Raw genomic sequence first — 72,089 nt, 5'->3', positions numbered from 1 at the left:
CTAGTATTAATTCAGTAATAACTGCAGAGACATTATTCTTATTGCCTCCTTCCAGGCAGAACTATCTGGTGTCTCACGAAGTTCAGTGCCATTGCAAAAGAAAGTAAAATAAAAAATTGGATACAAGCCAATTCTGACTTCAATAGTGACCCCACCTTTGGTTTCTACTTACAGATGTTTGTTGGGATAGAAATTAGACTCTGGGTTCAGATCATTTCCTTCCCCCTGATCATTCCTTCAGAGAGCTATCACCGCATACACAGCGTGTCAGTACTTAATGGCTTAAAACAACACCCATTTATTTAGCTAAGAATTCATTGGGGCTCCCCCACCGTTCTGTTGATTTAGGCTGGGCACCACCCTGTGACTCCATGCTGTGGTCAGCTGGAAGGGCTGACCGGTCTAGGATGGCTTCACTTTCTGTGGACCACTAGCTTTTGGGGAAACTCATAAAGATGGCATGATAGACGCTGTTGGTACCCTGTCCAAATTCCCTTGGATCCCTTCTACTGGTTCCTTGTGCCTGTCTCCCAGCTGGTGAGAGGCTTTGCTGCTAAGAAGTGGCCCCTGTGACCCCTTTCAGAGGGTTGTCCTTGGGTTTAGCACCTTCCTCACCAGGACTGACAGCTGGGAGTGGCTGAGAATTATATCCTCCCGTGGCCTCCAGCCCAAGATGAAAACCCAGTTCCGTTACTTCTATGGGGATAAACTCTGAGGCCCAAATGATGCTCTAGAACATTCCGCAGGATCCGGCAGAGGCTGGGAATTTGGCATCCTCTTCCCTCAATCCCCTCCAGGAAACACTTCCTTAGGAGAACACTGGTTAGTTTCAGCGTCTGTTTCCAGTGATCCCAACCTAAGAAAGCTGGTCTAACCCAACTGTCTTTAAACAGAGCGGCCCTGTTTGTCTGTAGGGTATGTGTGTGTTTCTTCACAAGGGGTCACCTGGAGATAGTTTCCTAGCCAAAGAACATTTAAAATAAAAACCACCTCCAACAGCTCAGCCTTTTCTGTAAGTGAAAAGACAAACACACAAAGAAGCGAAGCCACTCATTGGAAGGCACACAGACTGGGAAGACAGAACAAATTCAAGGGGCCTTGGACCTGAGTCACATTCACTTGTGTCACTAAACTAGGGGATTCCCGCTGGATTCCCCTGAGAGCCAGGCCCCTGAGAGAGGGAAGACAGTTGTGCAGAGGGAAAAGCCATGGGTGTGGCTTAGCGACACAAGGGTGCTGCCTTGTTCAAGAATCCTTTAATAATGCCATTACAGGGGCGCCTGGGTGGCTCAGTGGGTTAAGCCGCTGCCTTCGGCTCAGGTCATGATCTCAGGGTCCTGGGATCGGATCCCACATCGGGCTCTCTGCTCAGCAGGGGGCCTGCTTCCCTTCCTCTCTATCTGCCTGCTTCTCTGCCTACCTGTGATCTCTGTCTGTCAAATAAATAAATAAAATCTTTAAAAAAAAAATAATGCCATTACATCATTAATTTCAAAAAAAAAAAAAAGAGAGAGAGAGAGAGAGCCATGGTGTCTGCATCCTGGGGTACTGGGGTTTCAGAACTGGCCCTGCCCTTTTGATCTCTCCTCCCCATTCCTTCTCCCCTCCATCTCTACTTTCCCCAAGTCCCCATCCTTACTTTCTCCTCCTTCTCTCTCTTTCTCTTCACTTGCCTTCAGTCCTTTCCCTTCCTCCCCTCTTCCCCACTCCCTTCCCACCTTCTTCCTCTCGCTACCCAGCCCAGCTTCCACTCCCTCCTCCTCCTCTCTCTCTTCTTTCTCTTTACTTGCCTTCTGCCCTTCCTCCGGCTTCCCCTTCCTCTCCCCCCCCATCTTCTTCCTCTTCCACTGCCCCCACTCCAGCTTCACGCTCCCTCCTCCCCCTCCCCCCTCCTCCCCCCTTCCTCCCCCTTTTCTCCCTCTTCCTCCAGCTCACCATCTTTACCAACATCTTCATGAGTACCGCTAGCTTCTCCAAGATCCCTTTCCTCTGAAGAACTTCCTTGCCACGAAATTATTTTCACAAGTGAAGACTTGGGAGCCAACAACTAAGCACAATACACAAATCTGGACAGCAGGGAGGTCCAAGGCCCCCGCAGTCAGGGGCACAGCCTCCCGAACATTCAGGGCCGGGAACTGGGAAGCGCTCCCTCCCACCGCAGCCTTTTTTTTTTTTTTTTTTTTTTAAAGATTTTATTTATTTATTTGACAGACAGAGATCACAAGTAGGCAGAGAAGCAGGCAGATAGAGAGGAAGGGAAGCAGGCCCCCTGCTGAGCAGAGAGCCCGATGTGGGACTCGATCCCAGGACCCTGAGATCATGACCTGAGCCGAAGGCAGCGGCTTAACCCACTGAGCCACCCAGGCGCCCCCACCGCAGCCTTTTTGATGGAGGCATTTTATTGGCCTTTCAGTTCAAGGATCCACAGGGCGTGATTTATCGAATGTGAGATCGATGTGAAAATACTGTCAGGCTTCTGGAACTAGGAAGATATTCAGATCATTCCACTCACGTACATCATATTTATGAAAGGAAAAGGAAGTGGGTGGATTACAAATGAGAAAAACCTGGAAGAGAAAACTCTATCCTTTCCCAACTCCGTCTTTTTACCAACTTCTTTCCAAGAGGCGGAGCCTATAGGTAAATACCTTACATTGGTCGAGTGTGACAATTTCTGGCTCCTTTGCAAAAGAGGCAGCCTTCAGGATTACCACAGGGGCTACCCCAGATCTGCCTAGCCCCTGCTTTTGTCCCTCCCCCGGCCCCCTACTCGGGGGCAACCACCAAGTCCAATTGTGGGAACTGTGAGCTCAGGGAAGTCAGAGATGACACGGTGCCTCTCCCTCTTTCTGGAGACACAGAAACCAAGGCCCACAAAGGTAAGGGCTACAAGAAAGATTCCAAAAACCAAACCAGGGCCTGCAGTGTTCTGGGAGTCAAGAGTCCCAGGCCTGGTTCCTAGCCCCACTACAAGTTTCCTTTGTGACCTCAGGCCAGTCACTGTGCCCTTGGGGCCTCAATGTGGGTGATTTTAAAAAAAAAAAAAGAAAAAAAGACCATTATTCATGCTTCCCCATATCCACGTTCTTTCCATGTGACTCCCCTGTATCTCCCAGCAAGAGGAGTCTATTTCCTGGTCCCTTACTCTGGGCCAGCCATGTGACTAACGTTAGCCAACAGAATGCAGCAGAAGTTCTGAGACTAAGCCTCAGGGGTCTTGTACACTATGGCTCCCTTTCTTGGAACCCTGTGGAGCCATCATGTGCAAAAGCCCAGGCTAGACATTGAGAGGATGAGAGACTACATTGAGCCTTAATGAGCCATCCCACTGAGGCCATCCTAGACCAGACAGTTCTCAGCTAAGCAGGAGTTGCCCACAACGGCACAAATTTAGCCCTGGGAGACAATAAAAACTGTCCAGCTATGCCCATCCCGAATTTGTATCCAAGGGTATCATGGAATAAATAAATGGTTGTTATTTCAAGCAGCAGAAGTCAACTGACATACTTGATTTCTTCATCTGCACAAATGCACAAAAAGGCTGGAACCTAAAGATCTCTTTTTGCAGGTGCTTTTTGAAATACCAAATCCATAAAAGATTAGGGCCTCGAGTTAAGCTGTCTGTTACGGTAGCCGCTAGCACTATGTGGCTTTTGAAACTTCAGCAATTCGTTGAAATTAAGGAAAATTAACCAGTCAGTTCTTTAGTTGTACTAGGCACATTTCAAGTTGACAGTCACGTGTGAGTCGTGGCCCATCTTGGATGACGCAGGTACAGGACGTGGCCATAATCCCAGAAGGTCTCGAGGGAGGTTACTGCCCTGCGGCCCCTATGGTAGCAAGCATCAGAGCTGAACATGCAGGAAAGTGGGACCTCCTCACCCACCACGCCTACACTCACTCCCCCAGCACACACTGCTCCACAGCAAATACCCCTCACGTGCCCTCTGAAAATTTCAGACCTATGTTTTGAGCCTTCTGTTTTACCTAAAATATCAGAACCCTCAAGGAGTCCTTGGATTGACAGCAAGCAATTCCGGTGTTGTAGGGAGAGAGAAGGCAAGTGAGGCTCATAACAAGGTAGAAAAGTCTTCAGATGGATGCCAAGCTTTCCCTCCTTCAGGGGATTGCCCTAGTTTTTATTTTAAGCATTTTTTTCCATGTTGATAGGGTTGATAGCTGACTTTATCTGCATTCAATCCTTAAAGAAGACTGACGATTGATTTTTTTTTTAATTTTTTTTCCTTCTGTGTGTATGTGGGAGGTTTCCTCCCAATTCCCTTTCTACTTTTTTTTTCCCTCTCCAATGCCCAGGGCTTCCTCTGACTTCAAAGAACTAGAAAAGACTCAAAGGAAAATGGGTATCTGACCTAATTAAGCATATAGATTAAGATTTTCTCTCGTGGTTGATAAAAAATTCCCTTTTCTTCATAAGCCTCATTCTGATTTGCTGGGTGAAGGAGAGATGGAAAAGCACCTTCCTTCTGCCCTTCAATAAGGTTTGTCCCTGCAAGAAGCTGGAGGCAGGGCAGGCAGGTGGGACCAGTGGGACAGCAGCGGCAAGAGGGGGCCATTAGCAGAGATGTTTGGGGACCACACTGCCTGGGTCTGAATCCCAGTTCAGCCACCTCCTACCTCTGGTGGATCCTTGGTCTAATTAGTTAATCTTCCTAAGCCTCAGGTTACACATTTGTAAAATGAAGAGGGCGGCAGGTAAGAGTTTGATGACTGAATACAAGAGAAGCCCAGAGAACAGAGTCAGGCATGGACCAAGAGCTCAGGGTAACTTAAGTGGACAGGCCAGTGCCATGTTCAGGTTCTCAGAGACACAGGCTACTGCTTCTGTGCCTCACCCCTCACAAGGTCCTGTAGGCTTTGCTGCAAACAGCTTGCACCTGACACCTTTTTCAGAGGCCTGGCCCTGGGCTACAGGAGCCACCTCACCTGCCCCAGCAGGGAGCCTGCCTGCCAGGGGTTACCCAAGCAGAAGGTTATGTGGGAGCCTCAGTCAGAGAGCCCAGGTCCCTTGCCTTTGGGCAGATGGATGAAGAGGTGTAACTCCCACTCCAGGCCTGCCCTCAGGATCAGGTGGAGCCTGGGGCTTTGCCTTGCTTGCCTTCTTTCCCTTTTCTCTCCAGCTTCCCGGACTCCTAGCTTCCTTCTGAGAGCACTTCCCCAGTAAATCGCTTGCACAGGAATCCTTTCAGACTCTGCTTCCCAGGAATCAGACCTCAGATAGCAACTGTGATGATGATGGTGGTGATCTGATGAGGGAGCAGAAAGCAAGCTGAGGACAACGCAAGAGCTTGACGCGCCACAATCCACCCCATTGCCCCCAAACCGCATCCCCGCCGTGAGTTATGTGTGAACTTCCTCAGGAACTCCTGGCTGCTGCCTTAAAACTAAGGGAAGGGGAAAAATAACAGAGCACAGTCCTGCAGGACTTGAGTCTCTACGCCAGCAACGTCTTTGCGCTTTACAAGGAGAACGCATTCTTATCAATAGCCTCACTTTCAGAGACCCATTAACTCAATTTCCTGGAGCCCTAACATCACCCTTCCCTCCATAGTGATGTGGAAAACGAAGGTAGAAGGGAAGGTAAATAAAGTTAAATTTCCTTATAACCTGTAGCCCCTTGACAAATCAGGCGGGCACAGTGGAATACTCCTCCAGGAAACTCGCAACTCTCAGTGTTAATGCTTTGCTAGAGGGAAAAACGACCTGTTGGACAATAGCAAGGCTTCCAGTATCCTGAAAGTCTTCCTTAGCATATGAAAGCCCTTTGTCCTGACCTCTCAAGTGTATAATCAGTTCCCCCTCACAATCCCAGTGCAACAGCTTTCTGCGCACCCCCCTTCCTGTCCCTGTGCTTTAATACAATCACCTTTTTGCACTAAAGACCTCTCAAGAATTCTTTCTTGTCCATCCCCTGTGGACCTCACCAACATTCCAAAACTACATCACTATTTATTTTTACTGTCATTGTTACTAGTTTTATTATCACATTCAAGCCCTAAAACACGATTTCTCTAAGTACATACAAATCAGCACTTTTCAAAAGCACTTTGCTTTTCCCCTCTTTTGGTTCATTGTTATGACCAGATGCTTCTGGGAATAAGAGATTAAATGAGAATTGCAGTCTATTCCCTCTTCTCCTCCCTCCCCTGGCTACTTCCAGCAAAACCAGGACCTCCCATGCACTCATGCAGATACCTCAGGCCATAAAAACTCAAGTCAGCCTCTCAACTCTCTTCCAGACTGCCATCTTCTGGGCCCCAGGAGGCATACATTCTAGCATGGTTGATCCTGGGAAGGATAGATCCTGGGAAAAGACCCCACCCACCCACTCCCAGCCCACACACCCTGGGTGACAATGGTCTTCAATCCTAAACCTACTTCAGAATCGCTGGAGGGCTTCTTAAAATACAAATGGCTGGGCCTCACTCCCTGGGGGTTCTGCTCCAGTAAGTCTGGGGTAAGACTCATGAATTGGCACACCTGACAGATGCCTCTGGGAGGCCACCATTGCTGTGGTGAAGCCCCAGTTGGTGTAGCGTGGGCCTGCAAAATGCCTGGCTCCATGGGGATGGGCACAGCTGGAGGAGGCCAGAGATGGGCTTTCTCTGAAGCGCAGGGTCTACAGCAGGGTCTGGTTGTCTGGCTCTTGAGGGATAATGTTCTTGGCCATGCAAGAACATCCACAGTCATCCAGGGACTTATGAAAGGCAGAGTCTACATTGTGGCAAAAGTGTGGTGTCTCAGTTTGCTATTGCTGCTGTAACAAATTATCACAGACGTAGCAGCTTAAAGCAACACAAATTTATACAACAGCTCTGGAAGTTCCAAGTCTGAAATGGGTGTTACCGGGCTAAAGGCAAAGGCTGTGTCCTTCCTGCAGGCTCAAAGGGAGAATCCATTCCTTGCCTTTTCCTGAATCTAGAAGCCGCCCATACGCCTTGGTTCATGGCCATATCAATCCAACCTCTGCTTCTGTCACCCTATGTCCTCTGAGTCAGGCCGTCCTGCCTTTCTCCCACTTCACGATTTCTCTTCGAACTCTGCCCAGCCACCATGTGAACAATCCTGGGCAAGCGAGCTGGGGAATGGGGAATGGGGAGCTGGGGAATGGGGTGCCCCATGGAGAGGAGATAAGCTGATCCCACCCCATGTCACCCAGGACAAGTTAGCCTCCAGATGACAGTCCAGATGTCTGCACATGCTTGCGGGAACCTAGCCAGACTTGTGAGAAATAACGCATGTCTCTCGTGTTAAAGCAGTACATTTTGGGGTGCTTTGTTAGACCCAGTGGATAAACACACTGAGAAGAGGGAGGGTGCTTGGTGGCCTGGTTACTTTCAACCAGGTCCAATCTGCACATGTCTCTTACATGGCCACCACACAATACATTAAAACTCAGAAGAAATTTTACTTTAAATTTCAAACTTCTGGGGCACCTGGGGGGCTCAGTCAGTGAAGCGCCTGCCTTCAGCTCAGGTCATGATTCCAGGGTCCTGAGAGGGAGTTCTGCATCAGGCTCCTTGTTCAGCGGGAAGCCTGCTTCTCCCTCTGCCTGCCGCTCCCTCTGCTTGTGCTCTCTTGCTCTCTCTGTCAAAGAAATAAATAAAATCTGCAGAAATAAATACATAAATTTCAGACTTTGGGCTTATTTTGAAATATTAGAAGAGCAGACCAGAAGGGAGCATGAGGAGGCCTTCTGGGATGCTGAGGACATTCTCTTTCTTGATGTGGGTGCTGATGGCACTGTAGCTGTTTAGTTTATAGGAACGAATCAAGCTGCACATGTAGATATTAGTCTTTTCTGTAGATATGTTATATTTTAATTGAAAGTCAAAATGAAGGGGCTCCTGGGTGGCTCAGGTAATTAACTGGCCAACTCTTGGTTTCTGCTCAGGTCATGGATTTCAGGGTTGTGAGATCAAGTCAGGCTCTAGGCTCAATGCAGGATCTGCTTGAGATTCTCTCTCTTTCCCTCTTTCCCTCTGCCCCTTCCCCTGCTCATGTTCTTTCTCTCTGTCTCAAATAAATAAATAAAATCTTTTTTTTTTTAAATCAAAATAAAGTGAAATAAGGTAAAATAGGGCTGTTCGGTCCAGACCTATGACAGCAGAAGATGAATTTAACTCCCTGCTTTGGAGGCCTGAGAGAGGTGAGAACTCCCCATTTCGCCACAGTTGCCCCTTTATCCTGTTGTCCTACACTTGACTTGTCAGTTGCTTTTTTCCTATAGGCATCTGCCAATGTGGCCAATTATGATTAATATTATTTAATAACTATTATTATCTCTTATAAATCATGTTATGGGAATACCTTTTACTTAAATTATTGTTATGTATTCACTCATCTCTAAGTTTCTGGCTTTTTTTTTTTTTTTAAGCCATTTTGACAGTAACAGTTGCCCCCCTTGTAGAGTGCGTAGTTGAAAGGCACACCATGCCTAATGAGGGATCTTACTTCCTGGCCTCCCTTGGGACCTAGTATAGCCATATGACCAGGTTTGTCCACTTGAATGTGAGTAGAAGCTGGTAAGTGTCCCTGCCTTTACACACCTGGGGTTAAGAAGTAGCTGGAGGTGGTCTAGAGAGACTCCAAGGCCCAAGCCTGGGTTCATGAGTCCTTATGTGCTAGAAAGCCAATTGCTGATTGGAACATGCAAATTGGAGTCTTAGGTGAGTAAGCAATAACATTCTATTCTGATAAGCCACTGAAATATATTTATTTCTGCTGCTAGAGTTACTCTGATTAATACACTATTTCATCCCATGGTTATTCATGCATTCACTCATTCAATAAATATTCATAAAATCTTCTCATTCCTAAGGCACTGTGCCAGCATTCTGCCTTCAGGGATTTTATATGCTGGCTTAAAAATAAGAACAGGCTATTACCATTTGTTTGCCTTACTATGTGGCAGGCCATGTATAAGTTATATTATACACATCATAATATGTGATCCTCACACTTACTAAAATATAGATATGATAGTCCCTGACCTAGAACTGAGTTACCTGAGGCCTACGTAGTCTGGGAACATAGAACTTTCTGACTTAAACAACTGTGTTGTCCCCAAGATGTTATACTGCTTCCTAGATGTTATACATCCTTCCAAGATGTCCCTACCACTTTTCCTAGAAGGGACATAAGGCATGCACACAAGAACTTTCAGGCAAGTGCTTGGAGGATTAAATGGCATGAAAGAGCAATGCTGGAAGGCTGACCATATTCAGCGATTACTAATTATTTTGATATTCACACTTCCTCCTCGCAATGCTGCCCACAGATTCATCTACTGTTGTCTGTGTTGAAGCTGGGACCCATCCTTGACTTCTCTGATGATGCTACTTAGGGGGACAGAGAGGTCCAGTAAGGTCCATGTAACCACCAAAGTGCAAGGTGACAAAAAAAAAAAACAAAAACAAACAAACAAAAAACTGAACAAACAAAAAATACTCCACGTGTAAGGACTCAGTGAGTCAGTAACTGATACATTGTTACTCTGCACTGAGTGACTACTCTTGCTATTGTTTTTTTTTTTTAAACTCCCTTTATTCCTCTATAAAACTGTCCTGGGGGAAGTCTAGCTGGATGAGACTGCACTGATGTGTGTAAAACCATAGGTAGGGTAAAGCAATCTTACGAGTCATCCTTATTCATTCATTCAACAAATAATAATTCAATATATCCTCTGTTCCTGGTGATGTGCCCAAATTTTCTGCATCTCTTAATTAATTTCAGGCACACTGTACTCAGGAATATTCTCAGCATCCTAACTTGGCGTAAAATTGAAGGCTTTGCATTGCCTTGGATGTAAATACCAGGGGGAAAAGAACCGCATGTGTTAACAGCACACAAGATCTTCAGATCTGACACCTTTCCCGCCACTGGATTGGAGTCTTACGGAAATGGACAACCCACAGACTTCAAGGCTTCCTGTCTTAGTTAAAAGAGATACAAATTGCTTCCCCAGTGCATCTTCTCAGGGGAGCTCCTTAGGATAAAATGCCGAGATTGCATGAATCTATCTCCAAGCAGAAACTCAAAGCAGATGCCATTATTTCTTCATGTCATCTTAATAGACTTGCTTTAAGAAAACAGTGGCATGTTTGTGCCAGGGTCCTTGGTATTTTAAATTGGCTTCTGTGATGATGTTTTATGATGGCAGAATAAGCCAGTTGAAAACCAAATGTTCCTTCGACATTTAACGAGAGTTCCTTTTCTCATACTAACTTAGCCTTCCCTTCTGATGGACACCTTTACTTTTGACCTGGCTCAGGACAATCTCTGTTTTCTCCACTCAGCAGTCAACAAAGATTTCTGAGCACCTGTTATGTGCCAGGCTCTGAGCAGGGCTCTGGGGATATGGTGGTGTATAGAGAGCAGTCACTGCCCCTGACTTTTAAGGGGCTTGCCAGCAAGGCTACATTCTGCTAAGGACACTTCTCCATCCTTTAATTTGTCCATGCCCTTCCTAGACAATGACTCCTTGAAGACTACCCAGGTTTTATTTGTTTGTTTGTTTAAAGATTTTATTTATTCATCTGACGGACAGAGATCACAAGTAGGCAGAGAGGAAGGCACAGAGAGAGAGGAGGAAGCAGGCTCCCTGTGAAGCAGAGAGCCTGACGCGGGGCTTGATTCCAAGACCCCGGGATCATGACCTAAGCTGAAGGCAGAGGCTTTAACCCGCTGAGCCACCCAGGCGCCCCGACCGCCCAGGTTTTATCTACCTCACTGACCCTCATGAGAATTACAGTGGCACGCTTGTGGGGCAAGAGCAGGTGCTCAGCTCATGGCATTGAACGAATAATTGAATGTTTGACAGGACAGTTTGCCTGGATATTATAAAAAGAACAGTATACTTTGTATTTCACACACATCCTTGGTTTTGTTGCCTAGGTCTCGGAGATGAAGAATAAAAGGATTAAAACACTCTCCCAGAAACTCTTCCTTCTCTTCTATAAGGGAAAAGTTATTTATTCATTCATTCATTCAACAAATATTTATTGACTGCATGCTATGTGCGGACGCTGTTCTAGGTCTAAGACAGAGAAGTCCCTGACTAACAGAGCTAACCTACATCTCTGTAGGAATGGGAGGCTGTCAGGTAAATAAATCTGCAAATAAAAAATGTAATTTCTGACCCTGATAAGTACTGCTGTGAAAAAGATATGAAACAGGTGTTCCAATTACTACTGCATCATAACAAATCACCCCAAAGTGAATGGGAATCGCCAAACCATTTGATTATGCTCATAGATTTGGTAGTTCAGTCATTTAACAGGATGAAGTACAGATAGATTATTTCTGTCATGATACGTAGCACCGTATCTGGGAAGATTCTAAGACTGGGGTGCTTGGCTGCTGCAGGTTGACATCCTCTGAAGGCATCTCGTGTGATTGTCTGGTGGTTGACGCTGGTTGTGCCCTGGGACACGGACTGTGAGTGCCAACTGGGGCACTGGCCCATAGCCTTTCTATGTGGCTCAGGTTTCTTCCCAGCATGGCAGCCGCAGGGTAGCTGGCCTTCATTCCTGCTGGCTCAGAGCTCCAAAAGCAAGTGTCCCAGCAGACATTGCAAAAATTCGATCACCATTAATCACTTGACCCCCCAGAAGTTACGTGAGTTATGCAGTGTCATTTCTGCTACCTTCTGTTGGTTTTAACAGAGTCTTTGAGGTTGGCCCAGATTCAAGGGGTGGGGACTTAAGTCCTATCTCAGATGAGAGGAATGTCAAAGAATTTGTTGACATATCACAGAACTGTCACATATGATAGACAGTGATCAAGGAATCAGAGAAGAACACTTACAGAAGTTCTGTTTGGGCCTAAGACAGAAGTGAAAAGAAAGCCATCCATACAGCATTATGGGGGAAATGCCTTGCAGACACACCAGCCAGAGGAAATACAAGAGTTCTGTCCAGCTCCCTGAGTAGGGAGCCCACGCAGTGCATTCTACCACATCAGGAGCCCCGTGTTGCCTAAGTAGGAGGCTCAGTGTTCAGAAACTCACCTTCCCACAGATATAAGACAAAGTCTCCATCACCAACGTTATTTTAGAACATTCACCTCCATCCGCCATATTTTAACTCTTGCTTGCCAGTTGGTTCAGAAGTAGGTGACAAGGGGAGCTTCTCTTTACTGTCCCCCCACAAAAAACCTGCAGTAACTGGAGAACTGGTCCAGGAAACTGGAGCCATGTCAAAGGAGTAAAATGGAGATGCCTATGATGGGTCTTCAACACAGGCATGGGATTGTGAACACAGCAAATTACAGATGCTTATGCTGGCTCTGGAGCTTGGTTTTACTATTCTGTGATCGGTCCCTAAGTGCTATGATCCAGGCAGGTGGCTTTAAGCCAAAGGTTCCAGCCTCACAAGACTTTCACCTTAATCATAGTCCAAGTGCATACCAAGGACCAGCCCACTCTCAGGGGCCTAAGAAGCAAATACTATCCTGGACTCTGCAGGGAAAAGTCTCAGGAAAGGTAGGGCTGCATGGGTGGCCTTAGGAGGATGCTGATAGTTATACATAGCTTGTTTCAGGAGAACATCTGTGCATCCAAGGGCCACTTAGGGAAAAGACTTTGATGCCCATAGTCCAGTAGCACCCCACTGTATCAGTTATCTGGTGCTATATTATAGCCAATCTGAAAACTTGTGGATTAAAATAACTGCTTATTGTTTTTCACGAGTTATGAGTAGATCTGCTGATCTGGGGCTTGTCTTGGCTTATCTCGGACTGGCTTGCTCATGTGTCCACTGTCTGCTAACCAGTCATCTGGGGGCTGGCTGCTCTCAGATGGCCTCAGCTCGAATGACTTGCTTCTGTTCCACTTGTTTCTCAGGTGCCTCCAGCTGGTTAGTCTGGACTTGTCCCAGCAGTAGCAGGGATTAAGAACAGGAGGAGAAATATGTATGTGCTTTTCAAGTCCCTGCTTGTGTCTCATGTGCTACCATCCCCTTGGCCAAAGCAGAGCGCATGGTTGAGTGCAGAGCCAGTGTGGACGCTTACTGGAATCAAGATATTCCTGCCACTGACCTGCCTGCCAAGGCAGGAGGACTTGTTAACCACAGGACTTTCATTTTGTTGAATGGGGAGGCAGCTGGAACTTACAGTGAAGAACTTATGACAACCAAGAAGAGATTAAGAACCTTCACCAGTGGGTTCCCACTCTCCCTTCTTCCTTAAACAGACTCTTTTTTTTTCCTTTTTTTAAAAATTTTATTTTATTTTTTCAGTGTTCCAGGATTCATTGTTTATGCACCACACCCAGTGCTCCATGAAATACGTGCTCTCCTTAATATCCATCACCTGGCTCACCCAAACCCCACCGCTCTCCCCTCCAAAACCCTCAGTTTGTTTCTCAGAGTCCACAGTCTCTCGTGGTTCATTTCTCCTGATTTTCTCCAACTCCCTTCTCCATTCCTCCCAATGTCCTCCATGTTATTCCTTATACTCCATAAGTAAGTGAAACCATATGATAATTGACTCCTCTGCTTGACTTATTTCACTCAGCATAATCTCCTCCAGTCCTGTCCATGTTGATATAAAAGTTGGATATTCATTGTTTCTGATGGAGGCATAATATCCCATTGTATATATGGACCATATATTCTTTATCCATTCATCTGTTGAAAGGCGTCTTGGCTCTTTCCAAGGTTTGACGACTGTGGCCATTGCTGCTATGAACACTGGGGTACAGATGGCCCTTCTTTTCACTACATCTGTATCTTTGGAGTAAATACCCAGTAGTGCAATTGCCGGATCATAGGGAAGCTCTATTTTTAATTTCTTAAGGAATCTCCACACTGTTTTCCAAAGTGCATCAACTTGCAATCCCACCAACAGTGTAAGAGTGTTCCCCTTTCTCCACATCCTCTCCAACACATGTTATTTGCTTTCTTGTTGATTTTGGCCATTCTATCTGGTGTAAGGTGGTATCTCAATGTGGTTTTGATTTGAATCTCCCTGATGGCTAATGATGATGAACATTTTTTCATGTGTCTGTTAGTCATTTGTATATCTTCTTTGGAGAAGTGTCTGTTCAGGTCTTCTGCCCATTTTTTGACATGATTATCTGTTAAACAGACTCTTGATGGTGACCCCATATTTGCATAATATCACATTGAAGGAAAGACATTAAGAGTGGGCCCCAGTGTCCACGTGTCTTGGTCCAGAGCTCGCTGTCCTCTGCCCAGGCCAGAGTCATGAAATCCCCAGTGGCGTGCCTGAGAGCAAAGGCCTTGTAGATGAAAACCCCTGGATCCTATGCCAGTTCTGACCTGACCTACTTAGTGTCTTCAAGTTCAAGTCCCTCTATTACAAAAGGGAAGAAAAGCATAATGGCATGCACTCAGTAAGTACTCAGTAAGTGATTGTATTTCCCATTATTATTATCTGGGAAGACAACACAAATATTTCTTTTTTTCTTTTTTTTTTTTTTTTAATCTGACAGAGATCACAAGTAGGCAGAGAGGCAGGCAGAGAGAGAGGAGGAAGCAGGCTCCCTGCAGAGCAGAGAGCCCAATGCAGGGCTCGATCCCAGGACCCTGGGATCATGACCTGAGCCGAAGGCAGAGGCTTAACCCACTGAGCCACCCAGGCGCCCCTAACACAAATATTTCTTAAGAGTGGATGGTATGGGGGAACCTGGGTGGCTCAGTCAGTTAAGCATCTGCCTTCAGCTCAGGTCATGATCTCAGGGTCCTGGGATCAAGTCCTGCATTGGGTCCTCTGCTCAGCAACAAGTCTGCTTCTCCCTCTTCCTCTCACTTTTGTTCTCTCACAAATAAATAAAATCTTAAAAATTAAAAAAAAAAAAAGAGTAGATAGAATGAAAAAAAGAGCATGGCAAGGAGACCTTATTAGCACTGACAAGTATTAATGGAGCAAATTCATTGACAGTGGGAAGAACTTGATGACTATGTAAGCCAACAGTCTTTACTGGGATGAAGAGACACTTTCAGGGAGGAGAGGAAGCACATGCATTTGGCAGATGGCAGCCTAGGGAAGGAATGGCTGACTGGTTGATCTGAGACAGATGCTGACCCTTCCCTTTTTATTGTCATGTCCCCAGGAGAGGCTTGATAGAAAGAGACCTCAGGAACTGGGTCCTTAGGCTTGGAGGCAACTAAGGGGTAATGATATTCCAGGACCACTTTTTCCTTAATAAGGAAAGCTTATTTACCCTAGAAGACTAAACAGCCTGAGAAAGTAGATACACAGCTTCTGAAATTGGATAGAACTGGTATCAATCCAATTAACAAATGACGCAAGGGAATTAAGTGCAGGGATGCCACATATAAAGGTGTATATTGTGCCTGGCCAGAGAAAGCCATTTATACCATAGACTATGTGATCAGTGATCTCTGATGTGCAGTTTACTAGCTACACAGCTGTACATGGTCAGCCTGCTTAGGCAGACACTTGTAAATTATTAAGCTAATGTGGACATTATCAGACATTCTTTGTTCTTAGTCCTTTGTCTTTGAAACATTGGCAACTTTCTCAACGGTGCTTAACACAAAATGAATGCAACATTTGGGATAGTTTTTCGATCAAACTAATTTTCCCTCCTGAGAAGTAGGGCCGATCTGAGTTTCTGTATGATTTCCCATGCTCTTTGAGAATATTTCCATCCACGTTTGATTTCCCATCACAGTGGAATGAAAATGACACCCTGCACCTTCCAAGTTGGATCACAGGATTTCATGCTTCTGTTGATACTAATCCCGTACTCTCAACCTCTTGCATCTTGAGTTCAAGTCAATCAAATATGCTCCTTCTTATTCTTCACTTGAACTTGCTGAAGTCTGGTTATGACCTGTAGATGAAGGTGAAGAGTGCTTCTGATTTAATCAACAAGGGATCTCTCCTAGGAAGTCCTTATGTTACTTGTCTAATGCTTCATGGCCATTCAGGAGCACAACTGGGTCCAGAAGCTATATCCCTGGGCTTCTTCTCAGGGTTCTTTCCCCTGGAACTCAAAATTATTAATACATCATCTAGCCAGTGGTGACCACACTAAGCTTTATATATCCACTTACTGTTTAAATGAATGGTAAATAGACATTTAACACTTGAGTGAGATATGTCCCAAGGCCCTTCATGAATCTACCAATCTTCAAATGCTATTAAAGCTATTAATTCTGATTGGCTAAGGAGGATGTGAGTTCAATGCCCCTTAAAAACTTTTGTTGAAATCATGAAGGATTGTGTTTAGTTTAAGAAAAGCATATTCAATATACCAACAGTATTTTTAACATAAGCCATAGAACACAAAGGTCAAGAAAACTGTGGCAGAAATAGAAAATAAACTGAGAGAGCATTTCAAAAGACATAATTTAAAAAAAAAAAAAACAGCCTGAGTAACTGTCTACTAAAACATGTAATTTTTTCCATGAGAGACAGTAAATTATAACTGAAAATTTTAAGTGACCCATTCAGACTCCTGAGTATTCCATAAATATAGGATTAAAGTTATAGATGTGAACTTCTGTTGAGTAAGATATTTTGCTCTTTAATTTATAGTTAACTTTGATTTTCTGACTAAGAACTGTCTCCTACATATCTATGCATTCTTTTCATCAAAGCACTAGCAGCTGACTTTTGGGGAGGAGGTACAATTTTAAAAGAGAAACAAAGTATTGTTCTGTTGAATTGCAGTTGAATTTCTCCAGCAAGAAAATTCCAATCACACAGGCTGGAATGACATCAGCATTTACTAGCTTATGCATCTCTAAAGTCTGGGGCGGGGGTGGATTGATCCAGATGTCCACAGGATCATGAGAGCTGGGACACATTTCTTCTGCAATTCTTTTGGTTCTGTCTTCCATTGTATGCTGTCCTCATCCTCACACTGGCTTCTCTCGTGATAACAAGAAGGCTGCAAGTAGCTCTAGGGGCTTCCAACCATTCCTTGTTCATATCCAGAAGTGAGACAAAGAGAGTCTTGGTCTTGACATTTCACACTGACCCTGGGAGATGGATAGTAAAAATGGCCCCAGTTCTCCACCTCCCAGATACCATGCCTTTGTCAACTGTGAGCTTACAGTTCCCCTCAACATGGAGTCTGTGTCTCCACCCCCTGAACATGGGCTGGTCTCATGGCTCTTTTGCCGATAGAATAAGGTAGAAGTAACAAGGTGCCCATTTGGGGCTTGGGCCTCAAACGAGTAGCACATTTTCCCTCTCACTTGGAATCCTGCTCTAAGAACAAACTTTGGCTATCCCTGTGGGCGATGAAAAACCACATGGAGTAGGAGCAAGCTATCTCGGTTGAGCCTGACCTACATTAATCTCCAGCCAGCCTAACTCCACACACATTGGAGAGCCCACCCTGGAGTAGCAAAGCCACGTGCAGACCTGAAGCAGACCACAGACACAGAGATAAGCCCAAATGAGATCAGAGAAACCATACAGCTGGCTTGTAAGAGCTAAAAGCAACTCTGAATTTTGGGGGTGGATGTTACATAGCAAGAGCTAAAAGGTGCCCAGATTTTCTAATGTTGCCTTGATTACATTGTTTTAAGTCACATGGTCATTCCTAAACCAATGACAATGGTTGGATCTAATCCAATCCTTGACAACATTGAGTTGTCATGGGGAAGCAGAAGGAGAAACTTGAAAGAACACATGAACTATTAGGAAGTGGAGAAGAATAAGGTGGGGTGAATGCATTAGGAGCAAACAACATATCTGGGTGCATCACTGCAAAAGACTTCCCAGCTGGGTTATGGTGGAAAGAGATGAGTATGATGAGGTGGCCCCGTTGGTGGAGCCTCTTATCCTTCACAGCACATTCAGATTTAAAGTCCTGCCACAACAAAATTACAAATCACGATCTTCCCTGAAATTTCCTTAAAATTCTCAAAACCACAAGGTCAGATCCACCGAAGTCAATGTATTAAGCACTAATGGTCTCATGCACTCCACGTGAAATATATTAATAGATTAAATCCCACGCTTTTAAGCTCAGAAAGCCTTCAGAGAAGAGAGCTGACAGCACTAAGTAGGGCACTTTTTCCCATGAGTATCCACTGCAGGACCATAACTCATACAGCTTTTTCTCCAGGTGCTTTCTACAACAAGGGAGTCCTCCTACAATACACACAGGGTAATGAAACCACTTTGTAACTCTGTTTGGAGGTAAGTTAGTGCACCAAGTTTTGCTTAAAAATGCTGTTAAAATTTCATGGTCTAAAGTCTTTTTGAAATGCAACTGGAAAGGGATGAAAATCACCCTTAAAAAAAAGAAATAAGAAAAACCATGTGCCATAGAAACATACTAACCAACAGGTAGAAATATCGCAAAAGAACCATCGAATATAAAATCAGTAATGGCAGTTAGACTTCAAAGAGCAAAGAGATACTACCAAGGGAAAGGGAGTATTCAATCGGGGTAAAGATAATCATGGGTTTCTGCTAACAAACATCCCGTGCTCTGCATTTTTTTTTCTTTCTTTCTTTCTTTTTTTTTTTTTTTTAAGATTTTATTTATTTGACAGAGAACACGAGTGGGGGTGGGGGGAGGAATAGAGGGAGAGGGAGAAGCAGGCTCTCCACTGAGTGCTGAACAGAGAATCAGATGGGAAACTCAATCCCAGGCATCATAACCTGAGCACCAAAGGCAGACTCTTAACCAATAGAGCCATCCAGGCAACCCCCATGTTTTGCATTTTATTATTATTACTATTTATTATTTATTTGAGAGAGAATGAATGAGAGAGAGAGAGAGAGAGAGAGCATAAGCAGGCTCAAGGGAGAGGAGAGAGAGGGAGAAGCAGACTCCTGCCAAGCAGGAAGCCCAACCTGGGGCTCGATCCAGGAGCCTAGGATCATGACCGGAGCTGAAGGCAGCTGCTAAACCGACTGAACCACCCAGGTACCCCTGCATTTTTCATTTTTATTTATTTATTTTTGAATCTCCCTTCTGCTTTTGTAAGGAAAGAGCCAAGGAATATATGTGCTTGGTGAAGTGATCTGCAGTTCTTTAAAACCCCAATTTTAGCGACACTTAAAAAGTAGTATTTGTAAGCCGTCAGGTTTTTATTATTAGATAGACTATCAAAGCTTAGGGGAAGCCTCTGGCAACCAATAAAAGAAGGTAACTGCAAACAAGAGATATTTTGTGTGAAAACCAGCTGGATACACTGGGGAGACGTTAACACTGAAAATTTTGTGTACATTTAAGAAACCATTTGTTAAAACTCAAGGAAAATCGGGTTAGATTAAAGAGCTGTGGAAAACAGGGGCATGTGACCAAGGGGGCCGTCATCTTGAAAATATTCCTATAACTTGACATATTTAAAGCAACCTTCCTGGATTGCTGTGGTACATTAACTGTATGAATAGCCCCCGTTGATCACAACTGCCTCACCCATGCCCTTGAGTATCAGCCTCCCGGGTGATTCTGCGCTTAGACATGTGATTCTCTTTGACCAACAGGACAGTAGCAAATTTGACTCAAGTCCAGGCTTGAAAAATGCTTGTGTGTTTTTTCTTTCTCTCTTGGATTCCTGTCACTCTCCTGTTTACAAGCCCGGGCCAGCCTTCGTCAGTCATGTGAAACTTGGCTAAGTCAAGCAGTCTAGAGGGGACGGAGCCCATGAGAATACTATAGCCATAGAATCTATGAGAAGACACATTCCTAAAATCTTTAAACGATCTGTTGTCTGACTTCATTTCTGTTGCCAACTCTGTATTCGCTCTCTCTCGGGGCATAAAAAATTACCCTAAAATGTGAAGGCTTAAAGAACTATAAGCATTTATTATCCTGGGCAGTTTTTGTGGGTCAGAAATCTCAGTGCAGCTTAACAGGGTGGTTTTGGTTTGGGGTCTCTAAACTGGTGAAGTCAAGATGTGCCCAGGCTGTAGTGGCTGAACGGGGGCTGGGGGATCTGCTTCAAGATGGCCCATTCACAAGGCTATTGTCCAGACCCTTTGATTCCACACCATTTGGGAATCTCCATGGCATGGCTTGAGTGTCGTTCTCACATGACCCATGGCTGGGCATAGTGTGAATGATCCAAAAAAGTATCCCAGAAGCTATGACATATTTTATGACCTAGCAGCTAAGATTATTACCTAGCAGCACCATTATCTGTGTGACAGCCTATTTGTTTCACAGGACAGCCTATGCAATGTGTGCAGAACCCCACAGTGCTGTGAATAGCGGGACCCGGGGATCAATGGAAGCCATCTTGGAGGCTGACTGCCACAAATAATTTTGCAGATTTAGATCTACAAATTAGTGCTCAGAGAACTATTTCCTTCCAGATAAGTCTTTTATATCATCTGAATTTCCTCTTGCCCCTCAGCTTGCTGCTCCCAGGGAATGCTACTTCAGTAGTTTCTCCTAATGTCCATAGGTTCATTGACTACCACAGCGAAATGGCAGGATCTCAGCCTACCCCTTTCCTGGTATTTCTCTAGCAGTCACCAGGGTTGGAAGAGGCTGGTTTTATTTGTCTCATGTTTTATTCCTTGCAACCTCCATTTCTGTTACCTACAGTTTTACCTCTCCTAGTTCACTAGTCCACACAGGTATTTCTATGGGAACCTCTCCTGGGCACCTTTCCTATCTGAATCTACTGCTGTTGATGTTACTGCATCTGAAACTCTACCCCCAGATGCCTCCAGATGCATCTGGAGTTGAAGAGCCTTCCCAGAAGTACCACACACTTCATGAATTTGGGTGTTGAACTCTCCAGCTAATTGGAAAGAATTCTCTTTCTGCTCACGTGTGCATGAACGCATGGGTGTGTCTGTGCTCACAAGTGGATGAAGATGCACAGTCCCTTAGTGAAATGTATTTTCCCATTTTAGGCTAAATCTCCCTCCTTACCATGGTGCAGAGGAACCCTCACCAGTTGGAACTTTCACACTAATGTAACACTTTTGGTCCCCTCTCCCAGCCCATTCCCACTACTGAGAATGAACACTAACCTTCGTTACAGTGATTTTGTTTTCCCTCTTGACCCCAATGCCACTTCCTGCAATCTGACCTTAAGCATCCCACCCTTCAGGTCTATCAAATATATCTCTGTATGTTTGAACTTGATTGTGGCTCATAAATTCTTATTCTCTTTCTAGTGCAAGTAGATCTATCTATTTGATAGAGAGATCTTAATACTGAAAGTTCTTTGGGAAATATTTTATAAAACTGTTTAAAGCAACTGAGTTCTGGGGTGTTTTGTTTTGTTTTTGTTTTTGTTTGTTTGTTGTTTGTTTTATTTTTACAAGCAATAACTGAACTAACACATAGATCTCCTAAGAATGAGTTTATATTCGAATGTCTTATTTTATTGTCCTTCTTAGCCCTGGATTATTTCTTGGATAGAAGGCTTTTAGTTTACAGGCTTATTTAAAATGGGAGATTCTCCCTCAACACATGCATTTTTCCTTTCATGTGTAACTCTCACTGTCTACACTACAGTTGTCTCCACCTGGATCTCCACTCGCACAAGTCAGAACTTGATCTCAGATGGTGGTGCAGAGCCAGTGGTGGCTTGGCTCAGCTCTTGATCTCCAGGAGGGATCTGTGTCATCCGCTCCCTCATGACTTTGTCAGGAGCTATAATCAGAGGCAGTAGTGGGGTGGTCCTTTTCCACCTCATTTTAGGACTTTGGAAGACCACATCCAGCCTATACTTCAAGCAGGGGTCTCCTTAGAAGAAATATGTCATGGAGCACATGTGCCTTTCCAGGACCTCCTGCTTGCCTTGAGACTTGAAGTCTGCAAGACTGGAGCTCCCATCCCATGTGTGGGTGTGTATGTGTGTGATTGTGTGTGTCATTCCATTTCCTTTTCCTGGACTTTCTTATTCTGTATTTAATCCTAGTATTGTTGTTTCCATTTTTCACTTGGAATAGATCTCACTATTATCTGTTTAGAGAACTGGGTGGTGAGGGTGAGGCGTGGTGGTTAGAAAGCACTGAGGTCATCACTCACTGCACGATCCTGGCCTGAAAACCCTAATTTATGTTTTTGAAGATCTCCCTGGCTGCTGTTTGGAAAACAGACTGGAATGGCTAGGTTTGGATGCCGGGAATGAGGTAGAAGGCTGTTCCAGGTGAGAGAAAACGGTGATCAGGGCTAGCGTACAGGCAACAGAGTTGAAGGAAATAGATGAGAGATCTATTTTCAACATCGAAGCAGCAGGATTTGCTAATGGATTCGATGTGAGAAATGATGGAAAAAGAATCCAGGATGACCATGTCTTAAGCATTTGGACTGAAGGTCGTGACTTTTACTAAGAGTAGGAAGATAAATGAATTGTTTTTGTTTGTTTGTTGTTGAGAGGGAGGGGCAGCAATGAAGACTTTCATTTGGGAAGTGGACATTTTCAGATGTCCACTTAGAAATCCAAGTGGAGTTGTGAGAAGGCAGCTGAACATGCAAACCTGGAACTCAGGTCTGGGCTGGACACATACATTCAGAAGTCACTGTACATCTTGACCCAAATCTTAGTGGAGTGAACAATAACCACTTTATTCCTTTCACAGATATCATGGATGAGTTTTGGAAAATGCACAGTAAGGACAGAATCTCCCTGTTCTCGAATAGGGCCTCAGCTGGGAGTGATGTAAATGGCTGAGGCAGAAACAGCTGGGCTGGGAGGATCTACTTCCAGGGTAGCTTCCCTCTCCTGTCTTATGCCTTGGCTGAACGAATGACTCAGCTGGGAATGTCGACCAGAATACCAACATGTAACCTCTCCAGCATGGTGGTCTCAGGGTAATCTAATCCCTATGTGACCATGCAGAGCTCCAGGAGTGAGCATTTCCAGTGACCAGTGTCAGGGCCTTTGATGACCTAGCCTTGGAAGTCACACAGCATCATTTCACTACCATCTATGGCCCAACCAAGTTCAAAGTAGTAGACTTTGACTCCACTTTGCATTAGATGGAATGCCAAAGAACTTAGGATCATGATTAAAACTGCTACATCTTCCTTATCATCACTCATTAGAAAGTGGGCTCCGTGACACAGATTTTTGTCTTCTGTTTTATATACTATTGTATCCCTAGTACCTAGAAATGTGATGTTTGTTGGATGAATGAATGAGGGATATAAAGTCATGGAACCAATGAGATCACTCAGGAAGAAAGTATGAAAGGAAAGATTACTGAGCCCTGGGTGTGAGAGGAAAAATTACCAAGCCAACATTTAGGGCCTGATGGAGGAGAAGCAGATAAAGTTCTTTTCCATGGATTTCATTAACATGTGCAAATCAGTCAAGGGGACATGCCTATCTAGAACCAATGCCTCAATCTCTGCATCATGCAGTATCTGGGATCCTGGAATTCTCTGTCCTCATGACCTTCAAGGATATTTCCTCACAAGGACAGACATACCACCAGTGTGTGGTAGGCTCCAAGGTGGCCAAGGAATAGCTCTTTACTGCTGGATTAGGATGAAGAAAGTTGAATGTATGGGCTAAGGAGACATAAAATCAACGAAAGGATATGAACTACAGATAGGGACCCACAAGTTAAAGTCCTCTCAATCACCAACATTCCCCAGTAGAGAACTCTAAGAAGCCAAGAGTTTGAAATCTGAACCTGGCCCTCCCACATTCTTTTGGAGTCATATTTGTCAAGATACAATGCTAGAGGGTGCCTGGGTGACTCATTTCTTTAAGTGTCAGACTCTTGATTTCAGCTCAGGTCATAACCTTAGGGTTGTGAGATTGACCCCATGTTAAGCTTCATGCTGGGCCCTGAACCTACTTAAGGTTCTCTCTCTCCTTCTCCCTCTGTCCCACCCACCTTGCTCTCTCTCTCTCTTAAAAAAAAAAAAAAAAAAAAAAAAAAACACATTTTATTTAGCATTTGTTAGCTTGATACATAACTTTTAAAATTTAGACACATAATATATAGGTCACCATTTGTACCATTGCCTGGACCCTATAACTGTTAGGATCAGGCCTGGCTAAATTAGAGGGTCTGAGATAGAGGGGATGGTGGTGTTACTTCCAGAAGCTAGAATATCTCAGACTCAACTCCAATCCACATAAACCCTTTCTGCACTTGCAATTAAAATTTGCTAAAATTAGATTATGTTGCCACCAGGGGAACTGTAAGAATGCCCTAATTAATTCATGATCTAAACTTCCAGGCTTCTCCCAGATATGATTAACAAAGATCAAAAATTTAGAATGCCTTTCCCATTTAATTAGGAATCTTATGAAGTAGGAGTCTTGATTTAAGCAGCTAAGCATACCTGTCAATCCCTGCATTTAAGCAGATGCATAATTTAAATTCTAAAATTCAGACGTCCAGCATTTGTGAAAACCTTAGTCTATGTTTATACAAATCCAGAGGTTGGTCGATCACAGAGAACCCTTTGTCCTCGTGTATGTCTCAAACAGAGTTTACTTTCAAACATGCTTTCAACTATAAGTTATGGGAATGGGCCCCACTAGCACTGCAAATATAAATATAGGAGGAAATGACCTCTGTCCAGGACCTACCTGACATGTATGAGCTCACTGATCCAATTCCTATCACAATTAAAGTAATTTTTTATTGTGGGAATTTTTAAACCTATGCAAATAGAGATTGTACAGTGAAACCCACTATGCCTCAGCCAGGTCAATGATTATAAACATTTCCTTCAATTTTTAGTTTGGTGGTAATTCTACAATAGCTTCAAATCGACTGCTTCTCTTGACTGATGGCAATGGGTTTCTTCTTAGTTTGGACTTGTTTTTATTTTACTTCTTTATTTTTTTTTTACTTATCTTACTACCTGAATGAGATTCATCCTTCTTTGTGTCCTCCCAAACGATGGGATGCACAGATAAATAAATGTATTCAACCCACTTAGGGGTTTTCGTAGCATTCATGTTTGGCCACTTTTCTCCCTTGATTATTGCACAAATGTTTCCATTGTTAACCAGAAAGGAAAATGCTTCTTGGGAGAAATTGGAAAGATGACATCAATTTAACACTGCCTTTTGGGGTTAGCACAAAATGACAGGACAGCAGGAAGCAGTTAAAAAGCTTCCCTTGACAAGAGAAACTAAATGATTCTGAGAGCTGCTCCCAATCAGGCATGGTATTGACTAGAGACCCGCTCTGATAATGACCTATGAAAGACTGCATTCTGGACGCACGCAGCAATTTGTTTTTCTAACCAGGACATCTTAGGGGGAGTTTGGGAAGGCTGCACAACCCATGTGTAAATGGCAGACACAATGCAAAACCTGGCCACTGGCACATTTTATTTATTCAGGGTGTAAAGAGCCACTTGTCTTTTCTTGTCCATGGGTCAGGGATCAGGTGTCAGGTGGCGTTCACCCCTTTGTTCCCACCCATTTTCATTACTGTGACAACATGGCACCTCGGGGCTCTTCCACCGGCCTCATTCCTACCTATTCTCCCACCTCTTGTGAAGTGGTCTTTTAGCTGGGAGAGGTGAACGCAGTTCTGGAAGAGAAAATTCCCTTGCCTTTTAACATCTTCAGCAATGAATGTGGGGATGGTGGGCAGGAAATGGGACGGATTGTTCACATTCAAAAGCTACAGCTAGAATCCAGTGAGCAGCAAGGAATGAGGCCAGTGAAACAAGAAGGGTAGGAAAGTAAGGAAGAATGCATGCAAGGCAAGAGCACCTACCCACATGGGGGCAGACTTCACCCAGCCTGTGTGTGTGGGCGGGGGGCATAGCATGCCACCATGTGACAGGACTCCCATTCACACTGAATGTTACCTCTTGCCCAAATTATGTCTACGGTCATGGAATTTTTATAAGGGTAACAATACCCTTTTATGGGTAGATATGAAAATTTAAAGCCTATGACAATTGTCCTATTTCAGCAATTCTTTATAAGTAAGTAAAGGCTGGAAGCCTAAACAAATGGAATGGCATGAGCTGCTTCTCTCTTGCTTTCTGATAAACCTATTTGGCAAGTAAATCTGAAATTTGGGGAAGGAGTGGACGGATTCAGCAAGTCTTTCAGCAGTCAAGATTCTGAGTGGTCACTAGTGGTAACCAAGCATGCCACCTCAGTATGGAAGGATCTGGGACCCTCTGGTAGTTAAAACTTTCTGTACTGTGGAACAGACACAGAGACAAAGTGGCCAGGGCTTTCCTTCAGGAGCACTAGTGAGAAAGGCATTCTTCAGAGAAGAAAGGAATGGAAGCAGCATCAGGGGCATTGGTCGAATTCCCCCAAAGACCAGTGGCAGCAAACAGCTGACTTACAAATATGCACGTGAGGTGACAAGGCAGTGCTGGGAAGGTCACGTAAGCAACTAGTTCCATTGATGAGGCCTTGGTGATATGGCCACAATGTACAGAGAGATTAAGCGAGCCCTTGGCAAACAGATATTAGAGGAGTATAAGTGATATGCCCAACCTTCTGGCTGGTAGACTCGCCCTCAACTGTCCTACCTGCTGAACATTCCCAGATCAAACACTGCGGGTAGATCCCAGATCCGGAATTCCCAAAGAGATGAGAAATGGGAGAGAGGCTCCAGGTAGAAAAGTGGGGGAGACTTCCTGCTTACCTGAGACCTCATCTTTTCTTTGTGTTCCATCCAAACCTCTTTCTCCAGTCCCTCCTGGCCCAAGGGATGGCTAAACTGTTGTATCAACCTACAACTTCACTTTCCTTCCTGACCCTCTGAGGGCCGACACAGTCTCTCCCCATCTTCCTGTACCTGGAAGAAGCCCATAGACCATGTAAAATTTCCTAGGAGTGCTGCTGCTAATGATAATGAAGAAACGCACAAGGGAAATGCTCCTTCCTATCCATCTCCACTATCTACTCCTGCTTTACTAGCACCTGATGTTCTGAGTTAAATTGTACAGCAATGTTAATGGGGAGGTATATGAGAGTGGAAGTGACTTAGGAGACAATATCACATCTAACGAGTTGTCCAGTACTTCAAGTGAAGGCTCTGGTTTGAGGAGCTAAAGCTAGGGGGTGAGAAGATACAGTTGTGCCTGGAGGATTGGGACCAAGAAGCAACTTATTAGCAGAACCAACCAACTATGTGGTGAGGACATTTGCCAAATGGATACTTGGGAAGTTTATGCTATGAGTATGAGAAAGATTCCTCCTGCTCTCCCCTATAAAATCTCCATGTTAATTAATGCTTTGGGGGCTTGCAGATTCTTTGTGGGTAACTTCAAGGGGCACTTACTCTGGGGTCCAGGTTACAAAGGAGCACAGGGTCTATACTACACATGGGCACCTCCAACACTGATGACATGACTGGTCCAATACGATGCTCTTCTTTTTATCCACATCCCTCCCTATGTGACTTTGAAGCTCGTCTCAGTAAAGAGGTAGAATCCAATTGACCACCACTTGCTTCTGGGTGGTCTTGGGACTGCTTCTGGCCAACAGAATGCAGAAGTGATAGGGCACAAGTTCTGAGCCCAAGCCTCAAGAGGCCAGGCATGGTTCTTCCTGTTGCAGGTGATTTTCTTGTGCCCTGGACACTGCCATGAAACCATGCCCAGACTAGCTTGCTGGAGGATGAGAGACCATCAGATCAAAGTTGCCACAGTGAAAGGCAGCCAACATCCACACGTGAGTGAGCCCGAGGATGCAGAGCTGCCAAGACAACCCACAGCTGTTCTTAGGCACCAGTGCCTAAATGTATTGCTCTGTGCTCCTGAGTTTTTGTGTTTGTTAAACATTACCCGAGCAACGGGAAGCTGCCACAGAGGTCAGAAAAGAACTGAGAGTGGGGGCAATCAAAGAGCCTGGCTAGGAGTATCCACCTGGGAGAGGAGACCCTACAGGTTGAATGCATAGGCCGGGACATGTCTGAAGGAAGTGACATGGTTACAGAGATGGGGCTCAGAACTGGGATCCCAAACACACCCAGGCACCAAGACCGGTTGGTTAATAATGGTGAAAAGAACACTGGCAGGTGACATGGTCAACTGGATTGGAGTTAGGACCAGGGCAACACTGAACAAAATGGATCTCTGGGCTTTCGAGGTACAGACAGAGGGCTGGGGGGACACAGGGAGGCTGACCAGAGCAAAAATAACAAGCAGACATCAGGGTCAAGAAGTCGGAGACTCAGAATCCTTGGTTTATCTCATCCATTAATTCTGACCCTGGTTTTGCTTGGGGCCAGTTCCAAGCTTCATGGGTTCAGGCATAAGCATGAGACTGATTTCTGAGAGAGCAAGTTGCCAGGCTCATCAGCAAGGACCAAGGTGCTGAAGCTAGATATCCACGCGAGTGTGAGGAAAGGTTCCAGGAGGTGTGTCTATACCAGGGATTCCCAACCTGTCATGTGAATCAGGGTCTCCACACACCTGCCCTGAGCTTCAGATAGAAGTGTCCCCAGAATGAGAATCTCTGGGGTGTGAGGCTCCTAATGGTGTATTTTGCAAAACAGAGAATCCAGCCTTGAACAAGGGATGGGAAATTAGATGATGTCAAGGCCCTTGTCCATGGAGGCCATAGCTTTGGTTCAAGGAGGTAAGTCTGCAGAGGGGAAGGCAGTGGAAAGGAGCCGAAGAGCCAACAAGAACAAGTAAACTCAGAGCTGCCAGGGCTTGGGGGACACCTGTGCTTACTTCAATAAAGACAATTAGCCATTCAATTGCTCCCTGGGATGTTCACATCCCTCAAACCAAAGGTCAAACCTGCTTTCAACATACAGCGAATAATGTCAATACTTAAACTGATTTCAATTCCCAAACATCTGGAGAAGGGGTGATACCCCAAATTGTCTAAGACTGTCAGCCAAGAATAAAGAGCTTATTTTTGACTCTAGCAGAACCCATACAGGGGTATTTTTTCTTTTACCCGCAGATAGACTCCTATTGGAAAATGTCTTCAAAGGGTGTCAAACACACGTGTAATGTACTCACTGTCAGCTTTTACAGACAAGTTTTCTGAGCAATCCTATCCAAGGGGCTAGAATCCACCACATCATTTATCTTTCATTATCATGACCAAACAGAAATACTTATAAGAAATCTGGTTAAACCAGGAGAGAATTCCTCAATAATACAACTCTTTGTAAACTCTATATGTTCCTTAGGTCTTGACTATTGACTTAAAAGAGCAGTAACAATGTGATGCTTTTGAACTGTCTACACTGGCGACTTGTTAAGTCTGTGTCAACTGCAAGTAAGCCTGTTCTCATAAGGGCATAGATGAGGAAGATGGCACACACTTAATTTGTGGCCTTTCGCATTTGGTTTTACTTAACACTTACATGGCACTTCCTGTTTGCCAGGTGCTGTTGTAAGTGTCTTTGAAATTTTAACTTCTTTCATCATCATAATAACCATCTGAGGAAATCCCTGTTATTACTGCCCTCTTTCTTGAGCAAACTGAGGTTCAGAGAGGTTAAGTGACTTGCCTGGAGTCACACACAGCCAGAGCCCTGCAGCTTTGCTCAGCGGTATTCTTTACCAGTATACGATATTTGCTGTTTTTCCCTTCTTCCTAAAAGAATCTTAGAATCAAGGGTGGTTATCTATAGACCAATTCTCTACAGAGGAAGGTAGAGCAAAACAAAACAAAACAAAACAAAGCAAACTTTTGTTCTCCTTTAGGAGAAATGCAAGGCAAGGCATTCCTTCTTCACCAAGCCCTCCTTTAATCGAATGCTACAACCAATGCACACTGGGGACCACCCTTCCACATTTCTAGAATCTTTGCCATTCTCTCCATTCCCTGGCCCCACTGTTGGTGGGAGTGCAAGTTGGTGCAGCCACTTTGGAAAACAATGGGGAGGTTCCTCAAAAAATTATAAATAGAACTACCCGATGATCCAGCAATTGCACTACTGGGTATTTACCCCAAAGATACAGATGTAGTGAAAAGAAGTGCCATCTGTACCCCAATGTTCATAGGAGCAATGGCCACAGTCGCCAAACTATGGAAAGAACCAAGATGATCCAGATGAATGGATCAAGAAGATATGGTCCATATACACAATGGAGTATTATTCAGCCATTAAAAGGATGAATACCCAACTTTTGTATCAACATGGACAGAACTGGAGGAGATTATGCTAAGTGAAATAAGTCAAGCAGAGAAAGTCAATTATCATATGCTTTCACTTATTTGAGGAACATAAGGAATAGCATGGACGACATTAGGAGAAGGAAGGGAAAAAAGAAGAGGAAGAAATTGGAGGGGAAGATGAACCATGAGAGACTGTGGACTCCAAGAAACAAACTGAGGGTTTCAGAGGGGAGGGCGGTGGAGGGATGGATGAGCCTAGTGATGGGAATTAAGGAGGGTACGGATTGCACGGAGCACTGGGTGTTATGCGCAAACAATAAAATCATGAAACACATCAAAAACTAATGATGTACTGTGTGGTAACTAACATAACATACTAAAAACAAAAACAAAAACAAAAAAACATTTCTTGGCCCCCTTTGGTCTTCATTTGCATTACTCACAGCCCAGCCCTAATTACTTCTGACCCAGTTTATACTTCCCAGAGTTCAGAAAGATGTTCCTGTAATGCAAAGCTGTTTTCTGCTCTATCTCAAATCTCTTTCATGTCACTGGCTCATTCTGTGAAAAAAGCCAGATAATTCAGCCTAGCAGATGATGTGCTTTGTGTACCAGTGGTCCAGTTCGTTAGCTGGCTCCATAGTTGGTGCAGAGTAAGTGGCCTCGTTCCTCCACATGTTCCTTTGCTTAAGCCACACTGAGCTGGTTTTTTTTGTTTGTTTTTGTTTTTAAAGATTTTATTTATTTATTTGACAGAGAGAGATTACTGAGCTGTTTGCTGCTCTGTTTCTCTCTGAGATTCCCTTTGCTCCCCCTGCTCCCTCAGTTGGCATCGCCAACCTCTTCCCTAGATAATTCTAATGCATCCTTCAAAACCCATCTCAACATTACCTCTTATTCCACTGATCTGGATGCCCTCTGCCATGCTTGCACTAGGAGGAGCCGAGGTATTCCTCTTCTACCCTGTATGGGCCCCTCAAAATGGGAAGGACAGATGGCGGCAGCAGCCTATGGAAGCCTGTTGATGTGCAGTTTCACAGGCTCCACCTCAGACCCACCCAATCAGAATTTCTGGAGATAGAGCTTAGCAAATCATGATTCTTCTGCATGCTAAGGGCAGAACAGCACTGCCCTGGATCTTTTGAGAGCATACACCACATTACTGGGTCTCTGACTCCCCAGGATCTCCCTTACTGACTGGGATAAAGCAAAGGATCAATAAATTATCAATGGGTGAACAAACATTGGGTTAATCCACTGATTCATTAAACCTTAGGTCTTTGATCTAGGAAACACTGAGTCCACCAATGCCTCCAAGTATTCTTGGAATTGGAATTTGTCTTTAATTTTGAATTGGCTAGGACTCAGGTGTACTGTTTGTTTTGGCACTATTCTAAGGGGCACTGAAATATTTAAAGTTTAAAATCTGAAGTTTAGGGCTGATCAAGAGAAGCACAAAAATGAACAGAGTCTCTCTCAAAAGTACATTTTTACGTATTCTACTATACAGCAGAAGGTGGGACCCTCTGTTTCAAGCTCTGAAAGATTATTTGTAGCTTTCCTTAAATTGTCCTCTTTGACTATTTTTTGAATATAGTAGTTTAGGAAGAAAAATGCAAATTGCACAGCTACGGTAAAGACTGCTACATATCAAAATATCTCAGATCCTCTGGTTTCTCGCAACAGTCTTTATGCTATCTGCTGCTTGGAAAGCTTTCTTGCTGCACTTCATGCTAAATTTAAGAAGGCTACTTGTAGGACTCGTTTTTCAACTTTTCTCAGGTGTAATTTTACTCCTCTAAAACAAACTGATGTAAGACATAGCTTGTTAAATATAAACTGCTCACCATCATAAATAAACAACAAAAAAAATTCCTGAATTTTGAAATAATTTTCAGTACTATTGTTCCACAAAGGGGGGAAAAAAAAAAAGACACTGTTCTTGAAGTCTAACACACAGGCCCTCCCTCCTTCATAGCAGTTGGACTCGTTACTACCAAACCACCTTAAAGAGAAAGTAGCTGGGATAAATGAACACCGAAGGGTTGGTAGTTGAATAGATAACTTGAATCCCATCAGTACCCAGAATTGTTTAAAGTATAGGTTAAACAAAGTAAAGAGCAGGTTTTTTGTTTAACTATTTATCTTGAGGTTAAGGACTCTATAGATGGCAGAGTATAAAATAGCATCTGCTAGTAAAACTGCCACCCAATGGACATCAGCATGAACAAGCAAATAGAAAACAAGGGTCATAAGGATAGTTAGGGTTGGCATTGGTGGCCATTTTACTTCCCCTGCCACACTCCCTCCTTAAAAAGGCTTAAAAGAGGCAGCAGAGGAGAGATGCCCAAGTGAGAACTGCACCCAAAGGTGTAACTTATCTATGTGGCTTGGTGTGTGACAGGGTCAACCACCATCTTCAACCTTTCCTCACAAATACTTCCATCTCACCCATAGGACAGTATCTTGATAGAGAAGGTCTTTTCACCAGCACTTACAGTGGTTATAGAGATAAGTGAGGAAATTTTATTTTAGAAACATTTCCCCAGTTTTTAGTTTTGTTAGATGATATATTTTTTAAAATGGAGGATAACACTCAATGAAGTGTTGACCAAAGGGAGTAGGTCAATAAATGTAAATGGCTCAGAAAAAAATGTTGAAATGTATTAACTGGAAATTGAAAGTGTAGTCAACTTTCACTGACACATCTCAAAGGCGCCCAGAGTCCTATTCTAATAAACACTTAGGGTAAGCACAGGTTTTCAGGGTCACTTGCTTGTTTTGGCCTCCACATTTCATAGGACTTAGTTCCTCAGTTTCTGTTTTTTCCTAAGTTTAAGTTCATGGCTTTTGTAGGCAAGCCAGAGCCCACAGGGAGAAGAATATAATTTCCATGACATGTTGATCCTGGATGCCAACAAAGGAAGAGTATCATCTCCAACTGTTTTGGGATATTGAAAACAAGCATATGGGGATTAAGTTTAACTAGCAACAGAGAAAACAGCTGACTTTCCTGGATTAAAGACCTTTGCAATTTAAGTTGTATCTGTAATTAAGCTGATTAGAAAGAAATTTCCAGTTTTTTATTCTCTGGAATAATTCCAAAAATGCTCTGAGTAGGTATGCTACAGAAGCTGAGCAGATAAAATGATTAGACAAATATATAGGGTTTCATGATAAACTCTAATATAAAACCAACAGAAAACTGCAGAGAAAAAAATATATGTACATGTATACAAATTATGTACAAGTGTGTGTGCATATGTGTGTGTATATATTACTCAATATGGGCAAATATAATGGAAAACTCGTTGAACACATAAAAATTATATTCAAAATTCCCATATTTATTTTTTTCATACAGAGACTTAAGCTATTATAACACAGCAGGAACAAGCAGCACGGGTTACATCTAAAGCTGGATGTATCCACACCCCCTTAGTACAGCCAGATCCACAGACATGTGAGCAACTATAGCATCAGAATGCCAGCAAAGCACGGGTTCCATATAGGGAATATAAATGCACCCATTCACTTCCTCTCATTAACGTCACAGTCAGGCTTTGAACAATGCAATTGATTAACATATTCATTGTTCTCTTATGCTTTTGCCTCAAATTTTTACATCTTTAGGGATCAAAGATATGTGAATACTTAGCAAACAAATACTCCTGCAAAACCATCTCTGTAAAATGTAGTGGCACCAAAAGTGCCAGAATGGATTTTTTACTGTTTCAAGGGACCTACAAAAATGCTAAGGAAAACAAATCTATGAACCAATTTTATTTTTATTTGCTTTTAACATGATTATACACATTCATGTGTCTAACAAGATCTGCACTGTTACATTAAAAATACAGTACAATAACATTCAACATGAGGTACTTCATATTTATATATTTTTCCTTCATAAATAATGCTGTAAGCTACTAAATTCAAGCACTCTGATGCACAAGTGACCAGTGTCTTGAATTAGCCGAGCTTATTTTAACACCTTAAAAAAAAAAAAAGACAGTTCAGTGCAATAATTATGTAGAAATTAGACCATTTACTTAAATACTATATTAAGATATGCTTAAAGAATGTTACATTAGAACCGCTAGCCTAGTTTCCCCTTTATCCCCAGTATGAACAACAACAAAGACTGCCAGATATATTGGGAAAAGCATCTACAGAATATTCTGTTTAATAAAGTTGTGTTTATACACTAGAGTTGCCTGCCTTGTCAGAACAATGGTTTCTAGTTTTAAAAGCTACAAAATTCGAGATTACCGAAGAAAATAAAGCAAGCACATTAGCTTTCATTCCATGTTGTTGAAAATGCAAAAGGGAGAACAGGATTTAAAATACAAAATTTCTTATTCTAAATACAGTTTTCAAATTTAACCCATGGCTCTCAGCACCAGCCAATCAGGTGGTAGATGTGTCTTTTCTTTTTTAGCTAATGGTAATTAACATAAAACCAAGCTCTCATACCCCCAGCGTACAGGATCTCCTTCAGCTTTCCCCCCACAGCAGTTCCCTACCCACGTGGAGGGCATCTTGCTAACAAGAACACTGACAGTGAATGTTACCGAATGAACAATCTTCACTCAACACACCCACTTCAACAATCTGAGATGATGACATTAGTGCTAAATCAAGTTTCTTCTCCTCTGGCTTAAAAATGAGTGCCTTCTAACCGGGTATACAGCCTACCAATTTGCATGGTAGCTATGAGTTACTGAAATGTTTAATCATAATTTAAAAGCAAAATCCTTTATAGGAGTATTTTTTAAATTGAAAACATAACCTTTATTTCATAGATACTTTGCCATAACTACTCTCTGTCATCTTCCTAACAAGAAATAACTGTTAGGTAATTTTGGAAAGTTGTCCTGGGAATACTCATCTATAATCACCAGTAACAGCTTTTGATCACCTATGCTAACAGCCATAGGTAATGGCAAACATGATTAAAACATTTCCCATAATCCAGTGTTCTCCTCCACCAGGGAAGCTGGCCAAAAGCAACAAGCCCAAGTCTATGGGGGAAAAGGTGGCCCAGAAGCACAGTGAATCAGTTAAGGGTAGTCACTTCCCAGGGCCTTGCTAGGGCCAGCAGGGGGACCATTTCTGTCCCACCTCTTACTGGCCAGGCAGGGAGGAGACAATTCCTGAGTCGGCAAACACACTTGCATGCACATGGATGCGCATAGACGCCCACAACGCGCACACACCCGCCCACCCCAGGACTAACCCCTGGCTCCAGACAAGTCAGCTAGGGACCTGCAGAGCAGGAGAAGGAGGTGGCCAGGGACCACACTCTGGGTGGTGGGGGAAGCCATCTCAGGATCACAGTGAGCAGAAAAACTGCCCAGAAACACATGGATACTTTAACTGGAAGTGAACAAATTGGACACTACCAGGGTCACAGGCACTAAACCATCACAAGCCATCACTGAAGGAGAATTTTGAGATGAGCTTTTCCCTCCTTTGTTTGCACAAACCATGTACAATAAGAGGGCTGGATGTGATGCTGATGCAGTGAATATTAGGTACCATCAAGTGTATCGCTCCAGACCTTTTTTTTTTTTTTTTTTTTTTTTAAAAACCCTGCAGGCGTATATTGGCACTTTACAATGGCCAAAGGCCAAATTCTAGCAGTCTAGGAACAGGACATAACTATAATTAACGAAGAAGATAGTATGTGGTCAAAGCAGATCAGGTAAAGTGTATTTTGGAATTAAAAAAAAAAGAAAAATCAATGAATAAAAGTATCTTATTATATTAACATGTAGTGCTACAAAACTAGTGGTTATTCCATACATCTGAAGAATTGTTTGGTCCTCTTTTCATGGGAAAAAGGGATTAAAGATTCCATACAGTATAACATAAAAACAAGCAAACAGTGGGGATCAGAAGCAAAGTGGGGAAAAGACTGGCTTTTTGAAACGGTGTATTCTATTATGCCATTGAATAAACTATTGGTAGAATGGGACTTTTTCAGGTTTCCTTTATAAGCTGTTTTAGTTTAAATTAATAGGCCTGTGATTTTTCCCTATTGACAATAAAAATGTGTAATTTAGTTAGTTCTAAAAGACGTGTCTGTATTGCAGGTTTGTCTCCTAAACTAAAAGAATAAAAACCTGGTTGTAGTAGAAGTCATAGCCTAAGCAAATATCCAATTTCCTGTTCTCCTGTTTTACATGGATACTTTGCAGTGTTTAACATTTAACAACCGTATGAATTTAGGATTTAAGAAAAAAATAATGCCCAGAGTAAAATATTTAAAATGAAGTAAAATAAGAGCTAAACATAACTATTGCCTACTTTCTAAATTACTACTTATTACGAAGGAAAACTTCTTTCAAAATTGTGCATTGAGGTTTACCTGTAATTTGGGGGGGGGGGGGATAAGGGTTCTCTTTAAAAATAACTCTTTTGATTATCATTTTAAAGTCTTTATTTCTATTTGTCAAAATAAAACCCTAAAGGAAATTCAAGGTGATCTAGAAAGTTTTAAGAGGGACAAAACTGGGAGGTCAGTGGGGCAGTTTTGGAAAAGAGCACAAATTCTCTCCAGGTGTATAGACGTAACTCTAAAAACCACAAAGCCTTGATAAGAACTTGGCTCTTTTAAGCATATAGTTAGAAGCTGAATGCTGCGTTTTTTGCCTGTACATAATTAAAAGGTTGAAAGAAATGAGAAACTGCCTATAGCTTCATTCATTACGAATTACCTGCGCTGATCACATCTCTGCAGATGAGCTAAGCATCAAGCAAGTGGGAACCAGATGTGCACCTCAGAGCTCACACCGCTTCGGGAGGGGTTTTCAAGCATAGAATATGAGTTCAGGGATCTGCCCGCCCTGCACCCCAGTGCCATTGGTGCTATCCGAGGAGCACTGGAACTGGACAGTCACCTTGCCACACTGAACTTCCGTCATGCCTTCCTGTCCGAAGTAGCTGAGTTCATTGCCGTCCAGTATCACGCTGGCTGTGTAGAAGGTGTCCGGCTCAATCTGCACCGGGTACTCGAACCACACAGGGAAGGTGTTGCTGGAGCCGTCTGAGAAGTACTTGCTCAAGTTCTGCCCCAGAACGACGCCCTGCCGCTTGAGTTCGATCTTGGCGCTGTACTCTGCAGAGCCGCAGCTGGAGCCGTAGAGCCCAAAGCCGGCAATGAACACTCTCTTATCAACCGCAAACTGGATGCTGTCACAGCGGCCCCGGTAACGCCACTGGTTGCTCCGATAGGCACAGGACTGGAAACGGTGACAGCGCTGGGGGACGAGGCCCTTGCGGGCTTTACTCACAAACTGCAGCTCAGGTTTTTTGGCTGCAGTGTACCAGAGGAAAATGTCGTTGGTCTCATTGAGAGTCAGAACTCCAGACTGGGCAGCACCATTTGCAAAATCATCCAGGGCCATCGTGGGGATGCGGATCAAGTAGAGTGCCTTTCCCAGGACCTTGCGCTTATTCTCAATGCTCAGAGCCAGATCTTGTCGCTGGCATTCCACTTCGGCCCAGTTGAGTGCTGCCTCAAAAACCACAATTTCTTTGGCATTCAGAGTTTCCCTGCGGAGGATACTTTCTAGAGTTTGGAAGTCGATATCGCAGAATCCCTCAGACTTGAGAGCTAACTCGGCCTGGGCATCGATCACCTCCCAGCAACGCTGGGTCAGGTCTGGCTCCTCAAACAGACAGCTCTGGGAGAGGAGCACACAGGCGTTCTTGGCGCTCAGGCTGGTCTCCAGGAAATTAACGCAGGCTCTGGCGAGGTGAGGGACAATGTACTTTTTGGCAGCGTAAAGAGTGGCCAGCACTGTGTCAGCAGCCAAGTCAATTTCATCACAATAGATATATCTGAAAGAGAGCACCCAGCATATAAATGGAACTTTCACAAAATGAGCGTGTCTAGCAAGAAAAGATGCAACTACTTTCAAGTTAGTTCCAAGAAAATCATCTTATGTGACAGTTATTACAAAAATGATTAGGGATTAAAGAAACATCTGAAGTATATTCATAAATTATTAATATTTCAACTCAGCAGTAAGTTTGTATAATTAAAGACATTTACTTTGTGTTACCATTCTAGCTTTTACTTTATAACCTGCATTCAATGTCTTCTCAAAAAAGAGAAGATACTAGAACTGTTTGGAAAAAAGAAAAAGAAAAAAAAACCAAAAAACAAAAAACTGTGTATCGGAGTTAGCATTAGCAAAAAACAACCAAAAAAGGACAAAATTTCTATTAAATACACCATATTATATTTAATCAAATAATAATCTCTGGAGTGCCTGGGTGGCTCAGTCAATTGAACATCTGTCTTTGGCTCGGGTCGTGATCCAGGGGTCCTGAGATTGAGCCTGGAAAGCCCCATGTCCTGGCTCCCTGCTGAGAAGGGAGTCTGTCACTCCCTACCCCCCTCATACTCTCTCTCTCTCTCATTCAAATAAATAAATAAAATCTTTCAAAAAAGAATAATCTTATGTTTCAAAAGCTCTCTTTCTATATGCATAAATACATATACATAGTTTTATTTTTAAAATTTTCATATATTCAGATAGAAACAAATGCCTTTAGGGGTACCTGGGTGGCTCAGTGTGTTAAAGCCTCTGCCTTCAGCTCAGGTCATGATCCCAGGGTCCTGGGACTGAGGCCTGCATGGGGCTCTGTGCTCGGCAGGGAGCCTGCTTCCCCCCTCCCCCCACTGCCCGCCTCTCTGCCTCCTTGTGACCTCTGTCAAATAAATAAATAAAATCTTAAAAAAAAAAAAAAAGGAACAAATGCCTTTAATACCACGTTAGCAATGATTTACATCTTAATTCTTTTAAGCAAGACCTGAATTTTTCCTAAACACAAAATAAAACCTGAGATTAAGAAAGGTATTTTTCTTTTTTTTTTTTAAGATTTTATTTGTTTATTTGACAGACAGAGATCACAAGTAGACAGAGAGGCAGGCAGAGAGAGAGAGAGGGAAGCAGGCTCCCTGCTGAGCAGAGAGCCCGACGTGGGACTCGATCCCAGGACCCTGAGATCATGACCTGAGCCGAAGGCAGCGGCTTAACCCACTGAGCCACCCAGGTGCCCAAGAAAGATATTTTTCAAGTAGTTCTAAATAGACTATCATAAATGGATTTCAACATTATCTTCCAGATACAACATAGGCTTTGCATCTGGATTTTTTTTTTTAAACTCTAAATTCTTTCTTCTCTCCCCCATACATTTCTTCTACCTTCAGAATTAAAGAATGTATTATTTCTGAATATATTTAATTAAAAGACAAAAGCAGGAAAGCCCAAATATGCACTATTTTTATGATTCTGTGAAGTATCTCTATGTCAGGAGATAAAACACTCCTTGGTGATTTGGGGAGATGGTGGCAGTCTCCCAAGATGGTACATAAAAGCAAAAATCACCTGCTTCTTTTAGATAACCACGGATGAGTACAAGAGTTCAGTGAGAACTACATATGGGTGAAAAATACATAGTGATAAAACTTAACTTTTAATTTTTTCCAGTCAAAGCTAAGGTGTTTAGCTACTTGCTGTGAAGTTTTACTTTAGTTACTATATTTTAACTCAGTGAAACACATGTAACAAAAGATCAGCAATGGCTTTTGCAAAGAAAGTTAAAAAGCCCACAGTGATAACAAGAAGAAAAATGTCCACAATCACAAATGGAACCTTCATTTTTGCTCCCAGGAAGCTCTTTCTCGTCTGATAGGCTGAGCCATATACCACGGGCCAAGACACACTCACAAAAGACTGGAAGCTCAGTGCTGCTCTGACCCTGGAACTGTCAAGTGAGCGGTCTTCCCTTTCTCTTGATGACTCCCTTTCTAGGAATACCGATTCCTCAGCCATACAACACAGTTGTCTGGAAAACCTGGCCTCCACCAGCCCTGGCAACAGTGCAGTCCTGATCAACTATGGCCCGACAGCAAACAGCACCTTAGTACACTTCTGATTCTTACCACTGCTGTTGGGCTACATGTATAATTTTAAAAAGCTGTATTGAGATATATTCTAGATGATATATTTGTAAGAAAAGATGCGACTCAAATGACTTGGGTGAAATGTAGTTCTGTAATTCTTACTCGTGTTTCCTCACCATCAATCTCTCTGGCTGAAACAACACAACACTCCACTGGACTGCAGTGCAGTCCCAATGCTGAACTAGTGTTAGCGTTCTCCTCTGAGACCAAAATGTCAAGTACACAAAGCTGACGTGATCGGAAAAGAAAAGAAAAGAAAACAAAAAACAAAGCTAAAATTGGTTTCTGTACATTTATCTCTAAAAGATTAGAAAGGTCACTGAGTGTTGGTTGCTTCAAAGTGGTAAGTTAGTTTACCTTTTGATACTTCACATGCTCACTTATCTTTAATTTCCCTATTTCCCACTATGAAAGTTTCAGTCAGAAGCAATTAGATTTCAAAACTACAACATAAAGAATTGAATACTTTTAAGTTCTACAGCTAACTGCAGTACGTATTTCTCAATAGGAGCAAACAATAAATATCTTGCAACCTTTTAACCATTTGTGGGGTTATTGTCCAATTATCGTCCAACTTGTTGACACACAGAATGATTTTTTTTAAACAAAGATGTTTTTTCCAGGGAACTTAAATCCCCACAGAAGTAGACAACCTTGAACTCTGCGTATACTTGGTGTGCTAGAAGGATTTAACAAAAATCATAAAACGTTATTTAAAATAATCACTACAAGTTAATCACAGAGTAGACTATCACTGTCCAGCAGCAGTGCACATCAGAGGAGTAGACTCTATTTAGCTAGTCAACACGTAATGGAGTTTAAAAAAGACCCATGAGACAAAAAACTATTTTTTAAATAAGCATATATCTTACAGCTTCATATTTGTATATTATTAATTAAAGTTTTCCTGTAAAAATACATATAAAACTATAGAAAACTATTCATCTCTCTCAAAAATGTCTTCTCTACCATCAAATGCAAATGCTTTATCCTTGAGAAATGGTATCTGATTTTACATAAGGGTATGCACATGTACATATAGGCAAAGATCAGATTATTTTAACACAGTAAGTTTTACATTTACCAAGAGGAAACAGGAACTCCTAAAAAACTGAGAAATCTCTTAACTAGTGGTACTTCAACAAGGTATATAATTGCTCAAATTGTGAAACAAAAATATAATTTATGTCTTTGGACACTTCTTCATACACAATGCTGTCAGAGAGAACATGCGCAATCAGATAATCCTACATGAGAAAGTGATTTTTCTTTGACTGTGAGTCGTTAAAAATCAAATCACTATCCATGTCACTTGCTCCCAAATCCCATGACAAGGTGTATTATAGATGCCTGCACAGTTCCACATGCTTTCCCCTGAAAGATGCACAGGAGTTTTCTCCAAAAACATTTACAAGGTAAGCAGCACCCTCTTTCTTCATCAGTCTCCTTTTCTTATATTTAACTGAGAAACCAGCAGAGTACAAACATAGCATAAACAAACTCTTTCTAAACAAATGAACGATGCTTACTTCAGCATAGCGAGAAAAGCAGCAGGTTCGACATCTGGTATACGGATTTCATCTTTGTCCTCAGCAAGTTCTCCGTAAAACATTGCATGGAACACAGAGCTCCCAACAGCTAAAACATACTGTGGAGAAAGGGAAATCTTATTTCATGCACTAAACTGAAAGCATTTTCAGCAAATCAGTCCAGAAAAACAACTCTGAACAATCAGGTTTGGTGGACATGGAGCACCTACACCTGCTCTTTCTTCAAAGCCAAGGTACAGTGTGTATCTTGCTGTGAAAGCAGAAGACAGATGCTCATGCAAGCCAGTCTTTATGCTGCTAATTACCTCAAGGCTTTAAGAGATTAATGTCTAAGTTCCCTCATTACAAAATAAATAAATCAAATAAAAGCTTACAGAACCAATTTCTAGGGGAAGAGTAAACATGACTTTCCTAACCTGTCGCAACAACTTCCCAGGACTGGAAAGTTGAGAGGGCATGTTTTTGTGTGGGATGTAAAGCAGGGTAGAAAGAAACAAAGAAAAAAAAAAATTAAGCGTGGCCAAGACCCTTTGGAGAGGCTTTGCCTTCTCTGTGATGGCTGAAACACGCACTGCCTGCCATCGGCAAGCTGCCCACCCCAACCAAGTTTCAGGCTTATGAAGAGGGTCCCTCTTTGTAAATCTCAGGACTAAACCAGTAATGCAGCTGTTGCTTACTTTGTGTCCTGGCAACCGCTGAGTCCCACCTGGTGGCCCAACCACAAAATGTACATCTGCCATCAAATCATTATTGAACATCACCGCATTTCTACAAACAGAGGCAATTCATTAATGTACAGCAGCCAGCATTTTTAATACCCCTCCCCAACATACAAAACCCATGAAAGAATCACAAGCTAAGCAACAGTTTAGTAATTTCAGGGTTAAACTACAAATAAAGATTCCAACTAAACAACTGTTTGTGATCATTGCAAACATATGAGAAGTAACTAGAGTTAAAACAAAACAAAAACCCAAAAAGTAATCCAAACTTTTCATTAGACTAAGGACAAATAAGAGGCTTCTATCTTCAAACCTTCCATGGTCCGTGGACACAAGCCTGTCACTTAAATGTTACAGCTTGCAAAAACATTTTTATCTAAGAGGAAAACAGCTGTACTGTTTTGGAAAAGATACAAGGCAGTTTTCCATTACCAATAAAGCTTCTGGGAAAAGAGGAAACACAGATTTATGTTAAAATACATTACAGGTTGTGCAAAAGCAGAAACTTCAACACAGGAAAACTTTTAAAGTAAATATGCTGGCTGGGAACTTACCTTTCTCTAATGGTGGGATAGAGGCCCTGCCAGTTTGGGGCTGGAATGAGGTTGTTGTTACTGAGATTCTGCTGGTGGTACTGTTGGACAGTGCTGCTGCTGGAGTTGGCTGGTTTTTTACGAGGGAATATATCAGCAGCCATCTTCTTCTTCTTTTTAGTCTTCAAGGTAATTATTTCATAACAAACTGGGGGCAACTTGCTGTTGCTGCTGCTGCCGCTGCTGCCGCCGCCGCCAGTATTTGTCTTCTTTGAGCTTTTCTTGGACCTATTCTTTACCGTCTCTGGAAGCATCAAGAAGAAGGTGAGACATTTCATGTTCTTTTCCTTGTCATCTACCATGAGTACAGTATGTCTCTCTTTACAGCTAGATATCCCAAACTGGTGCGCACATCGAGGGACAGAGGCTGGCACGAGCCAAGATGTTAACAGAAACCAACAAGCTGTTATTTTGCTTCTTTTCTCAGCCGGACAAGGTGACCTTTTCACTATGTTGAATAGAAACTGGCTTTAAGTTTTATCCAGTACTGGGTCTGCAAAATACATCTCCATCATGATTCCTATTTCTCTTATTTGCTCATAAAAATAACCCAGTTTCCTAGATCACCTGAAAAATGCTAGACTGAGCGAAGATGACAGGCAGAGAGCTGTAGCGCTTGTTTTCTGAATTAGGTTAGCAAGATGTGCTGGAGCCGTGCGAGTCTGTTCAGCCGGCTGAAGTTGTGTGGTGAATGGATCGGAGCAGAGTAGGTATTACAGCCCTGCAGATGGAGTCAGACAGCCAGTGCTCGGAGCCAATAGCTGAAGTCACCAATCATGATTGGACCAAGCAAAACAGTGACACCTATTGTAACGTGCATAGCTCTGATATTAAAGGAACAGCAGTTGCATTCTGTTGTCTCCTGTATTACTGTATATTTAAATAAAATAAACAACCTATGAAATAGATCTGCAAACAGGAAAGGAACAGTTTGTGCTCACAGACTTCTCTTCAGTAAATGTACATTTTTTATTTCCCCAGTTAAACAAGCAGGATCAATTAACAAAGGGTAGGGACATCTACTCTGTATTTCTAGTAAAATCTTTATCCCGGCAGCATTTAGTTTCAAATACTTCAAACAAAATCCTCCTTTCTTCCCTCTAAAAGGGATTATTATAGCAAAACCATACTAAATAACACACTTATTACAGCTTAATGGAAAGGAATGTTGTTTTTCTTTTTGCAGTCTCTTTGAATGCAAGTTATAGTCCAGTGCAAAATAATAGAGATGAGGTCATGTGTTCGTTTTACCTCCCAACATTTTCTAGTTCCTATGATGATCTTTGATGATCTTTCCAGACCGGAAAATACTTTTAAATTAGACTAAGATTATACCAGTAGGTTTAGCCGCACTGAAACAGACAGATTTTAGACATAAAAAGTAAGATTCAAATTACACAAATCTGCTAATCGGCATTTAAAATTATAATTCACTAAAAATAGGTCAGATGGGCCCTGCTCAGGATCTCAAAATCCAGCCTAAATGTTATGGCTGCATTTAACTTGTCATGATTTTAAAGAATATAATCCACAACTTCTAACACAAAACCAGTAATAAGGCTATTCAAAATGATAAATGTTCTGATGCTGCTCAGTTAAAAATGCAAACAGGTTCTCCCTCCTTTGAATCAGAAGACTATATACTACTACATATGTGGTTTTCATGCATGTGAATCCCCCAACAATTTCTAGCCTTTGATGAGCAAGAAAAAACAAAACACCTGCTAGGGGTGCCACACATGCTTATTTATTTCTAAAGACGGACTAATGAGGAGACTGAATCTCACCCTTATCTACCTGGATTACTCTCATTTGTTTCAAGTGCAGCAGCCATTTGCTCCCCGTCCCCCCAGCCCTTCACCTAAGGCAGTCTTCATGGCCACAGTCCTGCTTATAGCACAGGAGTCTTCAGAATAATGACTGCCTGACCAAGCGAGGGCTCTACGAATGCACTGTGATGGTTATTATAACTAATAATCTGCTGAAGAGAACACACTGAAATCAAACTTTTAATCCCTGGACCCCAAAATCGTGACACTGAGCCAAGGAATATCCTCTTTATTGTCTTCATTATCACTCTTAAAACTGCAAAGCCAGGACAGGACTGACTGTGTAAGAGAACCAACGGTCTTTCCACAAGGTTATTCATCCCATTTTAAAAGGACCCTGAAGTGCTGCTTATTTATTACAATTATTGTGTGTTCCCAATCACAGGGCAACCCATCCTTTCAAATCACACAATGTTACAGAGAGAGAGAGATCTAGAGACCAGTTTTGAAAAAGCATGCAGTGAAAGGTATAAAGAAGGAGCACATGTGTTCTATTTGAGCTAATTACCCAGGATATGGATAAAACCAAAAGATTTCTCTCCTGCTCAACTGCTACTGAACTTCCAGACACCAACCTCCTTCGAATGCCCCCACAACAGGGAGGTCCTTCTGACCAGGATTAGTCCAAACATACCTGACTTTCAGGTCAGATAGCAACCAATTAGACTGCAAAGGGAAATGAGCTGCTTTACTATTAATAATTGTCATCTGTACAGACAAAATAGTCAAAGCACAAAAAGCAGATGTAAGAACTTAAGAAGGCGTTGTAGCTTTTATTCATTTCACATGCAGTTCAACACCTTTTTCCAAGAAAACCTTGAACAACCACTGCTCTTACATCATTAAAACAACAAGTGCACACAATAGCTTAAGAAAATTATATAATATTTTAGAAAATGTTCTTGAAATTCAAGGTTTTGGGTATTTGGAAAAGCCTGAACATTCTAGTTACATGAAGCACTGCTCATTCTGAATCCCCTAGAACAAGGCTGCAAAGAGGTCCACTGTCACTCATGAAATTTGGGGGTTGATGAGTATGGCTCTTTTAAAGGTATGTTCTTAAATACAAAAAGTAATACAATTAAAATTTAAATGACATTTTAATTTTTGTAGCCCATTGGAAAAGCATGAAAATGTTAATAAAAATCAAGACATGGAAAGCTTCTTGAAAGCTTTATTTTCCTACCATGGTTTAAAAGGTAACATCAAGCCCTTGCTACTAGAAGCAGCAGCACCTCCAGACAGTCTGTTAGAAATCCAGAAACTCCTCCAGATTCTGGATGAGAAGTGCATTTTTTTTTTTTTTAAGATTTTGTTTACTTATTTGACAGAGATCATAAGTAGGCAGGGAGTCAGGCAGAGAGAGAGAGGAAGAAGCAGGCTTTTTGCCAAGCAGAGAGCCCAATGAGGGGCTCGATCCCAGAACCCTGGGATCATGTGAACTGAAAGCAGAGGTTTTAACCCACTGAGCCACCCCGGCACCCACAGAAGTGCATTTTAACAAGACCCTCTAGGCAATCTGTAGGACATTCAAGTTTGAGAAAGCCTCCTGTTAGATTAAAATAAAGAAGGCTACAAGGTCTCCCAGTGATCCAGTGTCAAAAGTTGGAGCCACATTTTGCATTTAGTTATCAACTGAATGTAGAAATAATTCAAAATGATTAATTTGGTTTGGTCATAAAACTTAACTTTGGTGTCTTACTCTAAAATTCTTCTGATTAGGCCCTAAGTGTCAAAATTCTAAAATTCAGGTGTGTGGAGAGCCAACAGAAAGGCCTCGAAATATTTTTCAGACTCTGGAAAAGCAGCTCATGCTCATGATTATTTTATAGGACAATGACAGAGGTCATTTCAGTGGGAAAAATAAAGGATTAAAGAATGCCAACTGTGAAACAGATGACCACTTAATATTTTGAAATAATCTACTTCGCAATTCTATTTTGAAAACTTAGTATTGTGGAACAGCAAAACTAGCAATCGAGTAATGTGGTTCAGTACTGGCTCAACCACCAAAAATTGATTTTATGTGTGTGTTGAAGGGGAGGGGAGTCTGACAAATCATTAGCCTTTAAGGGCATCAAGTTCCTCAGCTACAATATGAAGAGGTTCTCTAGAACAGCTGAGTGTTTCTCAATCTTTACTTTCAATCCTCAGTTAAGAAATGCATTTTATATCTCGATTCAGTACTAGCGCATGTGCACGCCACCATACGCGCCCATAAATGGAAAGATGGTTCACAAAACAGAATTCTTAGCCCGTTATGATAGCACAGATTTTTTTATCCTATTTTTCTCTTTTCTTTTTAATGTTGGTCTTGATTCATTCCACTGATTTCACAAGCACAGTTTAAGTAGTACTAGTTTAGATGATTTCTAATAGCTTTCAAGGTTTAACATTCCAGGGTAACTTTCCTATCAAGAACTTGGGACTAAGGGGAAGAAGGCAATGGTTGCATCAAAAATGGCATGCACAACTGGGAGTGTGCATTTATTTTTCTGGGAAGAAGAGCCACAGTTATCATCTGTCTTTCAGGGTAATCCATGACCCAGAACACAATGAAATACTATGAAGATTTATGATTGATTTGAATACACAAAATATTTATATCACTTTCCTCTCTGCTTACGTATCTACGTATTTCATTAAATACAAATTATGGTTTCTTTCCCCCCCTGAAATTAAGCATAGAGTTAAAATTCCATCTATTGAATCTGCAATGCAAAAACATCCCCCATTAGGTTGAAGGGTGGATAAATAAAGAATACCAACCCAAAAGTATTTTTGTATTTCATTCTAATAATTCTTTTCAACTAGCATTGTATTTTTTCTTATGCCTCCTGAATTTTTTTTTTATTTATTGCCTGAGAGCAAGTGAGCGAGACAGCACAAGCAGGGGAAGAAGGCAGAGGGACAGAAAGAAGCAGACTCCTCTCTGAGCAAGGAGCATGGATGAGGGACCCTATCTCAGGACCCTGCGATCATGACCTGAGCTGAAGGAGACGCCTGACTGACTGGGCCTCCCAGGCGTCCCGTCCCAGACTTCCTGAATTTTAAAGCTGTTATGAGACATGGTTAATCTGCCCTAACGAAGTAAACTGATCAAGAAACCCATTGATCTTTTCTGAAAGTACATATGTATCCCTCACTTTCTGAAAGTTCATGTTATGCACTTTGCTTTTATGAAAGACCTACATTAATATCTGTTTCCACTAGCTAAAGGAAACCCAAAGAATTTTTGCTTTCACGAAAAAAAAGAAAAAGCAAAAATAGCCTTCAGCGTGTTTTGCAGTGGAGGCAGCACACATCCCGAGAAAAGTGGCACCACCAAGCTCCTTTCTCGGGAACTACACTCAGCATCAAGCTGCCATCCCATTACCATAGCATCTATGCTTTACCTTGGTTTACTTTGTGCACCCATTAGGAAGATAGGTCCTAAAGTATCAGAAAAGCCAAAGAGAGGCTGTTTTTTGGGTCTGGGAAAACTCAACATTTTCCCCTAATAAACTAATGGTAATTGCTTCTTTATGCCATTTTGGCTTACAAAAGGTTTCACAGGTACACTGTACTTTGGATAGTAGGGGAAATCTGTACTTAAAATTCAACATGATGATCTTACAGCGTGCTGATGACTGCCACACAAGAGGGAGCAAGACCAAGAACCAAACTTAAGAGGTTAGCTAGTCACTGTGGGTTTCTGATGATTTCTACAATTGTCAGAAAGTTCAACCACCTTTATCTCTTTTCATTCAATTTCCAGTAACAACAAGATTATCAGCTGAATTTAAGCTCACTTAGATCATCTTTTTCACCACTGGAAGGTCTGCCAGGAATCCCTATTTAATAGAATCCTGTATATTCAGTGCGGGGACTTGAATGAGGTTCGGAAAAGAAAGGGAATCTAGAAATTATTTAATACAACTCTGTCAACAGATAAAGGGACTAGGTGTCCAGAAGGGATTTGTGAATGGTTAAGCAGTAGGGCGATGTCTGGACTAGAATGCAGATTTCCAGATTGGCTGCCTAATTTTGTCTGTTCCACTGACTCTAATTTCCATCCACAATTACCCCATATTTTTACATAATGCTTTATCTTCATACTTCTAATCTACTTTAGAAGAAAAAAATATGTGCAAAATGTACAGATAAGAAAACCGTAAACATATATGCTCTGCGCCCTGCAGGAAGAATTCTAGGACACTTTCTGGAAAGACATGGAGAGGAACTGTAACAGGAAGGAATGTAAATGCCTAACAGCCATGAGGAAGCTGCTCAAGAACAGAAGGGGCTTGGCAGGTAAAACCAAAGTTGGAAAAACCGGGCACTTGTGATTTATCCTAACAACTCCTATGTCAACAACTAACAATGCTGGCAAGTCTTGTTTAACTTGCTCTGATTTTGAAGTTCTTGTCTGGACTTGTGTATGGTTTACCACAAGATACCTAAACAGCTACAGAGCGAGGTTAACTGAGGCTTAAACAAGTCAGGGTAGACCATGGAAAGGAGTATCACTTCCAAAAATTACTAACAGACCATCAGAGAGGAGAATAATTTTAATTTAACCTGGTAATCACGATGGAATAGTGTTTTGTTTTTGTTTACTTTTCAATACTGAGCAGAAGTTATGTTTGTGCTTAAGGAAATAAAAAAGGTAAGCAACAAAATGTTGGCAGTTTTTAAGACAGCAAGAGCTGTTGCAAAATAGGCTAGATGCTTTCTAAATTTAGAAATAAATATGGAGTCAAGCATTGGCAGAATGGTATAGTGAAAAAGACCGACAGCCAACAAAAAGTGACCTTAAGAGGTTACTTAATATCCATGAGCCTTGTTTTATTCATCTGCCAAATGGGATAATTATACCCATTCAACCCTCTCAGGTTTACTGTGAAGGCAAGATTACATGTTTGTGAAAACATTTTGATAAAAGTTGAAAACACTTTGCAAAGGTAAGCTTTCACTATTAGTAACAATTATACCCAAAGCGGGAAATATTTGTGATACAATCTTCCAAAACAACAAAACCCAAAGATTAAAATGGCTCCCTGCCTTTATAATCTTTCAGGCTTTGAAACTACTGACATTTCATCCCATCTGCAGGCGTGCTCTGGCCTTACTCACAGGCCAAGAGGTTGCTGAGGATCTTGCTGGAATTGTGCAGGTGAGATCCAATCACTAAGGATGTGTGTTGCATACTGTGATCAGGTCCCCACCCGATGCTCAAACCTGCACCTGAAACCCCTACTCTAGGCATTGTCTGTTTGACTGAAACGGAGAGCAGATGCTCTGCTGTACCCCTTTCTGAGAGCCCAAAGCTGCAAGCTGTCCATCTACGGAGCACAGAGTAATGTCTACACTATCAAGTCAACTTGGCCTCTCTCAACAATGACCTAGTTTTAACTGTGGCACCAAGGGTGATAGGCAACACAAGTAACTGGGCCTGGCATACCTCAGTGCTGGCTGGAAGGATGAAGCTCATGGACAGTTTGACTAAGTCATTTCCTTTTCATCACACAGAGTTCCCATTACCGTTAAACAGTACTTTAAACTTGGGAAATATGCCCAAAGGTTGAATGTGACTGTTCTCTGAAGGCAGGAAAAATGATTCTTTAAAAAATTCCATATGGTATTTAACATGATATTTGATGCTTATAAGCTCTGTCGTATGCACTTGTCATATGCACTTGAATGGGATACTAAACAAAAATTGCTAATTTTTATATACTCTAGATGATCTCTAGGAAATTTCCTCTTGTGTAAAAGTGTTGACTACATAATCTCTTCTTTTTTTCCAATTCTAGTTTTCTAGGATTAAAGAATCTGTGTGTGTGGCAGGAATACTGATTTATTTAATACAGTTTTCTTTACATTTTCGTATTATGATTATAACCAATACCCAACAAAAACTATGTACATACAAATGTGCCATATTTTATCAATTATTACCCTCTTCCCCATTTTAACATCTCTGAAATTGGGTTTATCTTATAATTGATGGCATCTCATGAGTATAAGTACTAGGACCTTTTCTTCCCTTTCTTCTTGGTACATAAATAATAGCATGTCTTACAACTGATGACTCCTTACGATCAGTGACGTAAGGTCGAAGATATATAATTCAACAGAAAGAAAGGGCTCTCTTCTTTAGATTGGTTAATTACTCCCTTAATCAGGCAAGATGGCAGCTCAGAATTCTGACTCAATTACATTAGAATAATTGAGCTTTTATCAAATAGTCATTTGATAAAGTATATAATCATAGTTTTCAACTGAGACTGCTACAACAATAACCGATGATACAGTAGAAAGTCTGGATGGAAATTCCAAAATGAGAATTTCCACTGGTAAGAGTTCCAGTATTAATACAATGCATTTCTAACACTTTCTCATGGCACACAACTATACATGTACATAAACTTGACTAACAGAAGCCTATTAATTCTCTGGGTAATATTCGCTAAGGATATTTTATCAGCCAATCAAAGATTAACTTATAACAACACTATATATAGATTAAACCTGGAGCTAAATGACTCCTTAATTATTTTCAAACAAATAGAATCTACATTAAAATGTCAGTTTAAGAGGCAGAAATATTATTACCATAATACAATGATTCCATTACATGTATGACTTTCACCTAGGTACCTAAAAAACAATTTTTCCAAAGAAAACTAAAATCAGGCTTCAGGAAGTCACTTCTAAGAAGGCTAGAAGGGAAACTGTACTGATCCAACAGGGGACATTGATTCCACTGGAAATGCTAGAATGGAGTAACTTTGCTGTTGCCTTCTCCAGGCTGGTTGGTGGCTTCAGTTGACAGAAGAAAACTGTGTGCTAGTCAAAGAAAACTTTTTTTTTTTTTTTTAACTTTAGCAGGTGCTGTTTTTTTCCCTGATAGTAGGAATACCCAAAAACATTTCTACAATCAGATCATTAAGATAAAAGCCAAAGCCCTTCTTCATTAAGGGTTAACTAAACTTAACTAAAGAATCCCTTGCTCTATTTGGGCAAGTCATCCTTTTCCAATAAGCACATGGAATGGGTCAATGGGAAATGTGCTCAAACCACCAGACAGTGTATAAATGGCACAAATGTCACAGATCAATTTCTCCCAACATCCACAACTCTTATTTAAAAAGCTGTATAAGATTAAAGAAAAAAAGTTTACCAAACACAAGTCATCTAAATATATATGTTGTGCCCTTTATCACTACAGAATGCTTAGAAATGAATACTGCTCTCCTATCAATGCACCAACTATGTCCTAAAACATCTTAAGTAATGATATGCATTATCTTGGGTTAAAATTTTTTATCACTGTAAAGTGAACAGGATAGGTTTGGTAAAGGCAAGGCCAGGGGAGGTGGGGGTGGGGGCTTTTATTTCTTATTTTAACAAAATCATATAGAAAAAAAAACAGTTACCAATTTTACGATTTGGTCATCATAATAAACACATCCACAAGGATCTCTAATAATGAAATGCCTTCTTTCCCTTTTACAATGTACGTGACTAGCATGAAATATAGTTATATTAAGCAAACAGTGCAAGATCTAAAAATAAGAAATCTGCTCCACTGAGAGAAATCGTGCTATGGGAAAATACAAATACATGTGAAGTTATACAAGGCATCTTCACACCCAATCTCTAACCTAACTTTTCTGGAGTAGAGACTATCAAATGAAAATGAAAAAGGCACAAACAGTTCTAAACTAAGTCACAAAAATGTTTCCTAACAGAAAATTCAAGTAGAATTAGAAACCTGTGACAAAAGATTATTATAGCAACCAACTTCTGGCAAAAACTCAAAGTAAAATCTGTTCTAAATCCAAATTTAAAAAATAGGTTTTATGCTACTTTTAATTAGCTTTAAAGTATACAATGCTCCATGACTGTTGAGAAGGACACAATATAAAGGTACACTGTCCTATAAAGGTTGGCAAAACCTTAACTATACCAACACCAAGTAACATTCAGAGATGGTTTCCATTTGCTGCAGAAAATAATTATTTGGCACTGATAAAGTACTCCCTTGTTGTTTCCATCCCTCATGCTGCCGTCATCAAAATAAAAGTTGAGACGGTTCTGTACTTAGTTTCACTGCATATGCCAGAACTAAGAAAATAAGGTATTTCAAGCGAAAATTCAAATTCTAATATATATTCAGCAAGCATTTCTTTTTTTAATTAAGAGCTACTACGTAAGTAGGTCAGTACTTGAACTGCCCAGAGGTATAGAATAAGATAATTTAATTGCTCATAAAATAATTCTCAAATAAGTCTCACTTGGAAAGTCAAAAGTAGGGGAGCCTGGGTGGCTCAGTGGGTTAAGCTTCTGCCTTTGGCTCAGGTCATGATCTCAGGGTCATGGGATAGAGCCCCACATCGGGCTCTTTGCTCAGCAGGGAGCCTGCTTCCTCCTCTCTCTCTGCCTGCCTCTTTGCCTACTTGTGATCTTTCTCTCTGTCAAATAAATAAATAAAATCTTTAAAAAAAAAAAGTCAAAAGTATTCATAAAAATGTTTTTAAATTTGGGTTTCCCTAATTTCTGCTCATAAAACAACAGGCAGACAGTATTTATGCGTGTACCTTAAGTATAAAGAGCAGATTAAAGATTAATAAATATCCAAACCTAAATATATCCTCAACGAGTGGCAATTCAATTGTTACTTTTTTTAAATAACAGAATACCATTTCACCATAGTTGAGAGCTACATGCACCTATTCAAGGTCTACAGTAATGATGGTAACTGGAACCAAAGGAAAAGCAGTCTCTGAAAATGGTGATCACAATTTACAGGCATAAGCATTTTACTAGCTGGCCACAGCAAGGCCATGGATCCACCAGGAATTCAGTAGAGGAGACTTGGTTGATATCAGCATTTAAGGTAAAACTCTCATAAAACGTAAAAGACAGGGGTGCCTGGGTGGCTCAGTGGGTTAAAGCCTTTGCCTTCGGCTCAGGTCATGATCATGATCCCAGGGTCCTGGGATCAGCCCCACATCGGGCTCTCTGCTCAGCGGGGAGCCTGCTTCCTCATCCCTCTCTCTGCCTGCCTCTGACTGCTTGTGATCTTTGTCTGTCAAATAAATAAATAAAAATCCTTAAAAAAATTTTTTTTAATGTAAAAGATAGCATCAAATGGGAAACAAAAAGGAAAAATTAGTAGGTGGTGCGTGGCCAAGTTTTAACCAACTACTCTGTGCCACTCTTCCTGAAGAGGTACAAAGTGAAACAAGGATAGCTCAGTCTCTCCTGCTCCACCAGCATGATAGGACTGCAGACTAAGAGTCCATCCAAGAAGAAAAGAAATTCTCTCTCACCCTTCTCACATGGTTTGCAATGCATTTTGAATCGCCATGACCTGGCTGTGAGCTCTTTATCCTGTCCTCTTCATGAGCTCACCTAGCAAACAAGACTATTCCCATACTGCAAATGAGCCTGTTGCCTCTTGCCATCCTCACTGCTCCTTCTTCCTGGCAAATCTACCTACCAGAAGCCTACCCATCCTTCCTAATGCACCCCCCAACGCCCCAACAAGGAAGATTTCCTGGTGCTGAGAGACTCTCCATGCAGCACTCTCTCATATTTCCTCCTGCCCTACGTGGTCTAGTGAGTCGGAGTTCTCTGAGGGCTCCATTTCCACATCTCCCAATAAGAGCTAACAGCACCACACCCACGTCTGGCTTCCAATCACTGTCTAACAGGGAGGACCGTGTCCAACACATCCAAGTCCATCTAGAACCCTACAGTGCATTTATGGAGTGCAACTGATTCTGGGTTTAAAATGGTCTGAAACTGAGGTTTATGATGTTTTTAGCTGCCTGAGCTGGTTTATGTGAGGTACAATGGTAAAGAACCTAGACATCTTTTAAATGTGTCCCGAGGCTCTCTTGAACATGTCTAAGCACAAATGTGGTTTTGTAATATTGCATTCATCTTGCAGCTAGGTCAACTGACAATGCTAAAGCTCTACTTAAAGCAAGTCCCCACATGTGTCTAAAGCAAGGCTTTTCTTCATCAGAAGTCTAAAATTTATTGTAGTACAATAGTCACATATTCAAAGTTAGAATATGCAAGCAAGACCCAGTTACTAGGACAAAGCTGCCTTTATCAACTAGTCTCAATTCATGGTCTGGCATATTTATTTATAGCACCAATAGAGAATTTTAGTGATTTAATGAACTGGAAGGGATAATAAATTCTCAGCAATTCACATGAAAAGAAGAAAGTAGTCATATGAATAATCTAAAAAAATAGATAATTACAGAGACTTTTGCTTTGAAATGCGTTTTGTCTATACTTAACACTGAATGGATAAATTTCCACTACATTAGACACACCCAATCTTCAAACAAAGTAATAAAACAGGCTTGTGTGTACAGGGCGCAGTATATGAACAGTCTGGAAACTCACACCTACGTGGCAAACAAACCACAGTGCCCGGATGGGCAATGTCACAACAGGATTACTGCAGAGCATGAGCACAAGTAGAAAAGTGCACTTTTTACACATGTGTGTTTCCACATCATCCTTTACCAAGAAGAGCTAAAATAGTGTTTGATTTTTGTTCCACCAAAAATAAAGAATTCTCAACTTGTCTATATATTCTCTTACAACACTGGAGTAAGAATAAATAAAGACGGTAATATCAGTACCTTCTCCATGGCTGCAAAGTCTCTTGCATGTTAACAAAGGAAACTTTTACCACCAGCAATGATTTTAAAAATCATAAGTAGGGTTGATAATGTTAATAAACTGTTATAAAGCAATGGTTTGAATTGTGCACTAGCAAAAAAAATAAAAATAACTTGGATTTCCAAGTAACTTAAAATGGCTATAAGATGTATTTTTTTGGAAGGTGGGATAAGGTTAAATATGTTGTTCTGTGCCTGTTGTTAAAAGTATGCATGACTTTAAGGTATGAAGCATGTTAAGCAGTTTTGAAATGAACCGGTTAAGAAATATCTGAAGTAGGTAGAAGTGACTGCAGCCCTCTGAAACCTCCTAATAACATGTGGTAGTGGTGATGCATAACCAAAAGCCCTCATGAGAGGAGCCATCTGCTCCAAATCAGAAGAGGGAGAGTTCGCTCCAGAAGCTCTTAAAGAACTGGTCCATAGCCTGGCTCTGCGACTCTTATCACTGCTGATGCTGCTGGTTCCTAAGCCACCTGAAGTGAAGATCACTCCAGGTCCTGAACAGCCAAAGGGAACACGCACTGAAGGACAAGTCAAATTGCCTTTCTCTCCCCATTCCTCCCTGCCCACACCTGGGGAACTGGAGGATTTAGCAACAGTGGTACAACAGCTTCGATGAATAGAGATTAGCTACTGTTCCTTCCTTTGCCATAGTCAAAGTACTATTTCGTGGGGGAATCTCTGGGAGATGCAGCATTAAAAACTGTTGGATTTAATTAAACCTTGACCCTTGAGCACATATCTTTTTAATATTCTTTGTGATGAAATGGGAAGAACTCTTAAACCCATATATAGTGAAACAGAGATAGAATGGTTGCCTTGAGAAAAAAAACAACTCATACAATTGTTTGTGTTAGAGCTGAACGAGCCACTTTGTTCATGGAATACCACTGTACTGGAGAAAATTTGCCAAATATGCTTTACGACACTTAAATATCTAGCTGACATCTTCTCAAAAATGAATAAAGTGAGAGTGTCACTTCAAACAAAACAAATTTAAAAAAAAAAAACTACTGCCAATGATAAAATTCAAATATTTAAGGATATTAAAATTTCAGACATCTTGATTATACCACCATGAGTTTGAGTTTGATAGCTTCCCAACACTTACTTTAAGACTGTTTCTGATGAGATTGGTGATGATATTAAATGAATGTAGTTTTAAAATACTGTATAATAAAACATAACATTTGAGAGATTTGCATAACTCACTGAACCAATGTTTTCTAATAACAGTGCAATTACATTACAAAATCACGCAGAGGGGAAAAAAATGGTCGATTTGAAGTACAAGACAGACCAATGGACTTTAGTGTAACAGAAGTACAACAAGTTCACTGATAGTTTCAGATTTCACATGGCAATTAACCTTTAAAAAAACTAACGTTCAAATTTTGACAAGGCAGCAAAGAATATTCACAATAATCTGAAAAGGCTATTAAAATATCATTCCTTTCCCAGCTACCTGTCTGGAAGACGAGATTTCCGTCATACTATTCGAACCGAAACAAACATACATTCATACATACATTTATTTACTTAAAAGATTTTATTTATTTGTCAGAGAGCGAGAGCATGCACAAGCAGGGGTAGTGGTGGTGGGAGAAATGGGCTCCCCACTGAGCAGAGACCCGGATGGAGAACTTGATCCCAGGACCCTGGGATCATGACCTGAGCCGAAGGCAGACACTTAATCGACTAAGACACCCAAGAGTCCCAAATTTATTTATTTTTAAACACATAATACATAAATTTTTTTCTTTGCTTTCATTTCTACTCTAATAAACAACAAGAGAGAAAACCCCTATAAACAAAACTTCCCTGTGTTTCTCAAAATAGGAGTATAAGAATCCTGAGACCAAAAAGTATGAGAACCACTGATACCCGCCTAGCATCATAAGGATTAAGAGTTTGGATTTTATTGTAAACATGAATTGTGGTCAGCTCTTAAGTGTTGTTTTGTTTTGCTTTAATTTTTTTTTACTTATTTGACAGAAAGAGAGAGAGGTCACAAGTAGGCAGAGAGGCAGGCAGAAAGGGGGAAGTAGGCTCCCTACTGAGCAGAGCCCGATTGGGGGGCTCAATCCCAGGGCCCTGAGGGACCCTGAGATCATGACCTGAGCTGAAAGCAGAGGCTCAACCCACTGAGCCACCCAGGTGCCCAGCCCTTAAGGGTTTTTAACAAAAGTTCTTTTAACACAACAGCCTTTTTGTTTTATTCTTCTAGAAAATAATTCCCATAGCATAATTCTCAACTACTCAATCCAAAAAAAATTTTTTTTGCACATTAGGTAAGTAGAATAGAGAACACAAGAGAAACAAGACAAACTGCCACAAAAATTAACAGCAGTCAAAAAACGAATATTCTAATTGTTCTATGGCCCTGTATGGTACCTTATTAGCTTTGCCCCAACTTCACCAAATTCACAGAACATGAGGTACAAGATTCTCAGAAGACTTAAAATGAGAAAAATTTAAACAGATTTTGAGTTGACAACTGTCCTTAGAAATTTCACATAAATTTTAGCACTAAGAAAGAAATAGATGTTTCTCCCTGATAATCTGCTTTCTCTTATACCACATTTCCTTAGAAGAATTACAAGTAGCAGCCCCATAGTTCATCTTCCCCTCTGATTTCCAAACCATGAGAGATTATGGACTCTGGGGAAATGAACTGAGGGTTTCGGAGATGGGGAGAGTAAGGAAATGGGTTAAGCTGGTGATGGGTATTAAGGAGGGCACGTACTGCATGGAGCACTGGGTGTTATGCAAATAATGAATCATGGAACACAACATCAAAACCTAATGATGTACTGTATGGTGACTTATATAGCATAAACAAATAAATACATACATACATACAAAAAGAAAAAGTAGCAACCTCTGCTGTCCCCCCAAGGTAAGCATGGCTGCCAACATAAAGAGAATTTGCTGTTCACTTTCTCCCTTCATTTAGAGACACACATTTAGTTAAACCTGACTCTCTCACATTTATTTAATACAGTCCTATGAACTATGTATACACAGTACAATATATTTGGTTCTACATAATAACCAAAATCTTTGTAACATATTAAGTAGAAAATAGTTTGCTGGAAATAAAGTTCAGGTTAGGACTTTGCTGAAGTCCAAAGGAAATACTTCATCTACAAGCAGTAATTTCTCATTTAAAAACAGCCTTTACTGGGGCACCTGGCTGGCTCAGTTGGTGCAGCATGCAACTCCTGATGTCAGGGTTGTGAGTCTGAGCCCCTTGCTGGGTATAAAGAGTACTTAAAAATAAAATCTTTAAAAAAGAAAAAATAAACAAAAAAACCTTTTACTGAAGACCTGGTGTTCAAATACTTTCTTAGCTTCACTTATAAAAGGATTTTAGAGGTTGTGTATGTTGGTACAATTATAATCCTCATAATTACTTTATACCCAATAATTATATGTTATTATAGAAAGACAGTAAAATCAAAATACAGGTTGTCCCAAACTTGAGCATCTGATTCTCGTATTACTCTTGAGTATCTGATTCTTGTATTACTCAAGTCAGACACTATTATATATTGACATCCCTAACCAACACGCATTTCGCAGAATGTATCAATGCCTTGTAATGATTTTGAGTACCTGCCAGCAGCTGTATGCTAGCAAGAGTTCAGGATCAAATTTGGCACTTTGAGGACTCTTTCATGACACTGACAAGAAAAAATAGGTAATAAAGTAACCCAGTATCTCGGGTAAGTATAGGCTGTAGGTCCCACAGAGATACTGTTGAGTAGTACTAAATTAACTAGAAAACCCACTAATTCACATAAATAATTCTATATATTGAAAGATGTGTTGAAACCATGTGGGGGAGGGGTGGGGAGTCTGCTGAAGAACGATCAGAAGGGACCAGAAATGACCGGACCACACACTTACCTCCACTGCTGACTGCCCACTCTCCAACAAACAGGTGTCAGTTTCTAGTACTTACTTACCCTATCTCCTAAGGCCCCAGGAAAGGGAGAGAGAAGAAACCATGGAAAGGGCGGGGATCCTCTGGGATGCACCCCTACCAGAATGGGTGTCTGACATGGGGACATGGGGAGAGAGGGGACATGGCAGTGAGGGGATGGGGCCTGTGGGAAGAGGGGACAGGGCCTGGGGGAAGGGCTAAACAAGAGAAAGCAACAGCTGGCAACAGCTGTTTGGAGCTTGAACTTACATCTTAAGCAAGAAGTGCTTCTGAGTAGCTTTTCACGATTTTTAATGATGACAATATTATTTCAGGAAAAGAAGCCTGCTGTAACACTAATTAAAAATTTTACCATTTTCTAGACTTTCTAGGAATGTAGATCATTCCCCCAAAAACCCCCCAATAACACATCTAAATGTAATTTGACTACTATACCTGACTTTTTAACTACATTTTTCATGAACAGAGATATGAAAATAAGTAGGATCTTGGTAATCCCTTGTCTATCCAGAGACCTAAAGTGCAATAATGCCGAAAGGCCAAAATTAGTCCCTCACTATAGATCAGGTATGTTTGCTGGTGTTGGGTGGGCAAGATTACCACTTCCAAAAACACTGGATGAATATAAAAAGAAGTGGCAATTTTAAAAAGAAAAACAAAACAAAACAAAACAAAAAATAACTTTACAAAGAAAACAATTGCTACATATGTCCCCAAACCAAGTGTAGAACTATAAAAACAAGGTATATTCTCCAACTGAGCTATCAATTAATAAATAGCCTAATCTAAGGGTTATTTTGTGATTCAGCAGCAGAAAGACAGGTCAATGCTTTCTGTTCCAACTTGGCCAATAACACTGTTTGGGGTTCAAAATAAAATAAATTATAACAGTGATATTTGCAAAAGAATGAATCTTCACAATAACCTAACCCAGATATAATGCTAATCTGAGTTTCAAAGGCAAATCAAACTTTTCAGGCAGATGTATTCAGAACAGTGGTGCTTCAGAAATTCTATTCCAAATGTGTTCGGTAATCATGTCTAAACCACTTAACACCCTCTAACTGAATATGGGGATTGCTCTTGCTCATATACTACTACAGAAAAATTCAGGAGGTAAAAAATAAGGAACTATACATGCCTAGAGGGAAAGAAAGCACAAACTTAAGAAAAATGTCACAGATTTTGTGTTTAGGTAATAGCTGTTGAGCTTACGCATTTCTAGAATTACATACATTTTGGTTTATTCTTTGGTTGCTTATATGATCTCTAAAAAAATCATCTTTTTCTTGTATTTGACATCACTTATTTGCACAGCAACTACAACAGGACAAACCATACACATAGCTCTTACTCTACCAAAAGAGAAGGGAAGGGAGTCTGATGTTTTTGCCATACTCTGGATTTGAAGAACATAAGAGGAGACTCTAGAAACACTGTAAGCAAAACTCTAAAATGACTGCAGCAGACTGCAGTCTGGGAAGCTGAAGGTAAAGGACTGAGATGCCTGGATTTTGTGGATTTAGTACCATGTTCAATTACATAAGTGAACATGTACTGTGGCTCTGAGTGGTTTCAAAATCACTTTATGAAAGAACTCATTGCAACCTCGGAGGTTGCAACCTCGGAGGACAAAGTTTCAACGGGACATAAGAGATGGAGGATGTCCTTAACAGCAAGCAAGCACAAAAAGAGAAAACAAATGGTTGCATTCCACTCTGAGGGAGTGGTTAAAAAATTTAGTAACAGTGTATCACTGATATTTACCAGGGAGCTCAGACATGATTTTGAAAATTCTCCAAAGTGAAGCCACTGTACCCTTGGTTAAAAGCTGAAATCCAGAGAGCAGGTTCTAGAACCTAACTCACATCATTCAAATGAGAATCAAGGCAGAGCGCTAGGCTTTTCTGACAGTTAAGCAACTTGTCCCCACACACTGGCACAATTCAGCACTTTACAGTCTCTGACTTAATCCTCATAGCCAGTCTACATATTATTACATCCACTGTAAATCACACATTCTAGAACTTCTCCCTTGCTGGTGGGATGTTAAATAATTAATGTTGGACCCAATGATGCCAAGGTTTATACTACTTTATAAGAAATCTATTGAAAAAGAAAAAAAAAAGATAAGGCAGGCTACATTTATTCATTCAAAAATATTTACTGAACACCTACGTACCAGACACATGGGGCAAATTAATGAACAGACATAAAATATTTGCCCACAAAGAACTTACAGCCTAGCAGGGGTAGGAAAAGAGACAATTCACTATCAATCAATTAACCAGTCAGGTAGTATTTTAGAACGTTAATAGATGCTACAGAAAAATAAAATAGTGCAGAGCTCTGTAAGAGGGATACAGAGCTTAACATGCACTTGAAAATGGGGCAGACCACACTGACAAAGGTGATATTCAGGTAAAGTCTGGAAGGAGGTGAGGAAACTGGCAATGAATATACTTGGGGAGAAAATATTACAGGCAGAGGGAAAACCCAACACAAAGACCTCGAAGTGGGAATGAGTCTATTATATTTCTGGATCAACAAGGAGGTAAAGATGACTGGAATGGAGGGAAAGAGAGGGAGAGAAGTGGGAAAAAGGGCAGAGTTAGTTGTAGGCAGATTTGTATTGGGCTTTGTGAAGCTTTATGGGAAAACAGACTTTAATCTGAGTAAGGTGGAAAGCCACAGCACAGTTTTAATTTAACCTGACTCCTGTTTTAAAAAGATTACTCTGGTTTATTATGCTGATAACATATTAAAAGGAAGCCAAGGAATGAAAAAAAGAGGGGCCACTGTAATAATCCAGTCAAGAGGTGCTGGAAACTTGGACAAGGGTGTGAGGAGTAGATAGAGGTGGGGAAAGGGGCAGAGATCCTGGATTTATGTGGACAACAGGATTGTGGGTACATTTTGAAGATACAGGAGCAGGATCTGTTGACAGCCTTGATGTGGAAAGAAGAGAATAAGGATGATTCCAAGGGTTTTACTTTGAATAACCTGAGAAATGAACCTACCACCCACCAAAATGGGCCAGGCTGGAGGAACAGCAGGTTTGTAAAGAAAAATAAAAACTCAGCTTTAATCCTGTTAAAACTGAGGTATCTTTTATGTATTTAAGATTTCAAAAAAGTAGTTGACATGTGCCTCAGAAGTTTCAGAGCACTTTCTGGAAATACACATTTGGGAGTCTTATGCAGCTACATGCTTTTTTACTGAAGTCTTATAACTGTTTGTGACAAGAGTCCTACAGGAACTGAGCCCCGAAGCATTCCAAATTAATAGGCTAGTGAGAAAAAAGCAGTGCAAATTTTAAAAAATTACTGAAAGAGTGAAACCAGTGGCCAAGGAAAAGCAGCAGCATGTGGTGTCCTTGAAATCAAGTGATGTATGTAAAAAAAGGGAACGACCAATTTTATCAATGCTGCCAATAGGTGAAGATGAGAACCGCAGGTTTAGCAACTTGGAATCTCTTTAGAAAATGTCCTAGTGCCGGTATGGATTGAATATGATGTTATCATTTCAATTTGCATATGAACTGAATGTTTTTCTAAAGAATTACCTATAAGAAAGGATTTACTACAATTTAATATTTGGGACTCAAATCAGTTGATCTGTTAAGAAATACTGTTAAGAAAGTGATAATCTGGGACGCCTGGGTGGCTCAGTTGGTTAAGCAGCTGCCTTCAGCTCAGGTCATGATCCCAGCGTCCTGGGATCGAGTCCCACATCAGGCTCTTTGCTTGGCAGGGAGCCTGCTTTTCCCTCTGCCTCTGCCTGCCACTCTGTCTGCCTGTGCTCGCTCTCGCTCCAAATCTTCAAAAAAAAAAAAAAAAAAAAAGAAAGAAAGTGATAATCTATAAATTCTATCAGTAATTTGTCAGTAATTGAATAACTGAATCAGCAATTTAATTCCTATCATTTAACAAAACAGAACAAATAAGCCTTTAGGTAAATTGGAGATAAAATATAGATTTTGTCCTGGTGAAGAATTATGACAAACCAAAAGCCACTATCACACTATTGTTTTTCCTATTAAATAAAGAACAACACAAGTTTGCACATTACCACCAATACTATTTGATAATGTTCCAGAATCATTTTATCATGTTCTAGGAATCTTAACATTAGTGCAGCATGCCACAAAACCAAAATAAAAAGATTATTAGAAAGAAGTAGAAACAAGCGTCATTATTGGCAACTGATTATATAAGTAGGAAACCCAAGAGAATAAACTGCTCTTAGAGTAAAAGCCCTTAGAGTAAAAGCCAGCTATAAAATAAATATACAAAAATACTATCTTATACTAGCAGTAGCCAATTTGAAGAACTCATCACAACAGCAACAAAAACGTAAATACCAAAGAAGAACCCTAATAAGACATGTTAGGATGTAAATGAAACAAAACAAAAAACAAAAACAAACAAACAAAAAAACTCTTCTAGGAGAGCTAGAAGGTCTAGATAAACTTCTAAGTCTCTTAAGAGAAACAGTGACTACATGTAGATGACAGTCCTTGCCAAAGAACAAGAATACTCGTTACTGTAGTGGAAAACTGCAACAAAACCAGGAAAGGGGAAAGCAGATAAGACAAGCAGCAACTTAGCCCACCTAAAAGAATGAAATGCTACACCTTAAGTGAGGAGAACTGAGAAGTACTCCAGTTTACTCAAACTGGAGAAGAAAGGATGTCAGGCTAAAATAAGGTTAGTAAAAGCTGTTTATGGAGCCCTACATCCCAGGATGCTCTTCCAGGACGCTGCAAAGGTCTGGCTGACAGTCCCAGAGCTCAGTAAGACTGGAGACTGATTCATAGTCGAGAGTAGATAAATCAGTTAAGTCTCTGGGCTGTGAGAGCCCAGGAACCTTCCCCCAAAGTGACTCTATACAAAGAGAATGCTGAGACTCCTGCCAGATGCCTCCGGGAACCTGGCAGCTAGATCCTTTCCACAGCTCAGGATGCTGGAAGACCACACTCTCTGAGCAGCCCAAGAGGAAAGACCCTACAAAAGGCTCCAGTGAACAATTCCGAAGAAACAGTAAACAGTCAAATGGCTGTCACTGGGGAGGGAGACTCAGGGGAATGGGGGAGAGGTAGAAAAGAGAGGGGCAAGGAACCATTTATTTTACAGTAAGCCTTTTGGTACTCTTAGACTTAAACTATGTGCAAGTATTGGTTTAAGGATAATAAAATAATTATCTTTATCTGCAAGGACAAATGAATGTAATTGTTTTTCTAAGGAGTATCCTGACTTGCTCTACCAGGTATTTCTACGTATTCTAAATCTACAATTTAAAAGACTTGGCATTAAGGTTAGAGATCAACACATAGTTGAGTAAGACCTAAAACAGAAGCAAACCCAAGCTAGCCAATATCTTAATATGTAATAAAGGAAAGACCACAACCAACAAGGAAAGGATGGACTATTTAACAAATGCTGTTGGTGGAACTGACCAGCTGGGGAGGAGATGGTATAAGACAATTCACATCCATACATTAATACAGAATTAAATGTGAAAATCTAATATATTTCCAAATTTTCTGTTACATTTACCTCCCCTCTACACTTTTCAAACATAAATGTTTATAAGGAAAAATCATAAAGGACAAGATAGAGCTTGAATACATAAAACTATTTTGCTGTTTGGAAAATACCATAAAGTAAATAAGAAAGACAAATAAATCACTGCAAATATGATAAAGTGATAATACTCTTTATATGAAACAGGTATTTAAAATCATTTTTTAAAATCTTCAGTTAAGAGTAAAGGGGGCAAAGTACCTGAACAAACACCTTTCAAAGGTAAAAAAAGAAGCAAAACATTAATATCACTAGTTACCAAAGAGTATAAGTTAAGACCACATTTTTATAGAAAATTAGGAAAGATTAAACACTGGAATGCCGCCACAGTAGGGAAACCATTAGGTGCATAAGGGAACCAATGCGTCTTGGCATAAGCAGTTTGGCAACATGCCTTAAGAGTCCTAAAAAGAGTTCACCTCTGCCCTAGGAATTCTGCTATAAATCTAGCCCAAGCAAGTCTGAGATACCAAGAATTTAAGGCATAGGCATTTATCCCAGTTCTGCCTACGAGTCTGCTCTTAACTTTCTGAGCCTACTAACTCTCTTGCCAGATTCTGTTGAAGGCCTTCCTCTATTTGGCTCATTCCATCTTTCCAAACTCTATGTTACAGGCCCCGTTATTACCCTGATTCCACAGATAAAGCAAACCCAATAAAAGAATCGGGTAATTAATAAAGACCACTTAGATCTGAAGTGGCTGAGATAGGATTTACAACAGCATTTAACACCATTTTTTTCAACCACTAAAAAAAGGAAATGTCAGACAACAGAAAACTACTTAAAGTTTGACATATCCATCATTAGAAATCTTACATCCAGGGACACCTGGGTGGCTCAGTGGGTTGGGCCTCTGCCTTTGGCTCAGGTAGTGGTCTACAGGTCCTGGGATCAAGCCTCACATGGAGCTCTCTGCTCAGCAGGGAGCCTGCTTCCTCCTATCTCTCTCTCTCTCTCTGCCTGCCTCTCTGCCTACTTGTGATCTCTGTCAAATAAATAAATAAAATAATTTTTAAAAAAAGAAAAGGGCAGTATTTAAAATTGCAGATGAAATTAAAATTGCCAATTTTAAAATATTCAGACAAATAAGGCACAAGTGGAAGCATGCCATTTCATGAACAGTTTATTTCTGATGATGTGATTTTAATTTTAATTTGGGGGGGGGTAATTCCCTAAATGTCTACAACAGGGACAATTTCTTTTTATTTCAAAATGTTTAGAAGCCATAAAACCAACAGATTCTCTCAAATGTAGGTGCTTTGAAGGCCTCAATTTTGAAATGTGATGAAAAATGAAAAGAGGAGGTGAGAGTTTATGATCTTAGCAGCAAAGCATTACTGTTGAACTACAAGGTACATCAAATGAGAAAGATTTCCATCATTATTTTGAGTAAGATGGGGGAAAAAATGATCCTTTCAGAATTTGCTTGACAGTCCAGTTAATGGATATTTAATTAGCACCTAAGACAGGAGATAGTTGCAGGAGAAAACCTCTTCAACTCCCAAAGCACGCTCAGAAACACTGGTCTACTAAAAACATTTTGGAATTGATGGACCGAATTCTGATTATTATTTACACAGTAAAGTTTGAAAGGTTTCAAAAAGCAAAAGCCTAAGACATGTAAATGACAGATTTCTGTACTACTTTGTTCAGAGCTGCATCAACAGTTCCTTGCAATCCAAACCGGAATTAGAATACCTGTTTTGAGAGTGAACATTTTCAAAAATTATCTTCGGGTGTGTGTATGTTGGGAAGGAAAGGAGTGGGCAAATTTGCAGATTTTAAAAAAACAAAACAAACAAACAAAAAAAACACTTTTCCTTTATTAAAGTATAATACTACAAGTCATTTAACTTTTTGTAAAGAATCAAAGCAAAGCACTTTCTAAGAACAAAGCAAGTTAAGGCTGATGACGACTTCTTTCTTGCTTTTTGGCCACAAATTACCAGAAGATTTTTTGGCTGTGGGATTGTATTTCACTTTTAAAATTTCTGAAATACCTTAGGACTTTGCAGAAATTAAATATACAATATTTAGGTTTCTGTGCCCCCAAAAGACAACTGTTTAAAAAAGAAACACCGTCTCTCTCCACTACATTTTAGAACTTTGTTAAACAAGTTCTCTGCGCAAAGACTTGGATAATGAATATTCCTCATAGCTGCGAGCTGTATCACCCCATACAACAGCATTAATAATTCTGTAATCACTTAGAAAGAAAAACTGGAACTGTATGAGCTCACCCTTACCTGAGCGGAGGCCAAGAACTGAAAAGGGTGATTCAAATTCTTCGGAAAAGGAAGAGTCCTATTCTGAAACCCAAAGGTAGGAGGACCCGCCCACTTCCCCTGGAGGACTCGTTGCTATAGGAACCCGCAGTAACCCTTCAGAGCCAGTACAGTCTGGGGGAGGGGGATTCTCCCAGAGGTTGGGGGATGGTTAAAAGAAGGGAACGGGGAGAGGGTAAAGAAAGGGGGGTGGGTTGAGAGGTTAAAAAGACAATGAAACTCCTTGGCTGTGGCAAGGGTCAGAGAAGGAGGGCTGCGTGACCCCAAAGGGAATTCAAAACATCAGTGAGAACAATGACCTGGACGCTGGAGTCACAGTATAGTTAAAACTTAAGTTTGAACCATTAGACACTTCCCTCCCTACCCGGTGGGAAACAAAATACCCTTTGTCAGTTCCTGTCTCTGGAAATTGAAGCTAGACTTTTATCTCAACTACAAACAGAATGCTACTTCGTAAAATTGAAATCTTGACTTTATTAAACCAGTGTTTCCCAAGCTCTGTTGCAAATTAGAAACACCTAGGGATCTTTAAAATATACATTGTTTTAATTTGTCTGGGGTGCTATTTAAACTGAAGAGTTTTAAAACTCTCCAGTGATTCTCTTCTGCGGGCAATTTTGAAAACTACTATAGTCCGTGATTTGGCGAGGTGGTAGGGTGTTTAAAAAAAAAAAAAAGGAAAAAGGCGGCACAATTATCTCCTTTTGTCTTTTTAAGGCTAATAATAGAATTAGCTGGCTTTCTCCAAGCACACACAGGACAATAGGTTTCTTGACAAACAGGAATCCCCAGCATGCTCTAACAGTACTTTCTTTGAGATAAAAAGACTAGGTAGTATAACCTTTTTCTTCCCAAGATAGCAAACATCCTTCCGACCCAAACACTAAACTTTTACACCGATTTTTCGAGCGAATGTACCACGAATGCCTCTCAGAATTGGGAAGGACGAGTCCCAGCACCAGAAGGAAATAGAACCCCCGTAAGACCACCATCATTCGACAAGGTTCTGAGGCGACCAGGTCTGGGAAAGGCCGGGATGTACGTCCCTGGAGCCCCCAATGCGGGCCCCGCTGGCAGCGCCTCAATAAAGTTACTCAGGCAAGTTTGCTCCGGTTTCCAACCATGCGCCTCCCCGACCCAGGGGCGCGGCCCCCGCCACCTGCTCGGCGCCAATGCTGCCCAGCCGCGCCCCCTCCCTGGACCTCCGCCACCTCCGCGGGTCGCGCACTCTGCGGGCTAGCAGAGTGGTCAACTGGAGCCCGGGCGGGCTAGCTTCGCCCCTCCCCGGCGCCCCTTGGCTGCAGCTGGCCCTGCCCCTCGGGCCACGGCGCCAGGACCCCCCACGCGGGCCCCGCACCTTCCTGCCTGGAACCCCTCGGGAAGCCCGCTCGTGCAGCCAGTGTCTCTCCAGCCTAGGCTGGGGATCCCGGCGCCCCCACAACCCCGGGCCGGGTGCCTGCCCCGCTGCCCCGTCCCGGCCCAGAAGCGCTCCACACCTTCGGCCCAGGGTCGGGAGCGCGCCCCTGGCCGGGCGGTCCGGTGCTGCGCACGCGCGGAGGCGCCTGCCAGCTCACCCGCGGCGCCCTCCACTCACCGTCCGCGCTCTTCGTCACCTCCGGCGTAGCCGCCGCCTGCGCTGCTCGCCGCTCGACGCCCCGGCCCGGTGCCCACTCCTCAGGCCCCGGCCCGGGGACTCGGGGATCCAGCGCCCGGCGGGCTTTGGCGGGCACCCGCACGCAGGGCACGCTTCGCGGGGCCGCGGGCGCGCGCCCGAGCGCCGGGAGGGGGCGGGGCCAAGCAGGCCGCGCGCCCGGAGGCAGCCCTGGATAAGGGGCATGCGCAGTGCCTGTCCTTTCCTAGGGTCCAGTTGCGAAGAGGGCGGTGACCCTGGAACTGGGAATGGGGGCAAAGTGGAAAAGGAGTAGGATTCCTCCTCTCTGAGAGGCAAGTTCACCCTTGTCCTGCAGACCGCAGGGTTTTTTTTCTCTGGTTCCTTCAAGTAATGTGTTCAGCATTTATTGAGCACCTACTTTTGCAGAGCTTTTGTTCAGGATACAGGGCATTCTCCGATAATGGGGAACCATTGGCTTGAAATTCCTTTTTCCTGCACTGATTGCGTCCTTCTCTTTGAACACTCTTAAGTGGTTTGGGAAAAGAGAGTTGCTTCTGGGTTGGGGTGATGCCGAAAACTTCATTGAGAAGCCTGGAAGAATAAGAACTGGCGTCAGAAGTTCACCCAGAGAGAACGGTGAACACAAGGGAAGTAAGTTGCAAAAAAAATACACACACACACCCCCCATGGAGACAAGTTTAACCAGAGTGTATTGTTCATAATGAAGGGCAAATAGAATGGCTGAAAGGGCACTTGAAACTCATCTGGAAATTATTTTTAATGCTTAACCTCAAACTTACCTTTTTTCAGTGGGTGATTGAAAAATGCTAAAGATGGTGGGAAGAGAAGAGGTGAGGTCTGATTAAATGCAGAATTTAGAAATACAATGCCTAGAGAAGTACAATGTGTATATTAGTAGGAAGTGGTAGGGTCCTAATTCCAGTGTTGGCGTCAGGCATAGAAAGCATGGAGTAGTTTTCAAAGATTGTGAAGGACAGGAGAATTCCTAAGCTTATGTCACTGCCTTTTTGCATATACAGGGCAGTTTATTAAAGATACCAACTTCATTAGATTAGATCATCATCCTTGGTAAGTATTTATTAGTGGATAAATTAGATTTCTAAAATACTTAGCTGCAGTCACTAAATGTTTCTTCTAACTGGAATTGGGCCCTGGTTGGGCCCTTACTTGCCCACAATTGAAAAACTTAAATTCAAGAGACTGTGTGTTTGTGTATAGACACATGGGCTTTGGGAAACAAAAACCCCTTTTCTAAAGCCCAAATATTCTATAACAAACCGTTTGATATTGTTCAAATGACTAATATCTCTGAGTCTTAACTGTGCTCATCTGCAGAATGGAATCATGATGGTTAATTTTAATGTGTCAATTCGTCTATGCCACAGCCCTGAGATATTTCATCAGACATGCCCTAGATGTTTCCAAGAAGGTATTTTTTCAAAGTAAGGAAAACATTTCAGTCAGTAACCTCTGAGTGAAGTATATTGTCCTCCATAATGTAAGTAGGCATCATACAATGGGTTGAAGGCACTAATAGAAAAGTACTGACATCCCCTGAGTAAGAAGGAATTCTGCCAGCAGACTGCAATTCTTCCTTTGGGTCTCCACCGAGCCAGCCAACCCTCCAGATTTTGGACTTGCCAGCCTCCACAATCATGTGAGTCATGTGAGACTTGAAATAAGTCTCACTCTCACTCTCTTTTGATAGGTAAGTAGGTAGGTAGGCAGACAAATTGTTCTGTTTTTCTGGAGGGCCCTGACTAGTATACTTCGCAAGTTTATGAAAATTACATAAGTCAATTACCATCTGAATCTGAAACATGGAGATGCTAATCTTTAACTTGAGAGGTTATGAAAAATTAAATGAAAGTAGGTAAACAGGCAGCATATGTTAGGGTCTGAATTAGTGACAACTACTGTTGCTTGTGAATTGAATGGCAAAGGCAAAACCAAAAGAGGAGAAAAGATGGATATTGGCACTGAAAAGCATTTTCTCAGTTCACTGAGTAATAATATTAAATGTAATAAATTTAAGAAGTAACAGAAAATTTTGATCTTCCTAACTCAGACATGCTAAAAGGTGATACATATGAATATTTTAATTTTGCAAATAAACGCCAAATGAGCTATTAAGTAAAGATAGACTTTAGGTGTACTTTTACTTTATTTGAGAGAGGGAGAGCGCCCGTGCATCTGCACGCACATGCACACACACGCACAAGTAGGGAAGGGAGGAGAAGCCAAAGAGAGAACATCTTAAGCAGGCTCTCTGTCCAGCTCAGAGCCCAACCCAGGCTGGACCCTGAGATTGTGACCTGGGCCGAAATCAAGAGTCAGATGCTTCACTGACTGCGCCACCCAGGCACCCCTTAGCTGTACTTTTTAAAACACCAAACATGCAAAGCAGAGATATGAATTCACATCTGAACTTTTTATTCCAACTCAAGCCTCAGTTCAGTTCACTCTACTTGCTACTTGGAGGGAGAAACCAAAGAGGAGGTTACTTTTGAAATAATTCCCAGTCTCAGAGTAGATACATGATAAAGAACTCAGTGTATTTATTGAATTCCTTTTGGGGCAGGCCCATAGCTACTGGGAGCATGCAAAAAATGGATAAAATATTCCATTTAATCTACAAATACTGCCACTTACTATGTACTAGGCAACATCCCTACCCTCAGGGAATTTATCAGAAAGCCTAGGAAAAAATGAATAATCATGACTTTAATTTAAGGTAGGATGTGGCAAGTTCCTTTGGAAGGATGTGAATGATTAGGCCAATTACATTTTGTTCAGGAACTTGATGCTGCGGACTCACTCTCCTAAACCGGTCTCCATTGTGGCCCCCAACTTTGCATAGCCTAAGGGGTAGAGAAGCAGGCATCTTTTAAAACTGTTTTGAGCAAAGCTGATAAATATCAACTAAAATAACATTCCACTGACTCATTTCTGAGCTACCAGAAAAAGAGATGGCGGGGTAGGGGAAACATTTACTGGTCATTCAGAGGTAAAAACTCCAGTTTTCTTTATTTTCTCTTTATTATCAAGCCTGTTATCTTTAAGGGAGAATGTGACTTTAGAGTTAAAAAACAAAAAGACTGAGATAAATTTTCCCTGACCTAATGGAGATTTATTAGGAAAATACATAAAAACCAAAATGAAAATAACAAAAGGTGGGGGTTTGGGTTTATAAAAAGACAAGGAATGATTCAGTTGGAAACCATTACACAGGTGGACAAAGATGACCATCATGTTTGTCCTATAACCAGTGCTGTCATAACGTGCC

The 72,089-nt window shown here is 41.6% G+C and overlaps 1 protein-coding gene across 3 annotated transcripts; it reads right to left on the bottom strand.

Annotated features, from left to right (window-relative positions):
• Positions 1 to 33,304: 33,304 nt before the first annotated feature.
• Positions 33,305 to 68,871, bottom strand: BTBD3 (BTB domain containing 3). 3 transcript variants are annotated; one of them, XM_044263457.1, is made up of 5 exons: positions 68,765 to 68,871; positions 42,787 to 43,069; positions 42,188 to 42,278; positions 41,490 to 41,608; positions 33,305 to 37,826 (listed from the first exon to the last, which is right to left on the bottom strand). In XM_044263457.1, the coding sequence occupies exons 2-5, from the start codon at positions 42,927 to 42,929 to the stop codon at positions 36,794 to 36,796; spliced, it is 1,386 nt and encodes a 461-aa protein (XP_044119392.1). In that variant the 5' UTR covers positions 42,930 to 43,069; positions 68,765 to 68,871; the 3' UTR covers positions 33,305 to 36,793. The 3 variants fall into 3 exon arrangements, with proteins under 3 accessions (XP_044119392.1, XP_044119391.1, XP_044119390.1); XM_044263456.1 differs by lacking the exon at positions 68,765 to 68,871 and adding an exon at positions 67,132 to 67,213; XM_044263455.1 differs by lacking the exon at positions 68,765 to 68,871 and having other exon boundaries at positions 42,787 to 43,979.
• Between the last annotated feature and the right edge of the window lie 3,218 nt (positions 68,872 to 72,089).

This window comes from Neovison vison, chromosome 8 (genome assembly GCF_020171115.1).
Source record: "Neovison vison isolate M4711 chromosome 8, ASM_NN_V1, whole genome shotgun sequence".
Taxonomy (NCBI): domain Eukaryota; kingdom Metazoa; phylum Chordata; class Mammalia; order Carnivora; family Mustelidae; genus Neogale; species Neogale vison.
This window is presented reverse-complemented; position numbering and strand designations above follow the sequence as displayed.

Coding starts and splice junctions, on each gene's coding strand:
- BTBD3 (XM_044263455.1), bottom strand. CDS start 43,127: ATGGTAGATGACAAGGAAAAGAACATGAAATGTCTCACCTTCTTCTTG. Junction 42,279..42,786: donor TATCCCACCATTAGAGAAAG/GTAAGTTCCCAG, acceptor CTCTGTTTGTAG/AAATGCGGTGATGTTCAATA. Junction 37,827..41,489: donor GCTTTTCTCGCTATGCTGAA/GTAAGCATCGTT, acceptor GCTCTCTTTCAG/ATATATCTATTGTGATGAAA.